Source organism: Gossypium hirsutum, chromosome A07, assembly GCF_007990345.1.
Source record: "Gossypium hirsutum isolate 1008001.06 chromosome A07, Gossypium_hirsutum_v2.1, whole genome shotgun sequence".
Lineage (NCBI taxonomy): Eukaryota > Viridiplantae > Streptophyta > Magnoliopsida > Malvales > Malvaceae > Gossypium > Gossypium hirsutum.
Genome location: NC_053430.1, coordinates 22,770,413 through 22,842,501, shown reverse-complemented (window position 1 = coordinate 22,842,501; position 72,089 = coordinate 22,770,413). Strand labels below are relative to the sequence as shown.

The 72,089-nt window shown below is 34.7% G+C and overlaps 2 protein-coding genes and 3 non-coding genes across 5 annotated transcripts; 2 read left to right on the top strand and 3 right to left on the bottom strand.

Annotated features, from left to right (window-relative positions):
* The first annotated feature begins 15,922 nt into the window (after positions 1-15,922).
* On the top strand, positions 15,923-16,630 carry LOC107955892 (uncharacterized). Its single transcript, XM_016891676.1, has 3 exons — positions 15,923-16,019; positions 16,083-16,413; positions 16,504-16,630. The coding sequence occupies exons 1-3, from the start codon at positions 15,923-15,925 to the stop codon at positions 16,628-16,630; spliced, it is 555 nt and encodes a 184-aa protein (XP_016747165.1).
* A 4,986-nt stretch (positions 16,631-21,616) lies between these two features.
* On the bottom strand, positions 21,617-21,723 carry LOC121203861 (small nucleolar RNA R71). Its single transcript, XR_005898796.1, has one exon. It is a non-coding gene; the product is annotated as a small nucleolar RNA R71 (small nucleolar RNA).
* Positions 21,724-32,387: 10,664 nt separating this feature from the next.
* Positions 32,388-32,494, top strand: LOC121204164 (small nucleolar RNA R71). The gene has a single exon (XR_005899093.1). It is a non-coding gene; the product is annotated as a small nucleolar RNA R71 (small nucleolar RNA).
* A 21,273-nt stretch (positions 32,495-53,767) lies between these two features.
* Positions 53,768-55,107, bottom strand: LOC107955890 (putative pectinesterase 11). Its single transcript, XM_041074116.1, has 4 exons — positions 54,727-55,107; positions 54,428-54,616; positions 54,098-54,333; positions 53,768-53,989 (listed from the first exon to the last, which is right to left on the bottom strand). The coding sequence occupies exons 1-4, from the start codon at positions 55,105-55,107 to the stop codon at positions 53,776-53,778; spliced, it is 1,020 nt and encodes a 339-aa protein (XP_040930050.1). The 3' UTR covers positions 53,768-53,775.
* Positions 55,108-63,512: 8,405 nt separating this feature from the next.
* LOC121203875 (small nucleolar RNA R71) lies at positions 63,513-63,618 on the bottom strand. The gene has a single exon (XR_005898808.1). It is a non-coding gene; the product is annotated as a small nucleolar RNA R71 (small nucleolar RNA).
* Positions 63,619-72,089: the final 8,471 nt, after the last annotated feature.

Below are 72,089 nucleotides of genomic sequence, written 5' to 3'. Positions count from 1 at the left end.
TATGGTGATGTGAAGTGGACATGGAGTCTTTTGTCATATGGAAAGAGCGAAGAAGCTCCATTTCCCAGCATGTTGTTAAAAGGAAAGCAAGAAAGCAACATAGTTACATAGGTTGGCCAAGTTAATTCCTACGCAATATATTTGTACTTTTCTTCATTATAAAATTTTGACTTATGCTACGTGTTGTTGGGTAGAGATTGAGTAACTTAAATTATTGAGCAACTAGAGTTCAACTATTTTAATATTCTAAGTTTTTTTATTAAGCCAATAATTTTATTAAAAATCAAAAGGTTACAGAACTAGTTTGAGACTCAATAAACCTAAACACCAAATACCAGTGAAATAACAGTTAAATAAGCTCCTCACATCTAAACTCCAAAATCACTTAACACATGAAATACACACAAAAAAATCTTACTTAGCATCGAAACTCGAATAAAGAAAATTAAGTAAATCACTTTCCTTAAAGTTTTATTTATATTTACGATACAATAAATCATAAAACAAAAGAAATAAAATAATGAAAATGAGATAATTTGAGGTTTGTATAGACACTAAATAATTACAGATCGAAATATGTGTCTTTTAATACAAATCTTTTGACACACAATATGTTTATTTAATAATACTTTTCCATAAACTTTACGTTTTTTTTATTTGAAACATTTCAAGAAAAAAACATATTATTCCAATTATTTCAAGAAATAAAATAAATAATTATTATAATTATTCCAAAAAGTAAATTAAATATATATATATAGCCAACCTTCTTAATGGGTTAGGCATCTAACTCAAATTTATGTACTCAAAGAATTTGTTATTTACATTCTTTATACTTTTAACCCCCTGACTTATTTATTTCTAATTTTGTAAATATTTGACATAAATGTTTATTTGTTTCAGTGGTTAAGTGTTTTGGGTGTGTGCGGGAGGTCTTAGGATCAATTCCCACTTAGCAATTTTTGTTATTTTTTACCTAAGCCTTACCCTTGTAGAGTGGGTTTATAGAAAATTTTCTGTTAATCCATATTAGAATGAGCCTGCTGGTTTAAGTGATAAAGGAGTTGGGTGTTAGAGGTCATGTGTTTGAATCGTTGCGCAAGTGAGGATGATATTTTTGCTCAGTTGCATGTGAAAGTTTCGGTGGAGTTGGGTTTCTGAGAAGGTTGTTTGTTGGTGGGTTAGTGGGGAGAAATTTGAGGGATTTGGGAATTAGTCTTTTAATATTTTTTATTTTTATTCTCTTTTTTCAAAATTTTCCTCTCTTTCCAAACAAGAAACTGACGTCCATTCTGTGTTCTCTCCCCTTTTGCTCTTCCATTTTTCAATTATTGTTTCCCCCTATTTTGTTCGATTGGTCGTTTCATATCTGTAATTTGTTTCTATTTCCTTCAGCTGTTGGTAATTGGCTTTAGTGCTTTGTAACTTTGATTTCCAAATTGCCAATTAAAAGTTTATATTTTCTATTTTGAGCAGCAGAGAATAGTGTAGAGCGAGGCTCTCTTCGTGCTGATTTGTAGCCGAAATCGTGCAGGGTGTTGGGGTAAGTGATGAACAGTTGAATTAAAATTTTGTTGGTTCCGTGGTTTCGGTTTAATCTTGGTTTCAGACTGATTTTGGGGGATTGCTATGTCGATTTTTAGGTGCTATGTGCTCGGGAGTGTTTTTACATCACAATGGTAACAGGTGTTGTAACATCCCTAACCCATATCCGTCGCTGGACTAGGGTTAAAGGTGTTACTGGACAAATCGGAACATTACAAAATCATAAATCATACATCATCATATCATAGCAATTCATACACAAATAATCCCTTTAGAAGGTTTAGGAAACCTTAAACATGCTTTGGAGAAGGCTCAGGACCAAACCGAACACATACAAAAATTTTCAAAACTTAAATAAATTTTCTAAGTTACAAAAGTCAAACGCCTGTGTGAACAGGCCGTGTGCCTCACATGACATTAGACACCCATATGTCTAAACCATGTAAAATCAGGGCATACATATTGACTTAATCACACGGCCACAAGACATGCCCGTGTGCCTTGGCCGTGATCGAAACTGACTTGGGTCACATGGCTAGCCACACGCCCGTGTGCCTTGGCCGTGCTCAAGACTGACTTAAAATCATAGGGTACCCTAGGGGACACACAACTGTGCAACATGACCGTATGTCGCACACGGCTGAGACACACGCTCGTGTCTCTACCTGTATGGACAAAAATAGGCTATTTGAAAAGCTAATTTGCCACCCAATTTGGGTCAAACCTACAAGCATCAAACCAAGCACATTTGCACTATAATTTCAGCCAATTTCAATACTAAGACTTACATCATTCATGCCATATTATTATCAACCAAATTCAAGATTATAATCTATACTCAATCATATCAAATCATAAGCCAAAGTCATATTAAATCATATGTTTCATAACTCCAATTCACCTCATCCATTCACATGCCAAAACCTTACCAAATTGACCATTTTACTAGGCATTGAAGCACATCAAAACATACCATTTATGAACACAAGCATATACTAAATTCATTCATAATCTCATCCATAACCAAGCCATATCACATGGCTAGATATACACATCACAAAACATAACCAAAATCCTCTAGCCTATACATGCCATACTACAATATATACATTTTCATAAGGTAACAAAATAGAGTTCGATAGTGTGATGATGATCCACGACGATCCCCGAGCTCCCGATAGCTATGATATCTATAAAATAGTTGAAAAACACACAGAGTAAGCTTTCAAAAGCTTAGTAAGCCATATACAAATAAACTTAACATTTAAAACATGAAAGCATCATCAAATTACATATACTGGCCAAATACCAACTCAAACCACATAGTTCATATACATTTAACATATTCCCAATTCATTTACACATAAAGCATACTTTCTCATACTTATCTTACATATCATCACTTATACATATACTTACCTTTTATACTCAAACAAAATAGACATTTTCAATGTACCTGAATCGAATACACATCTCATATATTTATTCATTTCTCGGAATGCCCGTTGAACCGTTTGGAATCATAAGGATACGCGGATAGCTCGGAAAGCTCGGAAAATGCCAACGTCCCAGACGTGGTCTTACATGTAATCAAATATCAATGCCACTATCCCAGACATGGTCTTACACAAAATCAAATACGATGCCAACGTCCCAAACATTGTCTTATACGTAAAACATAAGTCGATGCCAATGTCCCAGACATGGTCTTACACGATGACACATATTGGATCCTATGTCATGACATATGTATCCTAACTATTCCTAAGGTTGTATGGGGCTTTTCGGATGTCATAATTTTTTCGATACTTTCTCGGATGTCTCATTTTTCTCAACTCATATATTCATTCATCATAGTAAAATAGCATATAATCAATAGTAATTCAATTCAAAACACATTTATTTATATATAGACTTACCTCGTACAGATTAGAATAGACGGGATCGGCTACTCGACGACTTGCAATTTTTCCCGATCTAAATTTGTTTTCTTTAATTCTTTATCTATATAAATTCAAATTTAACCGTTTATTCACCAAATCATTCAAATCAATCCACAAACACATATTTAGGGTATTTTACAAATTAGCACTAATATTTTCATATTTGTACACTTTAGTCCCTAATCACAAAAATCACAAAATATACAAAATTTCCATATACTCATGTTAGGCCGAATTCTCATAGTATTCATATAAGCCCATATGTTTCATTTATTTTTCATTTTAGTCCCTCAAAATATATTTTTTACAATTTAGTCAAAATTACTCAAATTCATCAAAAATTCAAAGACAAAACTTAGTAACCTAACACATATCTTCCATTTACTATCATCAAACTTCATAAAAATCAAAATTTCATCAATGGAATATTTAAAAATCATCAAAAAAAATAATAAATTGGGACATGGGTTCGATAAAACTCCAAGCAACGATCACAAAAATGTAGAAATTATCAAAAACAGAATAAAACTCATACCTCAATCAAAGGAATCAATGGCCGAACACTAAGAATCCTTTTTCTTTCCTTTCTATATGATTTTCAGCAATAATAAGCATGAATGAATTAAATTTCATGCATTTTTTTATTAATTAAACATAATTAATCCATTTACCATTTTACCCTTAGTTAATTAACATTTAAACCATTTACATACAAGGTCATTAATGTCCACCCAAGCTTACAATGGTCAAATATCAACATAAGGACCTTTCATTTACAAAGACATATCAAATAGGCACTTTAACAATTAGAAGGCCACTTTTACATATTACGCGATTAGGTCCTTTTATCAAATTAAGCACACAAACGATTAAATTTTCATACTAAACTTTCACACATGTCAATTTATATATTATAAGCACAAAAATTAATATTAAAATATTTTTATGACTCAAATTTATGGTCTCGAAACCACTATTCTGACTAGGGTCTAAACCGGAATGTTACAGGTGTGTTCCCCAAAACATGAAAAATAGAGTTTCAGCGAAAGCCGAAACTGCTCACTTTCGATGCCACATGGGCATGTGGCCAGTCATGTAGGTGGTCGTGTGTGAGACATGGCTGTGTGATCGATGAAGGCATGACCGCATGTAAAACACGACCGTGTGACGATGTGGGTGTGGCCGTGTGGGCCACACGGGCTAGGCCAAATTGGGCATATGGGCCACAAGGGTGTGTGGGCCCACACAAGCATGCCACACAGTTGTGGTTTCTGGGCCAAGCAGTGAGGGCCACAAGGGTAAGGCCAATTTGGGCGTGTTGGCCCACACGGGCATGTGGGCCCATATTTCTAAAATTTTCTCTAGGGTTGCACGGCTCATTCCGATCGACTGTGGGCACCGTAGGGTTGGTAAGGGCTAACTAAACCCTAGATTATGTGATCTGTTATTCTGATAGTATGCTCTGAGTAGGACATTGATATGTATATCTGATATTTGTACACAAACATGATAAGCATGTTATATATGTATTTGTATCTGTAGTCCGTATCTATTTTGGGGCAAGATTTATATATGTAGAGGAAGTGTTCTGTATGGCGTTCACCGCCTATATTCTGGCAGCTTGGCTACACTTTATCTGATATGGTCATAATGGCACAGTACGGTGTGTAGGGCTGTGTGGGTGTTTTTAACCCCACATGGTGTGATAGGATGGTCGGAGTTGGTGTATAGAGGATGGGGGTAGGATTCTATTTATTTGATCTACATATCTGTATCTGTTATCTGTATCTGAAATGGACATGAGTCCGAATCTGTATCTAATTGTTTATATTGATTTTTGTATAAATTGTATGCCTAGATCTGTTGGGTTACATATTGAATTTACGAAAACTCATATCTGTTTGTTTGTTCTGTTCAGGTAATCCACAGACTTTGATGGATTGGTACGATGGGGCCTCTTGGTGACCACGAGTTTACAAACGGTTAATGATTATGATTTTATATTGATTTTAAGGGTTATTTCTGGAGTTTTGTAATTTATGGACTCTCTGAACTATTTGATTTTATTTCGGGATTTGGTTTTGACTTGACTATTTATTTGCGATGGTTTTTACTCAAACAACGATTTTTTGAAAATACGAATGGGGTTACCAAATTAAATGTTTTTATGACTTCTGCTGTACTTACGTTTGGGCAATTAAATAAATTAAACAAACGCTTTTGAAAATCGATATAAATGAATATGAGTTTTGAAACTGGAATGATTTGACGAAACGACTTCGTTTACCAAAACCCTACCTTGTGACATCACCGGATTCGGCCGTAGCGTCTAGACCGGGTTTGGGGTGTTACAATACTATATATCTCTTCGTGATGTGGGATTACTAATATAACAAACAATAACCTTAGATGCTATAATATTATGTTATTAATCTTAGAAATTTGACTGTTAACTACACCATCAGAACTAGTGTTGCAACACCAATTTGGACAATATAATTCTATAGTGTTAGGTTATGTTTAATAGTTTTTAAAATTATATCTTTTTGAGTTGTAATTTTTCATTAATTATTATATTTCAAACATAAGCAACAAATATAATTTATATATATACAAGCCAACTTGCTACACTCAAAATCCAATCTTGGGATTATATATTCTTTAGAGTCTTTATTATTTTGGGATTATTTACTTTCTTTATTTTTTTATAACTATGATATTTTATTTACTTTCTTTATTTTTTATAACTATGATATTTTATTTAAAGGATATTGTGATGTTGCAAAGATTATGGAGAGAAATCATCCAAGCATCTTAAATAAGGATTTGCCTAGAAAACCAAAATTATAATGGCTATTGTTTTCTTTATTTGGAGCAAGTCTAATGTTGATTTCAAAGATTAAAATGTATTTTCTTTTACTTTGTGTTTGGCATCTCTTCTTCTTTTCTTCTCCTTCCACCATTACTTGATTTTTGGGGGATTCTTTTAGAAACAACTAATTAATAAATTGAGTTGAATATAGTTAAATGTTTGGTTTTTTCTTTGTTTCGAAAGATACACTTCCTGATCTTTCTCTCTTTTACCTTACCTGGGTAGATCTGGGTCCCTCATTTTATTTTACTTTTTTCTTCATTGAAAATGTTATTAGGGAAAGTGAAACACAAGGAACTTCTTACTACTATTGTTGTTGTTGTTTTTTTTTTTCACTTTCTCAGCTATAGCTTGTAGAGCCTTGGCCATTTTACATAGGTTTGGATCTAAATATAAGTGACTCACATTTCTTTTTTTTATATGTTAACCAAGTTTCAAAATTGTGTTAACTAAAAAGAAAAGAGAAAGCTAATTTCAAAATAGAATTGGTGGTTAGTACTTAGATATGAAGAAAATGTTGAAAAGATGATTCAAAATGCTATTGGCAGTTATCATTATTTGAGCATGCATTTTTATGTTTATCAATTAGTGGATCTTAGGATGATCTTGTTTTTTATTAAGTTTTTTAGTGGTTAGTTATATATGGATCTAAATCTTAACGTGGGTTTATGTTCCTATTTTATAGTATTTTTAGTTATCACTAGCATTATTTAATTTATGTACACAATGTTCTTCTTGTCAAGAAATTAGAAGTATTTCCAGTTCATGTCTTTTACTTGTCTCTTTGCATTCTCTTCTGTCTAGTTTACCAACATTTGTGGTATCAGTAAAAATAACCAGGATTAGATCCTTCAAAAGAAATGAGTATTTGAGTGTGGTGAAAAAAATCCTAAATTGAGAGAGTCATGGCAAGTAATGGAACCAACCCAATAGCACAACCCCTAATTCCTATTTTCAAATGTGAAAATTATCATTTTTGGAGTCTCAAAATGAAGATGTTGTTCAAGTCTCAAGAATTATGGGACTTAGTGGAAAATGAGTATGAAAAGCCAGATCCAGCACCAGCAGAACCCAACTAGCAATTGAAAGAAAGTTGCAAGAAGAATGCAAAAATACTAATGCTAATTTAGTCAACCCTTGAGGATGACATATTTTCTCGAATTTCAGTAGCTGATACTTCCAAACAAGGATGAGAGTTTTTGAAGCAAGAGTATTTGGGCGACAAAAAGGTTGATAGGTGCTAAAAGTAACATATTTTAATTCCCTTCTTAATACATTTTTGGGTTATTATTCTATGCTAATGGTGAATTTTATCTCCTAGTCCTTTAAATTCATGTTTTTATACTTAGGAGAGCATTTAGGAGTAAAAGGAGCAAAAAACGGGCGACAATCGGAAAATTGGAGCAAGTTACTAGAGCCATACGGGTTGGACCATTCTACATAACCTGAACACATAGTCATGTCAATTTCGCGAATTGCATTTTGAACAGTAGAAAAACACAATTTTTAGGGTTTTTTGGGCATTTTGAGACCTATATATGAAAAAAAAATAAGAAGATAGAAGTGAGTCGTCATAGAATGCTCAAGAAAACAACTCGAAAAACACTATTGAAGTCGATTTTGAAGCAGATTTCCATCAAAATTGAAGATTCCCATTTGATTTCTTAAGAGATTATCATGAGTTTCTTAATATTATGTTTTGGATGTTTTTATTTACAAGTATGGACTAATTTTCTAAACACATAGGGAGATGAACCCTATGATAAATTATGTCTTTTGATTTTTATTTTACGCATAAAGACTTAGATATTGTTCTCAATTATATATGTTTAATTCTTGGTTAAATATTTCTAGACTATTAATTCATGTTTGATGTGCTTAAATCAAAGGAGGAATAGACCTTGTTTAAAAGTAGATCTAGCATAATTGAGTAGAGTTGCATGCAATCCTAGAAATAAGGCAACATAAATCTACCGGATTAGAGTTTAGATTAGAGTCAAATCTAATAGGGGAATCAATAGATCGAGTTAATGTGATAATAGGGGTTTTAATTAGAAATTTTTAAAATTAATCAACTTAGAGCCAGTTGCTCTTATTCTTGTAAAAATATATTAGCATAATTTAGAGGTTTCTACGGGTCAAGATACTAAGTGAAGAAACTGCTTAATTTAGATTGATAATGACAGATGAAATCTAGGTGAATTTTTTTCTGGTTATTGTTTCGCTTCTTGGTTGTTTACTCAATTATTTTCCTAATTTTTTTCTTTTTCGTGTTCGTTAGGTAATTAAATTAGTTAATTTTAGTTTTAATTGATCACTCGAATTTATTTGTTAAATAATAGAAAGACGGTAATTACTAGTACTTTTAGTCTTTGTGGGAATGATATCTTTCCTCACCATAACTATATTATTAATTGATAGATGCATTTGTCTTAGTTAGATTTTTAGTTGGTTTACGACTGCATCAAAGATAATTACTGTAAAATTACAAACTCTTCGTCGTGATTTTGAGACTTTAATTATGCAAGATCAGTGCAAGAATTCTTGTCTAGGGTGTCTAGGATTGTTAATCAAATGATATATTATGGTGAAATTTTGAGTAATGAAATTGTTGTGATAAAGCTTTAAGAAGCTTAACATCAAAATTTGATCATGTTCTTGCTGCAAATGAAGAAACTAAGGACCTGTCCACTTATACTTTTGATGAATTGATGAGCTCTTTGATAGCCCATGAAGTTAGAATAAGGTATCATGAAAAATCTAAGGAAAATTATTTTCAAGAGAAGGAAAACTCCTTCAAAGGCAAGGGAGAATTTCATGGACGCGATAATAATCGTGGCAGAGGAAGAGGCCAATATGGTGAATCTCGCTAATACAAAAGCTCAATCTAGTGCAAGTATTGTAGAAAAATGGAACACAAAGAAGCTGATTGTTGGGCAATGGAGAGAAGAGCAACAAAACAGAAAAATTAAAATCCAATTTGAAAGTGGTTTTCTTGTACAGAGAAAAATTAAAATTTTAAAAACCAACCCAATTTGTGATATTTATAGCAATAAAATTTAATCGAATTCATACCTATGTTTTTGGATAAGAGGATCCTTGATATTTTCTGGCTATTCTCGTACCACAAACTGCTTCGAGTGTGGACCCGAACTAATTGAATCAAAACACAGAACTAGAAAAATATTTCCTTTTGGGGTGAAAATGGAAATTCACTCTTCTTTAATAGAAACTGGTAAAATTGTTATTCTGAAAAATATATTTATAAGTTGAGAATAAATTTTCTTTTTCTTTTTTTTTTGCAGAATAACAATCTCTCGAAAGTTGTGTGTATAACTCTATCAGTGCCATTTATTTATAGGAAGAGAAGGTGGAATCCTTGTAGAGTTATAGAAGTTTATTTCCACTAGAAAAATAATATCCTAGTTTATATAGGGGGCAGAAACCTTAGTTAATAATACTAGGGTTTTGCCATCCCACCTCCTTACATGATGGGTTTTGGGCCTTCTCACATTGGGTCCAATTACGAGTACTTCCTGAGCCTTTTTGAACCAGTACTCTGGAATATAATCTAACCTAATTCAATTTTTTCTATTTCCCAAAATAAATTTTAATATCTACATATTAAATAATTTTCTCACCCCAATTTTACCCTAGTAAAATTTTGACAATTTTACCCCTGGTAAAATTTTTTGTCGATTTTACCTCTGATAAAATTTCGAGAAAATTCGCTCAATATGTCACAGCTCAACATGTTCATTATGACCAAATGGTTTATTTTTATTTTCGGGCTTCAAAATAATCCAAAAACATAAACTCATTATTCCATCATTTATTAAATAACCCTATATAGGATTACAAGTTTTGCTTGCAAATACTGTTATTAGTTGTTTAGAAAATACTATATTGAAAAACACTGATTCAATTAGCATTAGTTTAATTTTCTTCCTTTCAAATAATGCAAGGGAAATGAATGAATAAATGAATGAATCTTTTCATTAAAAAAATGAACTAATGTAGAACTTCAGCAAGGCTGCCATTAATCAAGCATGATGTTGAGTGTTATTGTTAGAAATGGCATTTGAAGACAATTTCTTGAAACAAGTTGTTGATGTGATCCAACTCTTGCCCCCAGTCATGTCTTCGTTAAGAAAGGCTTTGCTTCTTCGACAGTCAGCTCTTGCCTATTCAACCCTTTTCTTTATACTAGCACTAGCTCCATAACATCTGTATTTTCTAAAGAACAAAAAAGAGGAATCAACAAAACAGAGGAATAGATAACTTTTTATTAGTCACTAAAAAAGAAATGAAAATTATCTTAGTTTTTTTTTTTTGGGGGGATCTTTTGTTTACTTTTCCTTGGATGAGTCTCCCCAAACAACCCATCCCTGTAGCAGAATCACATTGACATATAGGTGAAGGCAAAAAATGACCCTAGAATATGGACCCTATGTCCTTCCTAGTAAAACAGTCTTAACGTCAGTTATCTGGCAACCCAAGAAAGTAATTCCTGTGTTTTGTGATGGTGAGTCTTTACTTAGGGTTGTTATTGATGTATCTCCTCAATTATACTTCTAATAAAAGAAAAAAAATACAATGATTCAAATATCTACAAAGATAAGGATCGAAATCATAAAAAAACCATCTTAATGACGTATTACAATTGTGTTCTCGAAAAGAGAAGCGTCATTCCCGCAAATGAAATCAACGACACCTTTAATGTAACAATTGTTGTAATAATACCTTCCAGTGTCGTCTAAGAAAAGTATCCTGGTACGATAAGATCCTACATCCCAAAAATGCTACCCTGTCTCCGGAAACCCTCAATGCTACTACTTTGGCACCAACTCCATAAGTATTCTATAAACATTAATACAAAGGATTTGTTCATAAATCAAAGGGATTTATATTGAAATTAATTGAGTCGGTTTCATTATCAATTAAATTTTTATTTTATTGTAAAATTATCAATTAAAAATTTATTATATTTTCAAAGAAATAAATATTAGTTTGAGAATATTTTATCTTTTTATATTTTTATATGAAATTTAGAAAATTACATAGATATATATATAATGAAGTTTCAACCCAAAGCATCATAACTTTTACCATCTCAATTTTACTATTTCATATAAAGTTATATTTGATTTATATATATATAAATATATATATTCTAAATTTATTATATAATTTTTCATCCATATTATACGTGCACCATAATCTAATAATACCAATTATAATTGGATATTCATCTTTATATACATTCCATTTATATAAACATTATTTAATTTTCAATGTAAGATAGAATTACGTCATATCTAAATATTAAAATATGTGTTTTATATATAAGGATTAATTTACGATTTGGCTTTTGAAGTATATTCTTTTTTTACTTTTGTACATAATTTTTTTTATTTCAATTTAGTACCTAAAGTATTAATTATATTCTAATTTAGTATATAAAATATGCCTATGTTATATTTTTTTAATCCATTTTTTTAAAGACATTAAAAAAAACTTATGGCCAATCACAAAGCGCCACATGGCATCTTTATATAAGAAAATAAAAATTTTCTTTTATTAAATGTATATAAAAATTAAAAATAGAAATAAATATATAAAAATTCATAAATATATATAATCTAGAAAAAAACTTATAAATTATAAAAAAATTTACAAAAAAATGATAATTGAAAATAAATTACTTGAAATTAATAATATTATTAGAAAAAATGTAAAAAATTGTAAAAAATATTAAAAAAACTGTATTTTTTTAAAAAAGTTTAAATATAATTTTTTCTATAAAATTTTAAAATATATAATTATAAAATTCTAAATAGGTATTCTAATAATGTCATGTGGTCGGTTAACATTGAACAATGCTCGCCCAATGCTAGCTAATGTCGGTCAACAATAGATCAACTTTGGTTAACCAAAACACTTTTACTTTGATTGATTGTTGACCAATGTTGACCGGATGTTGACCATTGTTGATTGGCGTTGACTAGTCATGTGACATTATTAGAATATACCATGTGTCATTTTATTAATATTTTATATATTATATTGGTTAAAATGTAAAAAATCATATGTAATATATAATGAAATTAAAAAATGTTTAAAAATATTTTTATAAAATTCTAAATATATAATTATAAATTTTAAAAATTAAAAATAATATATAAAAATTAGAAAAATGTTATAAAAATTAAAAAAAGTATTTAAATTTCAAGTAATTGCAAAAAGCTTGAAATTTAAACAAATTTTTAGAATTTTATAATTATATATTTTATAATTTTATAAAAATTAATATTTTATAATTTTTACATTTTTTTCTAATAATATTAGTAATTTCAACTAATTTATTTTCAATTATAGTGTTTTTTATATGTAAAGTTAAATGAACTATAGCAAGTGGGTCGGTACCGAAAGGATGTATGAAATTAAAGTCTATATATCTAGTAGATCCGTAAAGGGGATCACATAAAGGGGATGATTTTAGACCGAAGCAATTTGATTAATTCCTTCTAAAAGTTCATACCAAAATAGTACTAGTTGATTAGCATTACTTCAAAAAAAAATAAAGTTTTTTTTTTGTTATTCTCTCGATTCGAATAAAATGCAACTAGATCTAGTATATATGAGTTGGCGATCAAAATCTATATGGATAGAATTTGTAACGCCCCAAATTTCTTATGTCTATTTCTGTTAAATGTTGACACAATTGTGTATCTGCTTTAGTGGTTAAGTGTTTTCGGTGTGTGTGAGAGGTCCCAAGTTCAAGCTTTACCTTTAGCAATTTTTGTTATTTCTAGAATTAAGTCGTATCTCTTTTCAGTGGGCTTATATAAAGTTTTCTATTAAACCACATTAGAATGAGCCTTCTAGTTCAAGTGGTAAAGGAACTGGTGTGTTGGACGTCCTATGTTCGAATCTCTACGTTATCAAGGGAGTTTTATTTATTTATTTTTGTTTTGTTTTGCTCTGGTGACAGATAGAGTTTCAGTTTAGTTAGAAATTTGAGTAGTGGAATTTGGGGTAAAGTCTGATTCCAAAAAAATCTCTCTAGGAAAACAAATTGATGTTTCATCCCTCTCCTTTCTCTATTTTTTCCTTTTCCTTCTCTTCCATTTTTCTTCTTTTGTTTCCAGTGCCATCTTCTTATTTTTCAAATGATGGTTCTCTTGTTCATGAAATTCGTTCGCATTGGTAAGTGGAGGTGGCTTTCTGTTCGAGTAGGGAGGTTTCTTTTAGAGTCGTTAGAACGATTCCTCTTTTTTGATTGGTAACAACTTCTGTTTGGCAGCAGCTAATCGAGAAGATCGTGACTCCTCTCTTGCAGATTCTTAGTTAATCATTCAAAGTGTTGGGGTAAGTGTGAAACATCTGAATCGGACTCTTGTTAGTTTTGTGATTTTGGATTATCGCGATTTAAGTGACTGATTGAGGGTTTTAATTCATAAATTTTAGGTTTCAGGAGGATTGGGATAGTTTTAGCATCAAAACCATACCAGGTGTATACCCGAAACGCAGAAAAACGAGGTTCAGCAAAAGCCAAAAATCACCACTGTCGAAGCCACATGGCTATGTGGTAGGCTGTGTGGTAGGCCGTGTGCGATGACATGACCGTGTGATTGACAAAGGCCAAGCCGTGCACAAGACACGGCTGTGTAATAGCTGAAGTCTGGCCGTGTGGGCCACACGAGCTAGACTGAATTGAGCATGTGGGCCTACACAGGCACGTCACACGGGTGTATGATAATTGGGCCAAGCCGTGTGATGCACACGAGGTAGGCCAATCTGGGCGTGTGGGCCCAAACGGGTAGACCACACAGGCATGTGGGCCAATTGTATTAAAATTTTTCTTAGGGTCGCACGGGTCGTCCTAATCGACTGTGGGCCTACCAAAGGGTCGGTAAAGGCTACTAAACCCTAAATCTATGTGTTATGCTAGACTAATGTACTATTCTGAGCTTGTCTATGCCATGCATATCTACTATCTATTTATATATGCATGTTAAGCATGTACTATCTGTAATACTGTATGTATGTTACTGTTATTCGGGTGGGATTGTTATACTAGAGGAAGTGTTCTGAAAGGCAGTTTTGCCTATTATCTGGCAGCATGGTTGCACTATATCCGTTATTTACCGCATCGGTACTATATAGTGTGTAGGGTTGGGTGGGTGTTTTAAACCCCACATGGTGTGTAGGGATGGCCGAAGATGGTGTGTAGAGGATGGTGGAAGGATTCTGTTATCTGATTTCTGATTCTGATCTGTATATCTGTATCTGATATGGGCTTAGGCCTGTATTTGTATCTAACTGATACTGATATTCTGTTTGTGTGCATGCTGAATTCTGTGGGGTTACATACTGAGTTTATGTAAATTCACTCCTCTCTGTTTATTCTGTACAGGTAATCCACAGTCTTAGGCGGATCGGTGCAGCAGAGCCTCTCGGTGACCACATGCTCGAACTGGTGATGATTACGTTATAATTTTTATGTTCGGCTTATTCTGGGTTATATTTTTGTAATACGGACTTTACAGACTGTTTTATTTTTATTCGGGTTATACTACACTTTTATGATTCTAAAACGGCGAAACGTGATAACTCGGATTTTATCAAAAGTAATAGTTTTCTAAAAACAACGTTTCTTTTTTTAAGCTTCCACTCTAAATGTCTTTTAGGTAAATAGATTAATGTTTTGATAATGAATACCGAAACTTAAGAGTTGAATAAACGTTTTAAAGTTTATTATGAATAAATGTGAACTAATGAACTGAAATGGTTTAATTGCAATGACTTAGTTTTTAAAATTCTTTTCATACGACATTACCAGATACGGCCATAATGTCTAAGCTAGGTTTGGGTGTTACATTTAGTGGTATCAGAGTCAAGTTACAAAAATAGGCTGTGAATTTTGGGTTCCAAAATTTGGTTTTAAAAATTGGTTTTCAAATAATTTTAAACATTTCGATTAAGTATGTGATACACCAAGTCTCTGGTGCCGATCCAATAAGTATTTCTAATTTCTGATAGAAAATTCTGAAAACATGGTTGATAGTTTACTTGAAAATATTAGAGTTAGTATATTCTGAAACTGTAGTGAAACTGATAGGGACTAAAAACTTTCGAAAATAACTCTGAACTTCTAATTCTTAATGCATAAAACATCTGTTAATAAATATCAGAACTGATGCATAAAATTTTTAATGTAGATAAAACTACTAGACAAAATGAGTGCACGAGGTATCCGTGAACGTGGTATTCGAGGCCGAGGTAGAGGTCGTAGGGGGCTCGAGCTGAGTCATCATCTCTGCGCAGCATGCCGAATCTAGACACTAGTGAGACACCGGTGTTACCTGCTACTGAGACTGGGTCTCAGAATCATTCGGTTGGGGATGACGCACTGTCCTAAGCCATGCTGAGGATATTTGAGAGGGTCGCTGGGCCTAATTCTTGATATAGGGGTCGAAGGTCGGTAACTGAATTTTGGGGTGTCATAGGAGTCACCCCTAATGTGGCTGAGTAATGGTTGGAGGCCACGAAGAGAATTATGAATGACCTGGACTGTACCCTTGAGCAAAAATTAAAGGGTGCAATGTCCTTGCTTCGCGACGAAGCATATAAGTGGTGGTTAACGGTTAATGAGGGTACTCAGCCTGACCATATGACTTAGGACTTCTTTAAGACTACCTTCCATAGTAAGTATGTAGGAGCGAGTTATGTGGATGCTTGCAAGCATGAGTTTTTGAACCTCACACAAGGTGATCGATCTGTGGCCAAATATGAGGTTAAATTTCTAAGGCTGAGTCATTATGCTCGAGGTATAGTGGCATCGGAGTATGAGAGATGTGTTAGGTTTGAGGATGGTAAAAAGGATAATCTAAGGGTTCTGATAGCTCCACAGAGGGAGTGTGAGTTTGCGATTCTGGTAAAGAAGGAAAAGACTGCTGAGGATGTTAAGTGCACGGAGTGCTATAACAAGGACCGTGAGAAAAGTAAGAATAAGAGGGATTCGGAGCCCTTGAGTGGCCTAAGAAAAAGGTCTAATCTGATGGGCTAATTAAAGTGGGGGGCCCCTGTTTTTTCTGTTGTTACTCCTACTGGGTTAATGTCGTGCATTAATTGTGGTAGACGCCAGCCGAGTGAGTGTTGGAGGAGGATTGGAGCCTATTTGAGATGTGGGTCCCCTGAGCACCGCATTCGGGAGTGTATGTTGAGGGCTGATCAGGTGTCAACTCCGATATCAGGTCCTGCATAGCCATAGAGAGTAGTTCTGCAACCACCTAGAGGCCATTGTCAGGCTAGGAGTGGTAATGGTATGGGCCAAGGATAGAGAGCACCAGGCCGAGGTGCTGGGAAGACAGAGGTGAGGCAGCCTACTTTGGTTTATGCTACATGTTGCTAAAAGGACAGAGATACTCCTGACGTCATCACCGGTACGTTCTTTATTTTTGATGTACCTTACCTTACTTTGTTAGACATAGGGTCTACTCACTCATACATAGCTAGTAATGTATCTGAGACTTTGGGGATTTCAGTGGAGAGTACTACGATTGAGGTCACTGTATCGAGTCTGTTAGGGTAGTCAATTCGGGTTAGTAAACTCTATAGGGATGTAAATTTAGTGGTGCAAGGAACTATTTTTCTAGCGGATTTGATGGAGCTTCCGTTTGGGGAGTTTGATATAATTTTGGGAATGGACTGGTTGGTCAAGCACCGGGTTAGTCTGGATTATACGACTAAGAGGGTCGTTCTGAGAACTGAGGTGGATGATGAAGTGGTTGTGATTGGAGAACGTCGGGATTATTTGTCTAATATGATCTTCGAGCTTGTAGCAGAGAAATTGGTTCGAAAATGGTATGAGGCGTACTTGGTTTATGTTAGTGTTTTTGCTTCTGGGGACTCTTTGATTAGGGATATCAGAATTGTGAGGGATTTTCTGGATGTTTTTCCTGAGGAGTTACCGGGATTACCCCCTAATCGAGAAGTGGAGTTTGGGATTGAGCTTCTTCCTAATACAGTTTCCGTATCCATCGCCCCCTATCGTATAGCACCGAATGAGCTTATAGAGCTTAAGGCTCAACTACAAGGGTTGTTGGATCGTGGTTTCATTCATCCTAGTGTGTCTCCGTGGTGAGCACCAGTTTTGTTTGTTAAGAAGAAGGATGGGACCATGAGGAAGTGCATTGATTACTGACAGCTGAATAAGTTAACCGTGAAGAGCAAGTATCCGCTTCTGAGGATTGACGACTTGTTTGATCAGTTCAGAGGGGCTTTTGTGTTTTTGAAGATCAATCTGCGTTATCATCAGTTGAAGGTCAAAGAGGCTGATATATATAAGACTACATTTAGGACTCGTTATGGGCATTACAAGTTCCTAATTATGCCTTTTGGGTTGACGAATGCTCCAGCCGCATTCATGGATCTGATGAACCGTGTGTTTCAACCTTATTTGGATCAGTTCATCATAGTCTTCATCGACGACATTCTGGTATACTCTAAGACTGAGGATGAGCATGATGAGCATCTTAGAGTAGTGCTTCAAATACTCTGAGAAAAGCGGCTCTACGCTAAGTTGAGCAAGTGTGAATTCTGGTTGCGAGAGGTAACTTTTCTGAGGCATATGGTTTCTACTGAGGGGATTTATGTTGATCCTCATAAAATTAAGGTTGTTCTAGATTGAAAATAGCCTAAGAACGTATCTGAGATCCGTAGCTTTCTGGGTTTGGCGGGGTATTATCGACGATTTGTTGAGGGATTCTCTGTGATTGCCACGCCATTGACTAAGCTCTTGCGTAAGGATGTAGCTATTGTCTGGACTGATGTACAGCAAGAGAGCTTTGAGAAGCTCAAGTCTGTTTTGACTCAGGCTCCTATTTTGATAAAGCTTGAGTCTAGAAATGAGTTTGTGGTGTATAGTGATGTTTCACATGTTGGTCTGGGTTGTGTTCTAATGCAGGATGGTAATGTTGTGGTTTATGCATCTCGTCAGTTTAATACATACGAGGGGAACTATCTGACACATGATCTCGAGTTGGCAGCCGTGGCTTTTGCACTGAAAATTTAGAGGCACTATCTGTATGGTGAGAGGTGTATCATCTACACCGATCACAAGAGTCTCAAGTATCTCATTACTCAGAAGGAGTTGAACCTTAGATAGCGTCGATGGATTGAGCTGCTTAAGGACTACGATTACATGATAGAGTATCATCCAAGTAAAGCCAATGTGGTGGTTGATGCTCTAAATCATAAGGCGATGTCTGATTTGAGGGAGATGTTTGCACCAATTAGTCTGTTTGATGATGGGAGTCTGTTAGCCAAGTTACAGCTTAAGTCAACTTGGATTGAGTAGATTCGAGATAAACTGTTGGGGATGAGTCTCTGGGTTTATAGTTTCAACAGGTTGAGAGTGGCAGCACTTCAGATTTTGGACTAAATAGTGATGGGGTACTCTATTTTCGTAGTCAAATTTGTGTACCAAACGATGAGGATCTGAGGCAGTATATTCTAAGAGAGGCGCATTCATTAGAAATTGCACGAGGCTCTAGGTTCAAGGTTGGACTTTAGTACTGCATTCTATCCTTAGACCGATGATCAATCCGAGAAGGTGATTCAGATACTGGAGGATATGCTTCGGAGTTGTGTGATCGACTTCCGAGGTAGTTGGGAAGATTATCTACCGTTAGCTGAGTTCACCTACAACAACAGTTTCCAAGCTAGTATTCAGATGGCACCTTATGAGGCTCTGTATGGTCGTAAGTGTCGTACACATTTTTGTTGGAGTGAGTTGGGCGAATGTCAAGTTTTGGGTCCTAAATTGGTTTCTGAGACAAAAGATAAAGTTTGATTGATTCGAAATTGTCTGAAAACGGCTTTTGATAGACATAAATTGTATGCATATTTGAAGAGGCGTGAGATTGAGTATTCTGTGGGGGACTTCATGTTTCTTAAGGTTTCTTCATTGAAGAATATATTGAGGTTTGGTCGTAGGGGCAAACTAAGCCCTAGATTTATTAGGCTGTACCGGATTTTGAAGCGTGTGGGACCAATTGCCTATCAGTTGGAGTTACTCCTTGAACTGGACCATATTCATGATGTGTTTTACGTCTCGATGTTAAGATGGTACTGATCTAATCCATCTCACATAGTCTCCGTTGAGGATATCGAGGTTAGGCCGAACTTAACCTTTGAGAAGGAACCGATTCAGATTCTGGATCACAATGTCAAGGTTCTGAGAAGGAATTTCATTCCATCAGTGAATATGCTGTAGAAGAATCATAGCACTGAGGAAGCCACGTGGAAGCCTGAGGACTCGATGCATCAACAGTATTGATAAACGGTAATTTATACATATTTTTACCCCATGCTTAACGCATTTTATGGATGATTTCCTATTAGAATTGGTGAATTCGATGCTCCTAATGCTTTGATTTCATGTTTTATAATTAGGAGAGCATAGGAGAGCGAAAGAAACGAGAAACGGGCCAAAAACGGAGAAAATGGGCCAAAGTACAAAATCAACACTGCTTGGACCTCCTCACACGGGCAGACCACACGGCCGTGTCAATTTGGCAGGCTTGAGCACGGTCTAATGTAATCGAACACAAGAGTGTCCCTGCCGAGCCCAAGTTGAGTCCAATTCGACAAAGGCTAATTTTGAGGGCTTTTAGGCATTCTAAAGCCTATAAATACACCCTAGAGGAGGAAGAAAATAGGACACAGAATAGGGAGTAAAGAATTACTCCAAGGAAGCCGATTGATCCAGCTCAGAAGTCAGATTCATCATCAAGACTGAAGATCTCCCCTCAATTTCCCTTCAAGAGTTTTGGGTTTTCTTTATGTTTTGTATTCTTTATTATTCTGGGATGTTTTCTTATTTAGTTATGAACTAAAACCCCTAAATACCTAAGGGGAATGAAACCTAAGACGAATCTTGTTATTATTTTCTGAATTGTACGATAAATATTTAACTTGTTCTTAATTATGTGTTCTTAATTCTTGTTTTGGTATCTCAAGATACTGATTCAAGAAAAGCTCTTATTCAGAGGAGGAATAGAACCTGTCTAAGAGTACATTTGTCATAATTAAGCGGAGTTGTTTGCGCGCCTAGACATAGGGTGACAAGATTTTGCCAGATTAGGGTGAAACCTAATAAGAGGATCCATAGATTGAGTTAATGTAACCCTAGGGTGTTAATTAGAGAAAGGTCTCAATTATTCAATCTAGGTCTTAATTCAATCGATTTTCCCCAAAAGCAATTCCCCAATTCTATTTTCTGTGAGTTCTTAGTTTAGATAATTAGTTAGTTAAAACAAAACCTCTTTATTCTTAGGCTAGATAATAAAAAGACAGTCATTACTAGTACTTTTAGTTCCTTTGGGTTAGACAATCCAGTCTTGCTAGAACTATACTATTGTTCAATAGGTACACTTGCCTACATCGCAATAATAGTTAGTATCAAGAATTATTAATTATAAATATTTAAAACCTATCACGAAATCACGCGATCAAGTTTTTTGCGCCGTTTCCGGGGAACTAAGATATTAGGAACGCTCAATTTTTATTACTTTAGCCATTTATTTTTCTTGCAAATTAATTTTATTTCTTTTATTATTATTTATTAATTTACTTTTTCTTTCTTTTGGCAGGTTTTTATAGTTTATGACTAGAAGAAACCCGTCAGGACCACTACTTTTCGACGAAGAAATCGATCACACAGTTTACAGAAACCAAAGAGAAATAAGGCGGAGCTTAAGATACACAGAGAACAAGCAAGAGGACGATACTCAACCCCCAATCGAGGAGATGGCTGAAAACCAAGACAATCAGCTACCTCCTGTAATTGCGGTTAATCAAAATCCTGCTCCACGCACTATGTATGATTATGCTAAACCTTCTTTAATAGGAACTGAGTCGAGCATAGTTAGACCTGCTGTAGCTGCAAATACTTTTGAACTGAAACCTAACACTATTCAAATGATACAACAATTTGTTCAGTTTGACGGTTTGCAAGATGAGGATCCCAACGCTAAACCTTAAACTCTAAACCCTAAACCCTAAACCCTACGATACATTTAAAATCAATGGCATTTCTTATGATGCCATTCGTCTTCGGTTGTTTCCCTTTTCATTAAGGAACAAAGATAAATAGTGGTTGAACTCGTTACCACGAGGGTCAATTACTACTTGCAAACAAATGACCGTAAAATTTTTACTAAAATATTTTTCACCGGCTAAAATGGCTAAATTACGTAATAATATCTCTTCTTTTGTGCAGATGGATTTAGAAACACTGTACGATGCATGAGAGAGATCCAAAGACTTACTGAGAAGGTGCCCTCACCATGGGTTACCGCTTTGGCTACAGGTTCAAACGTTCTATAATGGCCTGAATCATTCGACTCGACAAATGGTTGACGCAGCTGCTGGCAGAACCATCAATAATAAAACACCTTAAAATGCCTATGAGTTTATAGAGGAGATGTCACTGAATAACTATCATTGGCTAGTCATGAGGACTAAGCCAACTAAAACAGCAGTGTTTATAACGTCGATTCAGTTACTATGCTGTCAAACTAGATAGAACTTCTAAATAAAAAGATTGCTGGCTTACTTGGTTCTACTCAGGTACAACCAGTAATGAGGTGCGATACGAATGGAGGAGGAGCATGCACAGAGTATCAACCCTTCAACCCTAGCATCGAGGAGGAACAAGTCCAATATATGGGTAACAATAACTCTCGATCCCAAAGTAACTCATATAGTAACACTTACAATGCAGGTTGGAGGAACCACCCCAATTTCTCGTGGGGCGGTCAAGGAAATCAAAGATCACAACATCCTCCAGGTTTTCAACAACCACCCTATCAACAAGAAAAGAAGCCGAACCTTAAAGGGATGCTTTCAAAGTTTATATCGATGTGAGAAACCCATTTTCAGAACACCGAGACAGCACTTAAGAATCAACAAGCATCGATCCAAGGGCTCGAAACTCAGATAGGCCAGCTTTCCAAACTAATCTCCGAACGACCACAAGGTAGTTTACCAAGTAATACCGAACCTAATCCAAGGGAACAGCTCAACGCAATTAATATTCAAAATGACAAATGAGTCGTTGAGCCTGAACCAGAACTGAGGCAAGAAATTGTGGTAAGCAAAGGCCAAGGTGAGGTAGGTCATAATAAAAACAAATCGGTGAATACTGAGTATAAACCTCGTGTGCCATACCCCAACGCTACAAGAAAAGACCGCTCAGATGAACAATTTGGTAAATTCCTTAAACTCTTAAAAAAATTATACATTAACTTACCGTTTATTGAAGCTCTATCACAGACGCCAAACGCAATGAAATTTTTGAAGGAGTTTTTAGTAAATAAGCAGAAGTTGGACGAGGCGTCGCATGTGGAGCTAAACGCAGTGTGCTCAGCTATTCTGCAAGATAAGCTCCTGAACAAATTAAAAGATCCAGGGAGTTTTACAATTCCTTGCTTAATTGGTAGACTAGATGTTAATAATGCATTAGCTGATTTAGGGGCTAGTATTAACGTCATGCCCTACAAAATGTTTAAACAACTAGGTCTTGGGAAACCCAAACAGACTAGGATGAGCATTCAATTAGCAGATAAAACTATAAGATTCCCTAGGGGTATTATTGAATATGTGCTAGTTAAAATTGATAAATTCATATTTCCCGTGGACTTCATTGTTCTAGACATAGAAGAGGATAGCAACACCCCTCTAATTCTAGGAAGGCCTTTCTTAGAAACTGCTAAAATAATTATTCATGTTGGCACAGGTGAACTCACACTCCGTGTGGGAGACGAAACAATCACTCTTCAAGCTCGCAATTCTGGCAACACATCGAAAATTGAAGGTGATCGTTCAACCCATTCTACTAAAACTGATAATAGCGTACACCCTACTTTGCAGGAAATGAGTCTGAAGGAAGCACATGAGTCATTCTCAAACAATCATAGAGGACCTAATCATAAAGAAAACAGACTGCAAATAGAGGAGCTAGATGAATGGTGGACACATAAACCGAAAACACACGAAAAACCGAAATTATTCCAGAACAAGCTCGATACCTTTCCAAATCAACTTAAGGTTGGAGATAAAGTCTTATTAGATGCCGTAGATCCTCACATTGTCACTGCCAAATCGAATGAAGAAATCCCTCTTACGGTACTTAGTATTTTTCCATTCAGTACAGTTGAGGTAAGTCACCCCAAGTTCGGAACGTTTAAGGTAAACAACACCCATTTAAAACCTTATTTTGATGAGATTAATTGCAGGAATGAGGAGTATAAACTCCTCAAACCACCATGATCATTCAACGGAGAGGTAAGTCGAGCTTAGGCTATAAATAAGCATTTCTCGGGAGGCAACTCGAGCACTAACTGTATTAACATCTTTAAAATTTAGTCTTCAACATCTAACTTACAAACGAAGCTCTTGAATACAGGTTTTCCATAGAGACACGACCAAGCACACGGGCGTGCTTGGGCCGTGTGAAAATAGGGCAACGATTTTTCCAAACACGGGCTACGATAAAAAACCACGAACGTGCGACACGGTAGTGGTCGAACCTGCCAAAACAACATGGGCGTACGACACGCCCGTGTGGAAGAACTGTGTGCGAAGCTGTTAAAACAGCACGGGCGTGCGACACGCCCATGTCTAGCGCCCATGGTCGAACCTGTTAGATTGACACGGGCGTGGGTCTATCAACATGGGCGTGGAAGAAGCGAACAACGCCAGACACGGCCGTGTGACACGGCTGTGTACTAAATGTCAGAGGCGCCCAAATTTAAAATTTGCGAATTGCACGGGCACAGATTGAGGAACACGGGCGTGTTACCTAGCCGTATGCCCCGAAAACCTATAAATACCTTGCACTATTCACTTTCTTCCCCATTCAAAAACCCTAACCCTAGCCTCTAGAAGTCCACACGGCCTCTCTGCCATGCCCGTGCGCAGCTCCCAACTTCATTCTCGACGCCCAATCTCTTCCCTTTAACATTTGTTTACTCCTTTCTCTTTTATTTCACTGATTTATAATGCTATTTATCATAGTAATCTATATTCTTCATGTTATTTTCATCTTTCTATCACACAAATCTCATTTATAGAAAAAGTTATCATCTTTTTCATGTTCAAATCCTTACTCATTACATGATTTCTCTACTCCATTTAATTAGTTAGAAGTGAATATCCATGGTTAGGATAGTTGAAATAATCATACCTTTTGTGTTGACATTTCTATCCATTCATATAGTATGTTGCATTCCATCCTTTTCCATTTTTACTTATATCACCATGCTAGTGCTACAAAATTTTGCCATGGAACTTATTGTTTTAAGTTAGTTTTAGTAGTTGTGGCCTGAAATTATGATTTTTATTAAAAATTTGTCTTCGTTTTACTCTGACCACTCATCAAGATGACTTGATGATTCTAATTGTAGGTGCCATGTCGTCTTCACGTGGTAAAAAGGTCGTTGTCCCTGCTTCAAAGAAAAGGAAGGGAGTGTCATCTTCCGCAGGTCCCGACCTTTAATTGCGGGCCACTGTATCGACTAGTGATCGCGTGATTTCGTGATAAGTTTTAAATATTTATAATTACTCGTTCTCGAAACTAACTATTATCGCGATGTAGGAAAGTGTACCTATCGAACAGTAGTATAGTTTTAGCAAGACCGAATTGTCAAACCCAAAGGAACTAAAAGTAGTAGTAATGACTGTCTTTTTATTATCTAGCCTAAGAATAAAGAAGTTTTTGTTTTAACTAACTAATTATCTAAACTAAGAACTCACAAAGAATAGAGTTGGGGAATTGATTTTGGGGAAAATCGATTGACTTAAGACAATACCTAAGGAAAAATCCACCTAGACTTTACTTGTTATTCTGGCTCCGAATCGGACGATTTATTTATTCAACTTGTTTCGTAGAGATCTCTAAGTTATTTTATTATCCCTATTCAAGACTAATAACGTCTAATCCCTAGATTGAATATTGAGACTTTTCTCTAATTAACACCTTAAGGTTGCATTAACTCGATCTATGGATCCCCTTACTAGGTCTCACCCTAATCCGGCAAAATATTGTCACCCTATGTCTAGGCGCGCAATCAACTCCGCTTAATTATGACAAATGTACTCTTAGACAGGGTCTATTCCTCCTTTGAATAAGAGTTTATCTTGAATCAGTAACCTGGGATATCAAAACAAGAATTAAGAACACATAATTAAGAACAAGTTAAATATTTATCATACAATTCAGAAAATAATAACAAGATTCGTCTTAGGTTTCATTCCCCTTAAGTATTTAGGCGTTTTAGTTCATAACTAAATAAGAAAACATCCCAGAATGATAAAGAATACAAAACATAAAGAAAACCCAAAACTCCTAAAGGGAAATTGAGGAGAGATCTTCAGTCTTGATGATGAATCGGGCTTCTGAGATGGATCAATCGGCTTCTTTGGAGTAATTCCTTACCCCTTACTCCCTGTATCTCTTTTTCTTCCTCCTCTAGGGTGTATTTATAGGCTTTAGAATGCCTAAGAGCCTTCAAAATTAGCCTCTTCTGAATTGGACTCAACTTGGGCTCGGCAGGGACACGCCCGTGTGACACACCCGTGTTCGATTACTTCAGGCCGTGCTCGAGCCTGCCAAATTGCCATGGTCGTGTGATCTGCCCATGTGAGGAGGTCCAGGCCATGTTGATTTTGTACTTTGGCTCATTTTCTCCGTTTTTGGCTCGTTTCTCGTTCCTTTTTCTCTTCTATGCTCTCCTAAGTATAAAACATGAAATTAAAGCATTAGGAGCATCAAATTCACCAATTCTAATGGAAAATCATCCATAAAATATGTTAAACATGGGGTAAAAATATGTATAAATTACAGTTTATCAAATACCCCCACACTTAAGCATTTGCTTGTCTTCAAGCAAAATTCTCAACTCAAAAATAAATTCTTCTCAACTTATAATTTCTATCGATAATATCTCAAAGTAATCCATAGGTAATCATACATTGAGAATTCAATTAAAAGAACATCACAGTTTCAATCATTCCAAGTTGAGCCTTTTATTCGAAAACATAGGTGTCTCCCCTCATCAAGTAATTACCTTTGATTCAGAATATCACAGAGTTTTACATCCACACTAAAGATTCACTCAAATCACTCGAGGCATTTAAGGACAATAAATGAAGCACTTAATAATCAATAATGAAAGTCATTACCATAGGCTTGCGTGAAAATAAAATATCCACCACTATAATTTAAGATGATACATCAATCAAAAGGTCTTTAGGGGGTTGTAATGAGGCTTGGTTAGGGGTGTGGTCACAAGCTGAAAGAAAGGGTTAGAATCGAGATCAAATTGATAAATTACCTAACTAGAAAAATAGCTAGTTATCAATTGCGTACAACAGAGCTTTTCTCAGAATATGGAATTTAACTTTACTAAAGCTTACAAACAGAAGATCACTACTAATATGTATACATGTTTTCTTTTTTTAAGAACAAGTTAAATAACATAGACTAAATAAAAGAAAACATAGCTAAGCAACTTTTTCAACTCAGATCTCGACAAAAATAAGGATCAAATTAATTTGGGGGATTTCAACAATAATGGGTTAATAGTTAATATTGAAGGTAAATTAAGGAATGGCTTGTTAGGCTCAAGGGGGTTAGGTAGGCTTTTCATTGCATGAGTGGGTTAATCCTAGGTGCCTTTCTCATTTTGAGATATCAAATCACATAGTGTGGTCTTGACATGCATAATCAAGCAAGTTCTAGAATAACAATTCAATACTGATGCACTCAAAGCAATAATAAAAGTGAGCCTGAAAAAATTAATAGGTGCTCAAAAGGCTCAAAAATCTCACAAAAATTTTGGCTTTTTTATGTTTAAAACTTGTAAATTCCGACTCAAAATAATACCTAAACTTTGGGGAAACAACCTAAGATTTTAATTTCTTAAAAATCAACTCATCATGCTTGATTCTTTAATATCTTAAAGTTTAAACAATCAATGCCTAATTGCCTATATTTTAATTCAAGATATATCAATCAAAATCATAAATCAATTAAAATTTATCCTAAATATGATATGAAAGCTTTTCAAGAGAATAAGGCAATCATTCAGGGATTTTTCTGATAATGAAATAAATATCCCCCACGCTTAAGACGTACATTGTCCTCAATGTACAAAGATAGATATTAGAGTATAAGAATAAGAGAGGGAGAGAAGTGAAACTTCCTGTATGATGGATTCCTCGAACTGGAGTTTCGGAGAGTAATCGGTTCGAGAGTGGAAGAGGATACTCCGACGGTCGTAGAGGTTCATTAGTCCATAAGTCCTGCGCCAAAAGAATATTATATCTAGTGGTAGGTATGGTTGTGGTCGAGCAAGACATGGCAGTCATGGAGAACCTTTCCTGGTGGAGTTTTAGTTCCTATGTGATGATGAGCTTAAGAGCTCTATATAACTGTGATAAAATTAGGAACTTTTTAGGAGATATTAGGAGGAATAATTACTCATAAAGAAATAACCGAATTTAATAATTAAAAATAAAATTCTAAAATCTAACCAAAATAAAAAGTAGTTTTAATAAAAAATAAAAAAAAATAAAATTATAAATAAATGTTTTTAAACATCTTCATCGCTGGATGGTTAGCGAGGTGGGACTAGCGATGAGATGTGAAGGTGCTAACAAATCTGCTATAGAGTAGCATCAATGTTGTCAAATCGTTGAAAACACTGTTGCTCGAATCGAGTGAGGCGCTCAGAGATGTCAGCATATGAAGCCGCCGCAAGAACTGGACGAGAGGATGGTGGTGGCTGAGTTGGTGGGTCCTTGTGCTGAGTCAGTAGATTGGGCGAGATGATACTGGGGAAGGTAAGTTTCTCGGCGTCTCTCAATCATCCTCATACTAAGCATGCTCGAGATGCCTTGTGGAGACATCTAGTTGTTGAGAGTGAGGGATGATTCTTGGGCCGCGGTATTCAGGAGCCCGAAGTGTCGCGCCAGTCGAGTCACGTAGGGGCCAATGGAGATGACCCCCTTCCGATGCCGCTCCGTCTGGTGCTAAATCGTGAGGGCGATGAAATAGGTGAGGTCGATGACATGCCCGTGCGACATACACCATAATAAATAGGCGTTGTGAGTGTTGACGACACCAATGCTCTCTCGCCTCCCTGTAATCGTGTGAGCCAAAATAGCGTGTAGGTACCTCAGGGAAGGTGGGTGAACTGATGCCTTAGAGTGGCTAGGATTGTAGGAGGCCGCGCCAGAGGCCAAAGTGTCCAGTACTTCGAGGGGGAGAAGTGTATGTGGCAACTGAGAGTGTCTAAATCATTCTCCTCCTTGAACTCCTCTGTATATAAACCCAGTGTAGCACCAAACTCTGGGACGCTTAGCTGGCGGATTAATCCACCTAGGCAAAATTGGACCGTGTCGGGATCATCGTAGTTCGTCATTACGGTCTGAAGATGGAACGTCGAGCATAGTTCCATCGTAAGCACAATGTATGTTGGCTCGATGATCCCAAAGAATAGCTCCCAAGGGTTAGTGGTTAGGAGGGCCTGAATCGCATCAGCCAACTAAACTTATTCTACGGTAGCTCAGTCGATGCAGCGGCCCGCAATTAAAGGTCGAGCCCTAAGGATTTGGAAAAGTTCTTCCTGGGGCCCCTGGGGGAACTGAATGAGAGGGTGACAAATTTCTGTGGTTGGACCCGCGGAGGATGACGCTCCCTTCCTCTTATTCAAAGCAGGTACAACGGCCTTCTTTCCTCGTGAAGACGACATTAAAAGCCTATAAGATAAAGAATAATAATAGATAAATGAATAATAATAATAGGTAAACAAATTTGAAGAAGTAAAAAGTCATGAATTTGAACTAACTTATTTTAGCGAAGATTACTGATATAAAGCAAACTTAGCCATAATAACAATGAGAATGAGAATAGAAATGTAATGGGTATGAGGTTTTCCTAATCTTGATTTAACACGGAATGTATGATAACTAATCTTATGAACGCAAACTAAATGATAGACATTGGCATGGTAATAGCATGAGAATAAGTATAGTAATGTCATGACTAACCTAAGAATGCAAATTAAATGATAGAATAATGAGCAAAATAAAAAATAGGTCAAAAGATATGAAGTTTATGTTGATACTAAGCATTAAAAATAAGTAAAACAGAAGTGAAAGGAGTAAACAAATGCTAGGGAAGAGAGATTGAGCGTCAATATGGAGTGGGAAGCGGCGCACGGGCGTGGCAGGGAGGCAGTGATAGAATAATGAGCAAAATAAAAAATAGGTCAAAAGATATGAAGTTTATTTTGACACTAAGCATTAAAAATAAGTAAAACAGAAGTGAAAGGAGTAAACAAACGCTAGGGAAGAGAGATTGAGCATCAAAATGGAGTGGGAAGCGGCGCACGGGCGTGGCAGTGAGGCAGTGTGAACTTGCAGTGGCTAGGGTTAGGGTTTTTGAATGGGGAAGAAAGTGAATAGTGCAGGGTATTTATAGATTTTGGGCCACACGGCCAGGTCACATGCCCGTGTTCCCCAATTTATGCCCGTGTGTTTCACGTTTTTCCTATTTGGGCGCGTCTAAAATTTGTTCCACGCCTGTGTACCTTAGGTATGTGGGTTCGTACGGTCGTGCCATACGGCCGTGTCTGGCATTGTTCGCTTCTCCCACGCTCATATATGCAAGCCTCACGCCCGTGTCAATCTAATAGGTTCGACCACAGGTATTAAACACGGGTGTGTCGCACGCCCCGTGTTGTTTTGGCGGGCTCGACCATAGCCATGTTGCATGGCCGTGGTGTTTTATCGTAGCCCATGTTTGGGAAATCCTTGCCCTATTTTTACACGGCCATAAGCACGCTCGTGTGCTTGGTCGTGTCTCTGTGGAAAAACTGTACTCAAGAGCTCTGTTAGTAAGTTAGATGTTGAAGACTAAATTTTAAAGAAGTTAATACAGTTAGTGCTCGGGCTTGTTTATAGTCTAAGCTAGACTTACCTTTCTGTTGAATGATCATGGTGGTTTGAGGAGTTTATACTCCTCATTCCTGCTATCAATCTCATTAAAATAAGGTTTTAAACGGGTGGTGTTTACCTTAAAAGTGCTGAACTTGGGATGACTCACCTCGACCGTACCGAATGGGAAAATTGTGAGTACCATAAGAGAGATTTCTTCATTCAGTGTGGTAGTGACAATGTGGGGATCTACAGCATCTAATAAGACTCTATCTCCAACCTTAAGTTGAATTGGAAAGGTATTGAGCTCGTTTTGTCGGAGATTCGGTTTGTCTGGTGTTCTCGATTTATGCGTCCACCATTCATCTAGCTCCTCGATTTGTAGCCTTCGATCTTCCTGAATAGGTCCTCTATTATTGTTTTAGAATGGCTCATGTACTTCTTTCAGGCTCATTTCCTACAAAGAAAGTTGTACTATATTGTCAGTTTTAGTAGAATGGGTTAAACGATCACCTTTAATTTCCGACGTGTTTCCAGAATTGCGAGCTTGAAGAGTGATTACTTAATCTCCCACACGGAGTGTGAGTTCACCTGTGCCAACATCAATAATTGTTTTAGCAGTTGCTAAAAAGGGCCTTCCTAAAATTAAAGGAGTGTTGCTATCCTGCCCTATGTCTAGAACAATAAAGTCAACGGGAAATATAAATTTATTAATTTTAACTAGCACATCTTCAATAATACCTCTAGGGAATCTTATAGTTTTATCTGCTAATTGAATGTTCATCCTAGTCTATTTGGGTTTCCCGAGACCTAGTTGCTTAAACATTTTGTAGGGCATGACGTTAATACTAGCCCCTAAATCAGCTAATGCATTATTAACATCTAAACTACCAATTAAGCAAGGAATCGTAAAACTCCCTAGATCTTTTAGTTTGTTTGGTAGCTTATTTTGCAGAATAATTTAGCTCCACATGCGACGCCTCGTCCAACTTCCGCTTATTTGCTAAAAGCTCCTTCAAAAATTTCATTGTGTTTGACATCTGCGACAGGGCTTCAACAAACGGTAAGTTAATGTGTAATTTTTTTAAGAGTTTAAGGAATTTACCAAATTGTTCATCTGAGCGGTCTTTTCTTGTAGCGTTGGGGTATGGCATACAAGGTTTATATTTGACTTTCACTGAATTGTTTTTATCATGACTTACCTCACCTTGACCTCTGCTTACCAAAGTTTCTTGACTCGATTCTGGTTCAGGCTCAACGACTCCTTCGTCGTCTTAAATATTAATTGCGTTGAGTTGTTCCCTTGGGTTAGGTTCGGTTTACTGGGCAAACTACCTTGTGGTCGTTCAGAGATTAGTTTGGAAAGCTTGCCTATCTGAGTTTCGAGCCCTTGGATCGATGCTTGTTGATTCTTAAGTGCTGTCTCGATGTTCTAAAAATAGGTTTCTGACATTGATATAAACTTTGAAATCATCTCTTTAAGGTTCAGCTTTTTTTCTTGTTGGTAGGGTGGTTGTTGGTAGCCTGGAGGTGGTCTCTAATTTCCTTGACCGCCCCTCGAAAAATTGAGGTGGTTCCTCCAACTTGCATTGTAAGTGTTACTATATAGAATGTTTTGAGGTCGAGGATTATTACTCATGTAATTTAGTTGGTCGTTATCCATGTTATGGCCATAAGGTTGGTATTCTGAGTGGCTTGTTCCACCTCCACTTGCTTCGCACTGTATCACTGGGTGAACCTGCGAAGAACTATGAAAACCATCAATTTTCTTATTCAAGAGTTCTACCTGATTAGAGAGCATGGTAACTGAATCAAAGTTATAAAAGTCGACTGTTTTCGTTGGCTTTGTCCTCATGACTTGCCACTGATAGTTATTCAGTGACATCTCTTCTATAAACTCATAAACATCTTCAGGTGTTTTATTATTGATAGTTCTGCCAGTAGCTGCGTCAATCATTTACCGAGTCGGAGGATTCAGGCCATTATGGAATGTTTGAACTTGGAGCCAAAGCGGTAACCCATGATGGGGACACCTTCTCAAAAGATCCTTGTATCTCTCCCATGCATCTTAAAGTGTTTCTAAATCCATCTGCACAAAAGAAGAGATATCATTACGTAATTTAGCCGTTTTAGCCGGCGGAAAATATTTTAGTAAAAATTTTTCTGTCATTTGTTCCCAAGTAGTAATTGACCCTCGTGGTAACGAGTTCAACCACTGTTTAGCTTTGTTCCTAAATGAAAAAGGGAATAGTTGAAGGCGAATAGCATTATCAGAAACACCATTAATTTTAAATGTATCGCATAGTTCCAAGAAGTTGGCTAAATGAGCGTTAGGATCCTCATCCTGCAAACCATCAAATTGAACAAATTGATGTATCATTTGAATAGTGTTAGGTTTTAATTCAAAAGTATTTGCAGCTATAGCAAGTCTAACTATGCTTGATTCAGTTCCTGTTAAAGAAGGTTTAGCATACTCATACATAGTGTGTGGAGCAGGATTTTGATTAACCGCAATTGCAGGAGGCAGCTGATTGCCTTTGCTTTTAGCCATCTCTTCGGTTGGGGATTGAGTATTGTCTTCTTGCTCGTTCTCTGTGTATCGTAAGCTTCGCCTTATTTCTCTTTGATTTCTATGAACTGTACGATCTATTTCTTCGTCAAAAAGTAATGGTCCTGACGGGTTTCTTCTAGTCATAAACTATAAAAACCTGCCAAGAGAAAGAAAGTAAGTTAATAAGTAATAATAATAATAAAATTAAATTGCAAGGAAAATAAATGGCTAAAGTAATAAAAATTGAGCATTCCTAATATCTTAGCTCCCCGGCAACGGCGCCAAAAACTTGATCGCGTGATTTTGTGATAGGTTTTAAATATTTATAATTACTTGTTCTTGAAACTAACTATTATCGCGATGTAGGCAAGTGTACCTATCGAACAGTAGAATAGTTTTAGCAAGACCGGATTGTCGAACCCAAAGGATCTAAAAGTACTAGTAATGACTGTCTTTTTATTATCTAGCCTAAAAATAAAGAGATTTTTATTTTAACTAACTAATTATCTAAACTAAGAACTCACAGGGAATAGAATTGGGGAATTGCTTTTGGGGAAAATCGATTGACTTAAGACAATACCTAAGGAAAAATCCACCTAGACTTTACTTGTTATTCTTGCTCCGAATCGGACGATTTATTAATTCAACTTGTTCTGTAAAGATCCCTAAGTTATGTCATTATCCCTATTCAAGATAATAACGTCTAATCCCTGGATTGAATAATTGAGACTTTTCTCTAATTAACACCCTAGGGTTACATTAACTCGATCTATGGATCCCCTTATTAGGTTTCACCCTAATCCGGCACAATCTTGTCACCCTATGTCTAGGTGCACAATCAACTCCGCTTAATTATGACAAATGTACTCTTAGACAAGGTCTATTCCTCCTCTGAATAAGAGCTTATCTTGAATCAGTATCTTGGGATATCAAAATAAGAATTAAGAACACATAATTAAGAACAAGTTAAATATTTATCATACAATTCAGAAAATAATAACAAAATTCGTCTTAGGTTTCATTCTCCTTAGGTATTAAGGGGTTTTAGTTCATAACTAAATAAGAAAACATCTCAGAATGATAAAAAATACAAAACATAAAGAAAACCCAAAACTCCTAAAGGGAAATTGAGGAGAGATCTTCAGTCTTGATGATGAATCCGGCTTCTGAGATGGATCAATCGGTTTCCTTGGAGTAATTCCTTACCCCCTACTCCCTGTGTCTCTTTTTCTTCCTCCTTTAGGGTGTATTTATAGGCTTTAGAATGCCTAAGAGCCCTCAAAATTAGCCTTTTCTGAATTGGACTCAACTTGGGCTCGGCAGGGACACCCCCGTGTGACACGCCCGTGTTCGATTACTTCAGGCCGTGCTCGAGCCTGCCAAATTGACACGACCGTGTGATTTGCCCGTGTGAGGAGGTCCAGGCCGTGTTGATTTCGTACTTTGGCCTATTTTCTCCATTTTTGGCTTGTTTCTCGTTCCTTTTGCTCTCCTATGCTATCCTAAGTATAAAACATGAAATTAAAGCATTAGGAGCATCGAATTCACCAATTCTAATGGAAAATCATCCATAAAATGCGTTAAGCATAGGGTAAAAATATGTATAAATTACGGTTTATCAACTGGGCTGTCGTAGAACAAGTTCACTTGGCTGATGCAATTTGGGCCCTCTTAACCACCGAGCCTCGGGTACTTTTCTTTGGGATCATCGAGTCGACGTATCTCGAGCTCACGATGGAATTATGCTCCACATATCATTTTCAGACCGTGATGATGAACTACGATGATCCCGGCACGGTGCAATTTTTCCTGGGCAGATTAGTCCGCCAACTCAGCGTCTCAGAATTCAGTATGGCACTGGGTTTATATACGAAGGAGTTCAAGGAGGAGAATGACTTAGATACTCTCAACTGCCATATCCATCATTCTCCTTCACGGTGCTAGGACGCACTAGTACCAGGCGTGGCCACCTACAATCCTAGCCACTCCAAGGCATCGGCTCTCCCTCCATCTCTGAGGTACCTACACGCTATTTTGGCTCATACGATAACAGGAAGGAGAGAGAGTACTGGCGTCATCAATACTCACGACGCCTACTTTCTATGGTGTATGTCGTACGGGCACGTTACCAACCTTGCATATTTTATCGCCCTCGCGATGCAGCACCAGACGGAGCGGCATAGGAAGGGGTTCATCTTCATTGGCCCCTATGTTACTCGGTTGGCTCGACACTTCGGGTTCCTCAGCACCGTGGCCCAAGAATCATCTCTTACCCTCATCGGCCAGATGTCTCCACAAGGCATCTCAAGCATGCTTAGTATGAGGATGATCGAGAGGCGCCGAGGAACCTACCCTCCCCAATATTGTCTCGCCCATTCAACCACCGAGGAGGCCTACGAGGACATTCCTGATGATGTCCCTCCACAATACGAGGACCCACCGACTCAGCCACCACCACACTCTCATCCAGTTCATGCGGCGGCTTCATATGCTGACATCTCTAAGCGCCTCACTCGATTTGAGCAGTAGTGTTTTCAATGATTTAACAACATTGATGCTACTCTATAGCAGATCTATCAACACCTCCATATCTCATCGCCAGTCCCACCTCACGAACCATCCAGCGATGAAAATGTTTAAAAACATTTATTTATTAATTTATGTTTTTAATTTTTATTAAAACTACTTTTTTATTTTTATTAGATTTTAGAATTTTATTTTTAATTATCAATTTCGGCTATTCCTTTATGAGTAATTATTCTTCCTAATATTCCCTAAAAAGTTCCTGATTTTATCACAGTTATATAGAGCTCTTAAGCTCATCATCGCATAGGAACTAAAAAACTCCACTAGGAAAGGTTCTCCGCGACTGTCATGTCCTGATCGACCACGACCATAGCTACCACTAGATATAATATTCTTTTGGCACAAGACTTATGGACTAATGAACCTCTACGACCACCGGAGTATCCTCATCCACTCTTGAACCGATTACTCTAAAAAACTCCAGTTCGAGGAATTCATCATACAAGAAGTTTCACTTCTCTCCCTATCTTATTTTTATATTCTAATATCTATCTTTGTACATTGAGGACAATGTACATCTTGAGTGTAGGGGGTATTCATTTCATTATCAGAAAAATCCCTGAATGACTGTCTTGATCTCTTGAAAAGCTCTCATATTATATTTAGGATAAATTTTGATTGATTTATGACGCTGATTGATATATCTTGAATTAAAACATAGGCATTTATGCATTGATTGTTTAAACTTCAAGACATTAGAGAATCAAGCATGATAAGTTGATTTTTAAGAATTTAAAATCTTAGGTTGTTTCCCCAAAGTTTAGGTATTACTTTGAGTAAGAATTCATAAGTTTTAAACATCAAAAAGCTATAATTTTTGTGAGATTTTTGAGCCTTTTGAGCATCTATTAATTCTTTCATGCTCACATTTATTATTGCTTTGAGAGCGTCAGTATTGAACTGTTATTCTAGAACTTGCTTGATTATGCATGTCAAGACTACACTATTTGATTTGATATGTCAAAATGATTAAAGCACTTAGATTAACCCACTCATGCCATGAAAAGCCTACCTCCACGATTAACCCCTAGTAAACCCCCTTAAGCCTAACAAGCCATTTCTTGTATTACCCTTAATATTAACCTTTAACCCATTATTGTTGAAATCCTTTAAATTAATTTGAGCCCTATTTTTTGTCGATATTTGAATTGAAATAGTTGCTTAGCTATGTTTTATTTTACTTTGTAATTTAACTTGTTCTTAAAAAAAAATGTATGCATATTAGTAGTAATGATCTTTTGAGCTAAAAAAAATTAAATTCCATTTTCTGAGAAGAAGCTCTGTTGTACGCAAGTGATGAGTAACTCTTTTCTAGTTAGGAAACTTTTCAATTTGATCTCGATTCTAACCTTTTTCTTTTAGCTTGTGACCACACCCCTTAACCAAGCCTCATTACAACCCTCTAAAGACCTTTTGATTGATGTATCATCTTATTTTATAGTGGTGGAGATTTGATTTTCATGCAAGCCTATGGTAATGACTTTTCATTCTTGACTATTGAGTGCTTCATTTATTGTCCTTAAACACCTCGAGTGATTTGAGCAAATCTTTAGTGAGGATGTGAAACTGTGATATTCTGAATCAAAGGTAACTACATAAATGAGGGGAGACACCTATGTTTGCATGATTAAATACTCAACTTGGAATGTTCGAAACTTTTATGTTCTTTTAGTTGAATTCTCAATGTATGATTACCTATGGATTATTTTGAGATATTATCGATAGAAATTATAAGTTGAGAAGAATTTATTTTAATTATGAGTTGAGGATTTTGCTTGAGGATAAGCAAATGCTTAAGTGTGGGGGTTTTGATAAATCGTAATTTATACATATTTTTACCCCATGTTTAACGCATTTTATGGATGATTTTCCATTAGAATTGGTGAATTCGATGCTCCTAATGCTTTGATTTCATGTTTTATACTTAAGAGAGCATAGGAGAGCGAAAGGAACGAGAAACGGGCCAAAAACGGAGAAAATGGGCCAAAGTATGAAATCAACACGGCCTGGACCTCCTCACACAGGTAGACCACACGGCCGTGTCAATTTGGCAGGCTCGAGCACGGCCTGAAGTAATCGAACACAGGCGTGTCACATGGGCATGTCCCTATCGAGCCCAAGTTGAGTCCAATTCGGCAAAGCTAATTTTGAGGGTTCTTAGGCATTTTAAAGCCTATAAATACACACTAGAGGAGAAAGAAAAAGGGACACAAAATAGGGAGTAAGGAATTACTCCAAGAAAGTTGATTGATCCATCTCAGAAGTCGAATTCATCATCAAGACTGAAGATCTCCCCTCAATTTCCCTTCAGGAGTTTTGGGTTTTCTTTATGTTTTGTATTCTTTATTATTCTGAGATTTTTTCTTATTTAGTTATGAACTAAAACCCCTAAATACCTAAGGGGAATGAAACCTAAGACGAATCTTGTTATTATCTTCTGAATTGTACGATAAATATTTAACTTGTTCTTAATTATGAGTTCTTAGTTCTTAGTTTGATATCTCAGGATACTGATCCAAGATAAGCTTTTATTCAGAGGAGGAATAGACCCTGTCTAAGAGTACATTTGTCATAATTAAGCGATGTTGTTTGTGCGCCTAGACATAGGGTGACAAGATTTTACCAGATTAGGGTGAAACGTAATAAGGGGATCCATAGATCGAGTTAATGCAACCCTAGGGTGTTAATTAGAGAAAGATCTCACTTATTCAATCTAGGGATTAGACGTTATTAGTCTTGAATAGGAATAATTACATAACTTAGGGATCTCTACGGAACAAGTTAAATGAATAAATCATCCGATTCGGGGCCAGAATAACAAGTACAGTCTAAGTGGATTTTTCCTTAGGTATTGTCTTAATTCAATCGATTTTCCCCAAAAGCAATTCTCTAATTCTATTTTCTGTGAGTTCTTAGTTTTAGATAATTAGTTAGTTAAAGCAAAACCTTTTTATTCTTAGGTTAGATAATAAAAAAGACAGTCATTACTAGTACTTTTAGTTCCTTTGGGTTAGACAATCCGGTCTTGCTAGAACTATACTACTGTTCGGTAGGTACACTTGCCTACATTGCAATAATAGTTAGTATCAAGAACGATTAATTATAAATATTTAAAACCTACCACGAAATCACGCGATCAAGTATCCTCATCTGTTCTGATTAAGTAAATTTTAAGGTCGAAATTTTTTTAAAGGGTAAAGTTGTAAGGCCCCATATTTTTTATGTTTGTTTCTGTTAAATGTTGACACAACTGTGTATCTACTTCAGTGGTTAAGTGTTCTAGGTGTGTGTGTGAGGTCCCAAGTTCAAGCCTTACCATTAGCAATTTTTGTTATTTCTGGAATTAATCTCTATCTCTGTTCAGTGGGCTTATATAAAGTTGTCTGTTAAACCATATCAGAATGACCTTGCTGGTTCAAGTGGTAAAGGAACTGGTGTGTTAGAGGTCTTGTGTTCGAACCTCTTCTTTAGCAAGAGAGTTTTTTTTTTTTTTTGCTCTAGTGACTAATAGAGTTTCAGTTTAATTAGAAATCTGAGTAATGGGATTAAGGGTAAAGCTTGATTCCTCAAAAATCTCTCTGGGAAAACAAACTGACATTTCATCTTTCTCATTCCTCTATTTTCTCCTTTTCCTTCTCTTCTATTTTTTTCCTTTGTTTTCTGCGCCATCTTCTTATTTTCTGAATTACGGTTCCCCTGTTCACGAAATTCGTTCGCATTGGTAAATGGAGGTGGCTTTTTTGTTCGAGTAGGGAGGTTTCTTTTAGAGTCGTTAGAACGGATCCTCTTTTCTGATTGGTAACAACTTGTGTTTAGTAGCAGCTAATCGAGAAGATCGTGACTACTCTCTTGTAGATTCATAGTTAATCGTTTGAGGAGTTTGAGTAAGCGTGAAACGTCTGAATCAGACTCTTGTTAGTTTTGTGATTTCAGATTATCACGATTTAAGTGACTAATTGGGGTTTTAATTGATCAATTTTAGGTTTCAAGAGGCTCGGGATCTTTTTAGCATCAAAATCGTACCAGGTGTGCACCAAAAACACAGAAAAACAAGGTTCAAAGAAACTTGAAAATCACCACTGCCGATGCCATCCGGCCGTGTGGTAGGTTGTGTACGATGACACGACCGTGTGATCGATGAAGGCCAGGTTGTAGGCAAGAAACGACAGTGTGATGGTTGGAGTGTGGCAGTGTGGGCTACACGGACTAGATCGAATTCGGCGTATGGGCCACACGGGCGCGTGGGCTCATATGGGCACGTCACACGGGCGTATGATAATTGGGCCAGCCCGTGTGTTGCACACGAGGTAGGCCAATCTGGGCGTGTGGGCCCAGACGGGCAGACCACACAGGCATGTGGGCCAATTGTATTAAAATTTTTCGTAGGGTCGCACGGGTCGTCCTAATCGAATGTGGGCCTATCGAAGGGTCGGTAAAGGCTACTAAACCCTAAAACTATGTGTTATGCTAGACTGATGTACTATTCTGAGCTTGTCTATGCCATGCATATCTATTATCTGTTTATATACGCATTTTAAGTATGTACTATCTGTAATACTTTATGTATGTTACTGTTATTCGAGTGGAATTGTTATACTGGTGGAAGTGTTTTGAAAGGCAGTTTTGCCTATTATCTGGCAGCATGGTTGCACTATATCTGTTATTTACCGCATCGGTACTATATAGTGTGTAGGGTTGGGTGGGTGTTTTAAACCCCACATAGTGTGTAGGGATGGCCGAAGATGGTGTGTAGAGGATGGTGGTAGGATTCTGTTATCTGATTTCTGATTCTGATCTGTATATCTATATCTGATATGGGCTTAGGCCCGAATCTGCATATGTATCTGTAATGGGCTTAGGCCTGCATTTGTATCTAACTGATACTGATATTCTGTTTGTGTGCATGTTGAATTCTGTGGGGTTACATACTGAGTTTACGTAAACTCACTCCTCTCTGTTTATTCTGTATAGGTAATCCACAGTCTTAGGCGGATCGGTGCAACAGAGCCTCTCGGTGACCACATGTTCGAACTGGTGATGATTACGTTATAATTTTTATGTTCGATTTATTCTAGGTTATATTTTTGTAATACGGACTTTACAGACTGTTTTATTTTTATTCGGGTTAGACTACACTTTATGATTCTAAAACGATGAAACACGATAACTCGAATTTTATCAAAAGCAATGGTTTTCTAAAAACAACGTTTCTTTTTTTTAAGCTTCCGCTCTAAATGTCTTTTAGGCAAATAGATTAGCGTTTTGATAATGAATATAGAAACTTAAGAGTTGAATAAACATTTTGAAGTTTGTTATGAATAAATGTGAACTAATGAACTGAAATGGTTTAATTGTTTTCAAAACCCTTTTAATGTGACATCACCAGATACGGTCATAACGTCTAGGCTGTGTTTGGGGAGTTACAGAATTTATAGCGGGATTGGAAAAATAAGCAATTTCTATTAGGCCTTTTAATTTTTTTTTACAATTTATATGTTGTTTTTAGATTTTATATACTATTCTAAATTTTTTATATATTTATGTCCATTTTTATATTTTTTAATGTGTATATACATTTAATAAAAAATATTTTTTCACATAAAGATATCACATGACACTTTATGATTGTCTATAAGATTTTTTTTTTAACCTTTGTAAAAAATAAACTAAAAATATAACAGAAACATATTTTAAATACCAAATTGAGATAAAAAAAATTAAGTACAAAAATAGAAAAATAAATATAGTTGAAACGCCACATAAATTAAGTCTATATAAGATATAACATACATACTAATGATAAGTAATCATAACTATTATTGTGAAATTACTTTAATGAAAGCTTTGTTTAGAAAATATTTAAAATGAGTTTTAAATCCCATAATATCAGATCATATTCTCTTATAATTATAAGAACCAATAATTGTATTTTCTAAGGGTCGGTAAAATAGGTTTTGATTAATCAATTTAAAATTTTATATTAGCATTAAAGAAAGAAACCATAAATCTTAATGTGAGGAATATTACTATTTAATGATAATTCCATGAACCTTTAAGTTTATAAATTAATTAACTTGTCTACGTATACGTATAGTGAGGATATTGTCATAATGATGTGGCAGCACAAAGTCTTCAGATAGCTTAAAATAAAAACTACCCTAATTAGCATTCATGCCCATTTTCCAGTTCAAATTCATCGTTACTACCAAGAATAGAGACGTAATGAATGCTTGAATTGGTTGACTACTGTTGCGCCGCCCGCTTTCCTTTTCTATTACGTGGTGGCTGCTCCGGTGATATGTTGCGGCGAGTGGCGACGCTTCGGCCTTGTGGTTTTGTTTTTTATCTTTCTTTTCCTACTTCTGGGTCATGATGGCCTTGGTTGTTTCTGATGGTTTGGCCCACTGGTTAAAACCCAATTTAGGTCAACTGAAAAGTTAGTAATAATTTTATTTCTTAATTTTCAAAATTTAGAATAAAGAAATATTTGTTACGGTAATTACGAGGATGGTGGTAGGATTGATGTTTCAAGTTAAACAGCGTCAATAATTAGAATGTTGATGTAACTATACAGAAAACAAATTATACAAAAAGGAAAAACTGAAAACTAAATTATTATTGAAGCCCATTTTTTGCCAAAGGGAGCAAACGAAAAAAAATTAAAGAGAAGATTTTCACTAAACAAGATGATCCAAAATAATTAAATGGCTTAATTTTGCCCTTGGCCAATTACAATTGTTGTGCCATCTGCTATCTTATTATTCACTCCGGAGTTTCTAAGGAGGTGTGGTGAGATGAGGTATTTGGACTGCTTGAAAAGGGGTCACCAACCTCTTGTTATGTTTGATGTGTTTTGTTAGTTCGACTAATTAACTCAAAATTGTCAAAAGAGGAAGTGAATTAGTTTTTAAAAAATTTGTGGTAGCTAAGGGAATAAATAGAGACAATGAACATGATAATATATAGTGGTTCGACCCCAATTACCTACTCCATTACCTTAGCTTTTCACAATTAAAGATTTTTTCGAATTCTGTAATTTAACAACCTTTGAAGATAATGTTTAACCTTACAAACTCTCTTAAGGTTTCTACCCAAACCTTAAGACAAAACCCTCTCAAAGAGTGAATACAAATAGCAAACTAAGAAGTAATCATTACAAGATTAGAGTGTTTGCAAATGAAGCACAAATACGAAGAAAAACACTTTATCTTTTTGCTTGATAATCTCTATTATTATTGTAGGGCCTTTAAAAGATGATATTTATACACCCTAATTAATTTCCAACCGTTGTGGTTATTATAGAAATGAATAGAGCTATTGGGGATGAAATAATCAGTGCATTTAATTCACCTGCAACCACGAATATCGATACTTGCTAGTATTGATATTTTTAGCATTTAATGCAAAATTCAGTGGTTGCTGGAGCCAGAAATATCGATACCAGTAAACTTTTATCGATACCACATGAAAAGTATCGATACTTGGCTAAAATGTTTGAGAACCAAAATTTCAAATTGATATTGATTTTTGGAGAGATATCAATATTGTAAAAACTATCATACATGCCATATTTTTTTGCCTGGAGCAATACTAACTTATTTTAAAATAGTTTTAACTCAATTGAAATTATTTTAACTTGATTAAAAGTTAATTCAAAAAGTTTTCTAAGGGTTCAAAATAGTAGGCACAAAATTGTATCTTTTAGACATCATTTGAAATACAATTTTGTTAATTGTTAATTGTTATTCAACTTTAGCTTTTAATTCAAAAATATTTTAATTTATTATATTAAAACACATTATCAAATAAGCTCGATACAACATGTTTGTTAACCATGTGGTGGTAATTCCTTATAGTTGTGACTATCCTTCGTTGAATATGGTTGGTTTCATATACGAACCCATTCATCATACTACAAATTTAATTGATTAATTAATTAAAATGTACAACTTCAACGATGAAATATATATATATATATATATAATCAAGTTAGACTAACATTAATAGAATGTGAAAACTAGTATTTTAAATATAAAGTTGAACAGAAATAGCAATAGGAAAAAAAACTAATAACTATCAAAATTGTGATGAAAATTTTTAATTATGATTACATGAATTAATTTAATTCAACTAGAAATTGAATTTAGTAATAACTTATAATAGTCAATAAATTAATGGTGTTGGATGTTGAATTCATCAAAAATAATATTTCTACACTTAAATAATAAATAAATAGTAGTATAGGAAGTAGCGTTAATCCCACAAGGATTGGGATATTTAAAATTATTGTTCGGTTTAAATAGGTTGCGCGTCTAGGCAGTTGTTGTGCCCATGACGTGTGATGATTTGTGTAAAAATAAAAGAAAGAATTTAAATATGATAAAATTAAAAATAATAGAGATAATTGAAATCGAAATAACGGTAAAAATAAAAATGAAATTAAATTAAATTGAATAAACCAATGTGATGAAATTCTAGCTCCAAGCTCGATTTTGGCTCTGGTTTTAAAACGATCATTGATAACAAATCTTCTCCTTTAATCGATAAGTCAATTATAGTGATCGAGGATGCCTCAGACCACTAATCCTTCTGTATATAAATTAATTGCGAGAACGCTCAACAATTAACCCTTATTGGACGAATAACCACGAAACATGCGTCCACGATTTAGTTCTTTAGTAGCCTTGGGAACTAGAAGGGCCCAACTCAAACCAACAACCTTAACTGCGAGGTCGTTTAGATTCAATTGTTATTTCCCTCGACCGATCCAATCAATTACTTAACTGGACAGGCCAACGTATTACTCAATAGACAGAATATGACAAGCAATTGATTCGGTACTTTCAACTGTACGTCTATCAATACTAAATCAACGAATTCTTTTTTACTTGATGTCAATATAATTTTGTGAAACGACAATGTATATTTATTTAATCAGAGAAATAACAAATATCGGTATAAAAAATTTTATGTACAGTTTCGATTCTCACGATATCGAAAACCAAATAAAAGATTGACTTATAAAATTAAAGAATGAAAGGAGGAAATTTTCTTGAAAGAAAATAAAATAAAAATAAACGTTTTAAGGCGGCTGTCCGCCTCTTCCCTTTCCGACGTAAGTATATACTATAATAATAGATAAACCTAATAACTAAAACAAGGTGGTTGAGGCTACATAATCAGTATCTATAATAATAAAAATAAAATCTTAACCTAAAAGAACATGAATAATAAAATAAAATAAAACCTAAAGAAAAGTAAAGGGTCTGCTGTGATGCGTCGCCCCCTCTACTATCACCTCATTATATATTTTATAATAATAATAACAATAACAACAATTTAAATTAATAAAATCCTAAAATAAAAAGAGACAAGTTTAAAAATATAAAATCTTTGTCTCGTGCACCAATTTAAGCTCTCATGTTAAATTTTTCATCTAATTTGCGTATCCACTTATTTCTTAACACATTAAATAATAATTTTCTTACATAGAAAACAATTAATTAAATTCTAATTTAATTAGTTAAATTCTAATTTAGGTAAAACTTATATCTAAAATTAATTTAAATAAATAATTAAAATATATCGACTAGACACATTATCAAATGGGTTATGAAATAGTTTGAGATTTTTACCTCACTAAAATTCTAATTACAACATCATGGAACAAGATTTTAATCTAAATTCATATTATATGCGAATATTTAATGTTATTATATTATTTTAATTGATATTTTTATTATATTTTAGAAATACGAGTAAAATTACTCCTCGCTTTCATCATTAAAATTTCAATTTTATTGAATTTCGCCAAAATTTTTTAATTAAATATTACCATTAAAATATGAATTTTGATGCTTTAAAAGCAAAATATAATAAGATAATTTATAGAATATTTAAAAATTAATAAATCAACTTAGAATTTATAATTAATGAAATAAATACTTGAAAAATAATATATATGGGAAAATTGAAGTTTGTTTTTTTTTTATAAAATAATCTTTTCATTTAATACTAGAAATCCTATCATATGCGTATGCATATGGAAACCACAAATTTAGAATACGTATGTTTAAAAATAACATATGATTGTCTATTGATGGAGGTACTAGATTATGCATGACAAAAATAAAATGTATAAGTAGATTAAAATAAAGTTTCGGTTGAGTGGTAAATATATATATTTTGTAATTGGCATGGGTTCAAATCCTATTATATATATATGTACCCTCAAATAATATAACTTATTTTAAATACAAAAAGTCATTTTTGTAATTTACTAACTAAGTTGGTGCCCTATTGACTCTTGACACCAACTCAGTTAAAGATTTTATTAATAGTAAGTATAAATACATAACTGATGGAGATAATAAATTTTGCATATTAAAATAAAAATATATAAAATATATTGAAATGTGGCTTTGGTTGAGTGGCAAATTTAATTTTTTACTAATCTAATTGGTACGAGTTCAAATACCACCATATGAATATTTTTCTTGGCTTTTGCTAAAATGAAATGACTAAAATATCTCAGATAATATAATTTATTTTAATTATGAAAGGATATTTCCATAATTTTTTTAACTGAGTTGGTCCTGTGGCACCAACTCAGTCAGGGCTAGGGATGGATAAAGGGGGGCGGGCGGTGCCTTGGAATTTTCAAATTTTTGAATTTCATAAATAAATTTTCATGTATTTTAATTTGGTATCCATATTGTATAACATTCGCCCCCTTGACTAAATTGTATATCATATAATTCGCCCCTTTAAGCCATAAGGTTGTACTTTATATTAATAAAGTACTTTTCAATTTTTAATTATATAACTTTGATAATAATCAAATATTAATGTATACTGGGTCTTGAAAGACTAATCTTAAAGTCCTAATATGGTGCTTTGAATTTTAAACTATTAGGGCAGTGGCTAACACAAGTGTGATAAAATGAATTCTCATTTTAATGATGAGGTAGTGGAGTTACTTGTTCTTAGCTCTGCTTTGGATCTACGTGATAATTACAAAGTTTTTCGGGTGGAAGATATTTGCAAGCTTATGAATGATTTTTATCCAAACGATTTTACGGAACAAGAAAAGCTACACATGAAGATTCAATTGGAGCATTTTCAACTAGATGCTCATCAAAGCATAGAGTGATAAAAAGGTTCTACAGTTATCGAGTTGAGTCAAGTGCTAACTAAGACAAATAAGTCAAGTACTTATCCTCTTCTTGATAGAATTATTTGTCTTTTGCTTACTTTTCCTATTTCTACTACAACAACCGAACGAACATTTTCAACATGAAAATTGTGAAGACAAGGCTTTGCAACAGAATGGAGAATGATTGTTTTTTTCAGCTTACTTGGTGGCATACATCGAAAAAGAGATAGCTCAAAAATTTTCAACAGATTCTATCATTGATAAGTTCAATCTTATGAAAAAGCGGAGGGTGCAATTTAGGATGCCTGATACTGAGAAATAGGACTAAAACCAAGTTTTTTAAATTTAATTTTTGGAATTATAATGATATTTTATGAAATTTTTAGTATAGTATTAGTTATTCTTTTTTGCATATTGAAAAGAAATATTTAATTTTATAAAGTGTAATTTTTTCTTTTTAATTTTTTTACAATTAAAACGTTCATGCTTTTTAAAAAAATATTAAATTGGTTTGTTTGATAAGAACAAAAAATATCTAAGAAGAATTGACACTTTTTTATGTTAAAAAAAATTCGTTCGGATTTAGAAATTTCACCTTCCTTGGAGTAAAATCTTGGATCTGTCCCTGGTTAGGAGTTTTATTAATAGTATAGATTATATTGATTAACTTACTTTTTTTAATATTAAAAATATTTTCTATTAAATTTTCTATTTAAATTATTTTTAGTTAAAATTAAATAGCAAATTTTAAGGTTAAACCACCCCGTTAATCGCTTTAAATTTAGGTCGTTCCTAATTTGATCACTTCAAAATATATATATATTTTTGTAAATTTGGTCACTCTCGTTAAAGAAATTGATAAAATCGATCACTCAATCATTAAATCCATCTCTTCCACCATTAAATTTATTTTTAGTTTATTTTTAACTTTTCTCTTCTTTTTTTTCTATCTCCCCTCTTTTTCTTCATCTTCTCCCTTCTAACACAGAAACCCTAGCCGCTACCTCTCTTAAAGATGTCATCATTACTTCCGTCGAACCATTGTTTGCAAGCTCAAAAGTATAAAGCCATCTCAAAATCAAGCCATACCGATAGGGGGATTAGGATATCAGAGCACGAAAATTCTAAAGTTTTGGGAGTGGCCTCACAATTGTTAGGTTTTTTTTTTGGAGAAATGTAACCTTATAGATTTTAAGAGAAGGCTTTGGGCTTCACTTTGGTGGCTTTGGATCGACAATCTAGCGCCAAAGAAGATGTTGGACGATCACAATAGAGATAGTGAGAAGCAGAAACCATGGGTAAGGAAAAGGAAAACATGGAAATAGGGAGAAAGAAGAGTCCATTAGCGTTGTTCATTGATAGGACAACACTCACTGTAGTGGTTCGACAAAGGAAGCAATAACATCTTTAGAGGAGTTAGCGGCTAGGGTTTCTGGGTTATAAGGGAGAAGGTGAAAAAAATAAAAAAGAAAAAAAAGGAAACGAGAGCATTTCATTAAATTTAACAGTTGAGTGATTAATTTGGTTAATTTCTTTAACGACATTGACTAAATTAATGTTTTTTTGAGGTAACAAAATAGGAATGACCTAATTTTGGTGTGACTAACGGGGTAGTTTACCTGAATTTTGATAAAAATCAAACATTAATAACAAAATTCAATCAAACAAAAGTAACACGACAAGATTTAATTTATAATTAAAGTATAGTAGTAAATTTACCTTTAGTTCATAATTACGATGGAAAATATTTTTTTTTGATGAAAAAACTGAATAAAATCAATTACAAAAGATAACCATTATCTTTATCATCCTGTAATAGGTTTACTATATCCTTGGGAGCCTCGTTAAAAATCTGAAAACTTGATTTCCAATTTAGACTAAGTTTGGCAAGACGATCTGCCACCAAATTTTGATTCCTTGGAATATGTTTAATCTCCCACACTCCTTCCTCCTTTATAATGCATTTAGTCCTTCTGAGAACTGAAATCCCGGAATCCTCCAAATCCAAGTCTAACAGGGTTTCAACGACTTCAAGATTATCATTCAAGATCTAGATACGCCTGTATCCCTTATTAAGCAAAATAAGAATATCATCAAGAATGCCCCAGAGTTCAGCTTCAAATGGAGAACAAACTCCTAAAAAAGAGTGAATCCCACTATCCAATTTCATTCATGATCTCTATCCACGCCTCCTGTAGCAGCAAATCTAGAGTCTCTAGCGACAGCTCCGTCCGTGGATAAGAAAACTCACGTATTATTTGAGAGATTTGCTGAATTAGAACTGTGTGTACTCCTTTTATTGATTCCCATGCTTGCTTCGTATTGCCGCGCCCAACAACTGGAGCTTTTGACCACGTCATATGTTGTCTAGGTGATATTCTGGAAGATAAAAAGACTTCTATTCTTCCATATGCTCCACGTAATTAATCCGAATAAACATGGCCAAGAGAGTCCACTATCCTGCAATATTTCATGAAAACAAAGGTTAAGTGAAAACCAATTAGGAAGAGGGGTAGAAAAGAACCTTTGTTTGAGTTGTTTTGGAAGAACAAGTGTCCACACATCCTTTGCAAAGGAGCAATCTCGGAGAACATGAGACAAATCTTTAATCCTATACCCACACAAAGCGCACGAAGTGCTGTGCCCAATCCCTCTTCTTACACGCTCGAAATTGGTGAGGAGTCTTTGCTAAGAAGCCAACCAGAGAAAAACTCTGACTCTCTGTGGTCTCGGATATTTCCAGATAGACTTCTACGATGACAAATATTAATTAAAGTAAAATATAGTGTAAAATTTACACAATAACCCATTGATATTTTATATTTATATTTTTAATTTAAAAAGAAATTATTTTACTATGTTGATTACAATTATACACTTTTAGATAATGAATATTTTTGCCTTCAATAAATAATTTATTACCTTAAATGAGTCTCAATCCTAAATTTAATGCTAAAATTTGAGAAATAATTAGTTCACTAAATTAATTACAACTATTCAATTTAAATAAAGAATATTATTCACTTCAATAAATAAATTATTTTTAATTATCTTAAATCATTCTCAATTAAATTAGATTTTTATTATATTAATTAAAAATTAGTTATATTTATTTTACATGTAGTGCTATTATTTATTTATTTGTACAATTCGATTTTAGGAATTTTATTTATAATTTGGACCGATTCAGGTGACATGGTAAAATATCTCAAAAATTCGAAGACATATCTTAAATTTATTGAAGATATTCTCAGAGCTTATTGTCCTACTATTTTGATGGGAAAACTGATTGTAATTGATCTAATATGTTTGCAAGTCTTGGTTGCTTATAAATTGAGAAGACTTGTGCAGGTGTTGTATTGATCTGAGAAAACTTATTTTTGTTTGATTGAGGAACATTCTTTAAAGTGATTAAGTGTAAAATCAAGCGTGTTACTTGATTTTTCTCCCAAGTTTTCATGGGGAAATTTCAGAGAAGAATGATCTAGACCTTAGGTGCAAAAGTGAGATTCTAATCTGATAAGGGTTAGAGCTTGTAATCACTTGTTATTCGAGGTATTAATAGAGTGGAATATCAGGGCCCCGTAGATGCAGGGAAACTGAACTGTGTAAATATATCGGTGTGTTCTTCATTGTTCTTTTTGGTTGTTCATTAGTGGCTGAAATAGTTCGTATTGTTCGTAGCTCTACTTCTGACATTGTTCAATTTTGCTTGCAATATTGTTCTTCGTTTTTCAAAAACTAGATTAAAATGTGTCACAAGTCTCTGTACTTTTCAAAAAATAGGAACTTAGTCCTTGTATTTTTATTTCATGGAATTTAGTCTATATACTTTTCAGATTTCAAAATTCAAGTCCAACTATTAACATTGTTAATTTTTTTTATTAAATTAAAGTTAATTAAAATTTTTTAAATACATGACTACCAAGTAGGTATTTTTTTTATTTAATAAATGTCATAGCAACAAATTTGTAACACCCTTCGCCTGACCCAACCATCGGATCTGAGCTGTAGGATGCTACAAACATTACTGAAGCAAATTCAAACAATTTTACAACATCTGACCAATCATATATGCGAATAGGCATCATTCATGTTCTAAATATGCATTACAATTATTTTCAAGTTCTCCACGAGCTTACAAAAGCTCTTTTATTAAATCGTACATGAATTAGGACCAAACTGTAAAGTTTTAAAAATTCGGGATCGATGTCGCGACTTTGCAATCTCCACGTCATGACGTCACCAACTCAATAAGTCACATTGCAACATCATGTTTACTGACGCCACGACGTCACTCACTGCCATCATCACGTTGGGACTTGGAAGTTTGTGGTCGTGACGAAGCCCCTATTTTTTGCTAAAAGCGCATTTGGTACCTAATCCAAACTTTCAATTCCTACATTTTCATACCATTAAATAACATAGATTCATGCCAAATCTAAACTAAATCATGCTCATGTTTATTTAAAACCAAACAACAACATAATACCTCAAGTATTTACCATATAAACATAATCAATGCTTGAATTTAAATCAACTACAACAACTAACTTCATTTAAAATTCAAATACCTCACACTTGTGCATTATAGTAATGAAGCAACCAATGAACTTGACCTACAATTTACCAAAACATACATCAAGCTACATTTCATGCTTAGCATGCCAAACTTAGCATTTTTTCAGTACACAAATCTTAGTATTTATATATCATGCGCAAACATCAACTAAATAACAACACTTAGTATATATCCTAAGCTTTACATACAACTTAACCATTAATACAAATTCAAACTTACCATTCTATCAAGAAAATGACTTTCGATAACACCTTATCCTTATATACATACCACAACCTCAATATCAAAATAAACATATTACAATTGATTTAGTGATAATGTGAACTTCACGATGATACAGCTCGGTGAGTTCCACAAGGCTATGATCTAGAAGGAAAAAGAAACAAATAGAGTAAGCATTTAGAATGCTTAGTAAGTTCAAATGGAAAATACTATGCTTACTTTTCTTTTACGTAAGTATTTAAATTACCATAGCTTGGCATAATGTTGGCTAAAACATGGTAGTCAAAACATCAACAAGGTGAGTATTTGTATCCATGTATATTTGATAACATAAATAGTTCAAAGAAACCAAAGATATACATAAATGAATCCAATTATATATTCCATTATCTATCTTTAGAACTATACCAAATACATATGATTCGTTTGCAATTCAATCTAAACAATGACAATTCAATTTGAGTGTTAAGTCCATTTCATCACATTCTCACACTTTCCAATTTCGATTATACCATTTCACTCGATGAACCTAAGTAAACAGAGTCGGATACACGGGTAAACTACATCACACCAGTTGCTTGTCCAAGCTAAGTATATATATCAGGTTACCTATCCGGGCTTAACTTATATCACAACACATCAGGTTACTTGTCCTAGCTAAACCTATGTCACATGATACCAAGAATTTGCAAGGAATGTTGGATCTCACTAAAATCTATAGTAAATCTCGTACAAGCACACACCAAACCCTATTGTCATGCCAATTGTATCCTGACATTTACTAAGTTCACACGGGCATCAATTTTCACATTTTTCAATATCAACCCTATAATCATTTACATTTACATATCACACCCTAAAAAAGGGTAACATTCTTTAGTTCCATATAATACAATCATTCGTATTTTTACATTTGTACCTCTATATTGTTTCATAATAATCAAATATCACATAATATTTTCATTCAATCCATTACTAGCCAAATGTGCCAAATTCATAACATTACAACTCTATAGGATCATTCATATATTAAATTAAACACAAGTATACGCATATAATACTAAGTGAGATAGTAAATTCCATATGATTTACCTATTCGAACACCAAAACGGGTTGATTCTCCAAGGACTAATCAATAAATTTAGTTTTTTCCTTATTAACTCCAATTTGACCCAAATTTTGATCTATAAAATTGTTTTATATAACCAGTCAATGGAAAACATTTTCACATATGTCGTGATATGCATGATCTTATATAATTCCATTTTTCAAAATTTCTTCATATTTTACATTTTATTCAATTTAATCTTTGAACTTGAGATAAGCATAACTTTAATTTTCTAGCTTTGAATTAAAATTCAATTTCACATACTTTCATCAGAGACGTTATCCTTTCAATTTATAACATAATTTCATGATAGGTTTTACTTTTATTGAATTTAATCCCAAATGTAACAAAGTTAACAATTAAGCTAAATTAACTTTACAATCTAGTCATTTTCATAATCTAAGCTTAAAATCTAACAATTTTATGCCTAATTCTTCTAGATATCAACAATTAAAACTTTCAAAACTTTAACAGTTTTACAAGTTGGTACATAGGCTAGCTAAATCAAGCTCCCGCGACCTCAAATCTATATAAATTACAAGAAAATGACTTAAATTATATATCAATTTGCTTGATCAAATGTTTGAATGCTTGGAAGGGTTTTCTTTTTGTTTTGAACAATGGTGGACGGTGAAGGCTTATGGAAAATGACAACCTTCCACCATTTTTACTTTATATACTTTAATTAGTTTTAGTTTAATTTATAATTAAGTTAGTTAAACTTAACTTAATCACACTTAAGTCTAAGTGGAATGGGTCATCATCAAGCACTAACCCTTATTAGAAATTAGTCTATTTACCACTTTAGACATTTGGTTAATTGTTATTTAAGTCCCTAAGCCATTTATCAATGGAAAATCTATAGCGATTGGGCTTTTACAATTTAGTCTCTGATCCTTAATTAGCTATTAATTAGACGAAATTACTAGACCAATCTCAAATATATTTTTATATTTTTCTCCATAAATGTTCATATTTAATATTTACAGACTCGATTTATGAAAATGATATTCTGAAATCGTATTTTCTTGTACCATTGAAAATCGAGTCGTTATAAAATTTAATTAAAAAATATTATACTAGAGAACACTGCTTCAATTAACATTAGTTTAATTTTCTTCCTTGCAAATTGGTGCATGAGAAACGAATTAAAAAAGAAAAAAGGAAATAATGCAAAACTTTAGCAAGGCTGCTATTAATCAGGCATGATGTCGAGTGTTATTTCTAGAAATGCCATTTGAAGACAATTTCGTGAAACGATTTGTAGTTGATGTGATCCAACTCTTTCCCCCGATCATGTTCTTCGTCAAAAAAGGCTTTGCTTCTTCGATAGTCAGCTCTTTTGCCCATTCAACCCTTCTCTTTGTACTAGCACCAGGTCCATAATATTTGTATTCTCTATAGAACACCGAACTGTGGAATCAACAAAAATAAAGGAATTGACAATTTTGCTTTTACAATCACTAAGAAAGAATCAAAAATTATTTGAGTCATTTTTTTTGGGGAGTAATCTTTGTTTACCTTTGTTTGGATGAGTCTCCCCAGTCATCCCATCCTTGTGGCAGAATCACATTAGACATATAGGTGAAGGCAAAAATGACCCTGGAATATGGACCCCATGCCCTTCCTAGTAAAGCAGTCTTAACTCCAGTTATCTTGCAACCCAAGAAAGTGAATCCTGTGTTTTGTGACGGTGAGTCTCTGTGTTGGGCTGTTATTGATGCATCTCCTTTTGATAGTGAATGCAAATGACATTTCTGAGAAAAAAAAATTAATAGTTCGAATATCAGAAAAGGTAAGAGTCGAAACTGTAAAATAATCATCTTAATGCCGTACTACAATTGTGTTTACCTCAAAAAGAGAAGCAGCATTCCCACAAATGAAATCAACAGCACCTTCAATGTAACAATTGCTATAATAATGCCTTCCAGTGTCGTCTAACAAGGTATCCTGGTACGATAAGATCCTGCACCCGAAGAAAGCTACCCTATCTCCAGATACCCTCAATGCTACTGCTTTGGCACCAACTCCATACGTATTCTATAAACATTAAGACAAAGGATTTGTTAATTAAATCAAAGGGATCCCAAAGGCTGAAAATCGAAATCCCAACCTTTTGAATATTAGCAACATATAAGGTAATATGATACCTGAATAGTAAGGTATCGGGCAACAAAATCAGAAGCCAAAACTGAGAAAGTAGGTGATTCAAAAATATTCCCACTGTCATTCCAAGTTATGACAGTGGCATTTGGGTTAGAACCACTTATTGTAATGAAAGGTTTATCAGTAGGCACAGTAATTTTTTCTTCATAGATTCCAGGCTTAACCGATATGAGTACAACTTGTTTGTTGTTTGATGGCACCGCATCAATGGCATCTTGTATTTTCTTATAGTCTCCCTTCCCCGATTGATCAACTTTTATGAGTAGGGCTTCGGTGGCGGCGTTCGATCCATGACTAGCCATGAAAATGAGGAATAAAGTTATCGAAAAGAAACGAGCATAGCAAGAAGTAGACTTGGGAGCCATAGTTGGCAATTCAATCAATTGGTGCACTTAAGAATAAAATTTAAGAAATAAATAAGTAGGATTGGTTTATGACGAACAACTCGTGGTTGTTCTGCTTTTATAAATGTGAATTTGGAGCCGTTTTCTTGACATGCAAGTGTGATATTTATACTTTACACTTGTAATTTTGAAGCAAGAGAATGTACATTATATTAGAAAAGGCTACCTGGGTAACTTTCAACGCAAGTAACCGGAAAATAGAAACGTGGAAAAACGTCTCTATAAGGCCATGGCAGTCCTTGATATATTTATTTCTTGAATTTCAGATTTTGTATTAATTATAATTCATTATGGCTTGATTTTAACAAACTAAAGGAAAATATTTTATTTATTTTGAAGAGAATTTTTTTACTAAAGTTTACTCTCTTTTTTTAATTTTAAATTTGAATTTATAAGAATTATCTTTAATATCATAATTAGCTATTTTAATACATATCTATTAAATAAATTATCTCTACATATTATTATATTAGTAACGAATCCAAGCCTAAAACAAAAGGAATTTTCTGTGTTTTGACTGATTACAAAAGCTTGGAAAAGTGAGATGAATTTGTGGTATTAAGCAAAATGCTTAAATCTGTATTTTTTTTTATTTCCTCCTTCCAAATTCCAATTGTTTATTTTAGCCGCAATCGAAAGCAATTGTCATCGTTTCAGCCGCATTCAGAAATAAACGCAGCAAATGTTTTTTAACAATTTAAAGTAGTTATGATAATAATAATAATAATAATAATAATAATAATAATAATATTTTAGACAAATTATATTTTTTTATAAAGGTTATACATTATAAATTTTATACTATTTTTCACTTAATTTACGCATTATAAAAAGATATATAACCTAATATAAGTCTTTTTCCAAATTAAGTTTATATAAATTTTTGTAATTAAATCTTCAGATTATTTAGACTGTGAAGCCAGATACTATAAGGCTGATGCTAATTATGCAAATAGCAAAGGTTTTCTTGCACCATGTTGTGGAGTATGATACCATTTGAGAGAATGGTGCTAGACATAAGCACTATAGATAGCTCACTGACTCTTTAATTTGAGACATTCAATAGTTCAAAATGTGGTTGAGAATTTATTTATTGTTCTAAAAAAATATTTCTCATATTAAGAACATCACCTTAATATAGCATAAAAAAAGGTTGGATCAAACTAGCATGTTGCATTTTTCATAACTTCAATCATAGGTGGAATTGAGATGGTTTATACTTCGAACAGTACATAGAAGGAGATCTTGATAATTTTAATAATGCTGGTTCAAATTCAAATGATGATAAACTCGATCAAGGACCAACAAATGGTGATAAGGAACATATGTTAAATATTAAAGAGGGAATAACTCAAAAAATATGCACTAGAACAATTAGATAAAATTTGCATATGTAATTTATTTTTCTTGCTATTTTTATTAATAATCGTATTATCAACTACTTTTTTAAGCTAACATAATACTTATGATGATTTGATTTTAATTTTTGCTACTTGTTTAAAAATTATTTTTACAATACTAATAATTTTTTACAATAACCAATGTTTTTTAAAACTATAAATTATGTAATTGTGTAATTACAATTTGCACTACTAAACATAACATAGGCAATTACAATATAATTATAATTTGTCAACCAAACACATTTAGAGAATTACAATTCTTTATAATTACAAGAGAGTGTAATTACTACCTTAATAGTTACACTTTCATTAGTTGTCCAAACATAACCTAAAAAAGAAAATCTCTAATCAAACACCAAGGAATTAAGGATTTGCTTAAAAAGTTTGACACCAATTACTATGACAACATCTCAACTTTGGAATCGAGTTTCATCTTTAATTAAGTATTATTATTTGATACATTACAAATGAAATTAAAAATTTACAAGCAGTATTTAAAGAATTAAAATGAGTTATTAAGATTTTTAAGTATATGCATCTAGCCAAAATAAAAATTTTAAATTATATATTTGCATCGGATCAATATTAAATAAATACTAACTTAAATTTGTTATGGTTAACAAAATATAACTTTTGTCAAAAATTATTTTAATTCTTTTTGAGAAAACATTTGGTATATTTTTAGTAGAGATTTTAAATTCCACAAATAGGATCAAGGGATTGACAAGTGTTCTATAGGGTATAGTAAAATATTAAATAAATTTATATCTAGGAAAAAGGCACATGATAATTTTTTAAAACTACTTGTGAAATAAACAAAATACATTACCAATATACTAAATATTATTCCATAATTTTTAAATATTATATAAATTTTATCAAATTTAATCTTTTTTAATATTACAAAAAAGAAAATGTTAAAAACAGTAAGATTTGCAACAAAACTTTCATAAATAATTCACTTTTTTTTCCTTAAAAACAATATAATACCTCAGTGAAGCAAGAATTATCTTTCCACCTGAACTTACCTTTGGAAAAAATATATTTATAAATATTGTTAGTAATCATTTGATTGGTAAAAAAAAATTTACAACAAACCATAAAATTAAGTTAAATAAGAAAAGAATTGGAATATATGAAAAATATAGTTATAGTTTAAAAAAGGAAAAAAAAAGTTATATAGTAAGAATTGGATTTGATAACTTTGTTCTATTCCATTTTTTTTCATAATTAATGTTGATACTTTAGGTTTCTTGTTTGTTGAAATACAAAACATAAATAAAAGTGCTAGAATGTAGTAGCCACCAGGGCTTGGCGTTACGAAAACTGTGCAAACAAAAATACAAAGAACATCGAGGTTTGTTTACACAGTTCGATTTCCCTACGTTTATAAAGTCTAGTTTAATGAGTAATTTTATTATCTTTAATCCACAATACAACAAGTGATTCACACTCTACCACTCTCCAAGTATAGAGATCTCACATAAAAGACTAGAACACTCACCTCTAAATCCTCCCCCTGAGAACTTGGGCAGTAAACACTCAAGAATGTTTACAACAAAAATTTCCACTCCCTCATAAAAATAGTTCTTCAATGAACATATTAGAATGAACTCGATAAGCTCTCATACAAAACTTAGACAAACCTCAAAGCTTATATCAATATTTGGCTTGCTAAGATATAATCTAAATGAAAACAAAGTTACTCCTTAAAATAGCTATTACCAACTCAATAATCAAAATACAATCAATCGAAGATATGATTTCCAAAATAGCACATAGTCTTGATCGATCCTTTGTGTTTCAAGGGTTGATTTGATTCACCTGAATCTAATACAATATTCAAAATCCAAGAACCGGTTTCAATAGATGGAGCATAGTATCTTAAATAAAACAACACATTAATAGGTCCAAAGATTTCCTTCATTAAATTATCAAACCAAATAAGGCAAGTATTTAAGCACCTCAATGGTACTTTGCAATTGGCACTACCGAGTGCCAGTCAGCAATTATCAGCTCATCTTGCCTCAATAATCTCCCCTATTGCAATTTACTGAACAAAACCAAACAACATTGGAAGTTAAACATCACAATCACCAGTAGCCCTCCTCAACACAATCCTTACTCTACTTAGCTCAACTTTGAACATAATATAATAGTTTTAACTATTAATAATATGTCTAGAAAAAGAATCAGAGAATAACATTCTGTAACGCCTCAAAATCCCAGATAATTATTTATTGTATGTTGTGACACAATTGTGTATTTGCTTTAGTGGTTATGTGTTCTGGGTGTGTGGGTGAGGTCCTAAGTTCAAGCCTTGTCTTGGGAAATTTTTTGTATTTTTATTAGTAAAGCCTTAACCTAGTCTATAGGGCTTAAGTTTAAGTATTTATAAAATCATATCAAAATAGGTTTGCTGGTTTAGTGGTTAAGTGGAGTGTTGGGGTGTTGGAGGTCCTGGGGTCGAATCTAGGCGTGAGCATAGGTATTAATTTTTTTTCGGTTGGTAGTGAGTGTTTGGATGGAGTTAAAAGTTTGTGGAGTTGGTGGTGATTTAGTGATTTAGTGGGATTGAGGGGGATTTTGTTATCTTTTATTTTATTTTTTCGAAATCCCTAAAAATTTTCTTCTAAATTTTTGACGTCTCTTTTTACCTAGTTTGTCGAAATTCTTCTCTTTTTCCTCTTTTCTTTCCGATTTTCCTATTGTTATCTTGGGGTTCAATGTTGTTACGCTCATTTGGTAAGTATCGCTCTTGCTGTTTTTTTTAAGGTTTTATGGTTGGTTTCTGAATGGGGGTTTTGTTTTGGTCTCTCGAGTTAGGAAAAGGATAAGATTCTGTTGGTATTCCTGAGGCGTTTCAGCGTTAAGGTTCCTGCTCGTTACTGGTAAGTCGTGAAGGCGTTAGTGATATTGTGAGTTTTTGCTTGAGGAATGTCTCCATTAAAGGTTTCGATGTTATACTAATTTAAGTGTTGTTATTGGTCAACTATAGGTTCTTGAGTGCTCGAGGATCTTTTTCATCAATCGAAAACAGCTGTGTACCCGAAACACCAAAAATGAGGATAAAAAAAGTTAAAAAAGTTTCCTGTCGATGCCACACAGCGTGTGGTCACCCGTGTGGTAGGCCATGTGAGGGAACACGGGCGTGTGGTTGACAAGCCAAGTCGTGCATGCATGACACGATCGTGTGATGGCCAGGTAGGCATTATGTGACACACGTGCAAGGCCAATTTGGGTCGTGTGGGCCACACGGGCGTGTAGGGCCACACGAGCAGATCACATGGGCATGTGAACCCAATCTACTGATTTGTTTGCTAAGGTTGCACAGGTCGCCCGAGTCAACTGTGAACCTTCGGTGGGGTTGGTAAGCAATGCTTTGGTCCCTATTTGACTGAATGATATATGTATGACTGTTTACTGAGCATGATTAGAATATTGTACTGATTATATGCATGACACTATGTGATAGCATGCCATGACTGTATGTTGCATTGCATGGGGATGGGATGATATATATGGAGGAAGTGTATTGAAAGGCTAAAAGCCTAATATACTGGCAGCTCAGCTGCAAATTTCTGTCTAGTGTCGTTTTTGGTACTCTTTTAGAATGTAGGGATAGGTGGGTTGACTATATCCCCACATGGAGTGTAGGGTTAGACGGAGATGGTGTGTAGAAGCTGGTTAGGTAGGACTTGTTTACTGCATAATATGTTACTGTACTGATTACTGATACTGTAATGGGCCAAGGCCCAGATGCATGACTGATTTTGTACTGAGATGGGCTAAAGCCTTAACTAATACTGTCACTAATACTGAAAAGGGCTTAAGCCCAGACTAAGTTTATTTTGTATAATGTCTATTTGTTTGCACGGAGAATTACACATTGAATTTATGTAAACTCACCCTTCTGCTTAATCTGTGTAGGTAATCCCCAGACTTGACGAATCAGTGTAGCGGAAGACTTGGCAGTGGCCATATGAACCTAAACTTTTTCTCCAACTTTGGGTATTAAATTTTAAGTTATATTCTGGGTTATTTTTTTATGTAAATTGCAGACTTTCTGGGAATTTTATTTAATTTGAGTTATTTATTTTTTGTAGATTTATATCTGCCAAGACATTTAAAAACTTGGTTTTCAAAAAGGCAAAATTTTCTCTAGACACGCGATTTACTTAAAACGACTTTTAAAAGCTTCCGCCATGAAATGTGTGTAAACGAACAACTAGATAGGTAACGATTTTGGGGTTAACTAGCATAAACAAATGGAGAATTGTTTTATTGTAACAACTTAGTTTCAAATGCTATCATATGGCATCGCCAGATTTGGCCATAATGTCTAGGCCGGGTTTGGGGTGTTACAGTTAGTGATATCAGAGCCAGGTTGCAAACTCGGCTGTGGATTTGAGTTTTAAAAAGAAAAAAACTTATTTTTAATTAATTTTCAAATACTGGAATATTTCTACTGAACGTGTGGTACACTGAGTCTCCGATGCCGATTCTGTAAGTTCTCTATAACTATTATATATTTTGACTGCAACTACTGTAGGTAGTATATACCGAGACTACTATAGATGGACTGTACTGAAAACACTCAAAATAGTGTATAGTGAGACTGTAGCTAAACTGATAGACACTGTGTTGTACGAAAATGAACTCTGAATTATGATATAGTTCTGCATAAAAATTTTGATTAATAATTACTGAAACTGTGAACTGATGCATAAAACTATTAAATTCAGATAAACGTGATTCGATAATAAACATTTGAGGTACTCGCAGACGAGGTGCAAAAGGCTGCAGTAGAGGCCATAGAGGAGCTCCAGCTGAGTCCTCTTCATTGGGCGATATGTCGAAGCGAGACGACAGTGTCACCTGTTACAGAGACTGGGTCTGGGTCTCATGATCGAGTGGCTGGGGATGTGATAAACCGTAATTTATACATATTTTTACCCCATGCTTAACGCATTTTATGGATGATTTCCTATTAGAATTGGTGAATTCGATGCTCCTAATGCTTTAATTTCATGTTTTATACTTCGGAGAGCATAAGAGAGCGAAAGGAATGAGAAACGGGCCAAAAATGAAGAAAATGGGAAGAAGTACGAAATCAACACGGCCTGGACCTCCTCACACGAGCAGACTACAAGGTCGTGTCAATTTGGCAGGCTCGAGCACGGCCTGAAGTAATCAAACACGGGCTTGTCCCTGCCAAGCCCAAGTTGAGTCCAATTCTGAAAAGGCTAATTTTGAGGGATCTTAAGCATTCTAAAGCCTATAAATACACCCTAGAGGAGGAAGAAAAGGGCACACAGAACAAGGAGTAAGGAATTACTCCAAGGAAGCTGATTGATCCATCTCAGAAGTCGGATTCATCATCAAGACTGAAGATCTCCCCTCAATTTCCCTTCAGGAGTTTTGGGTTTTCTTTATGTTTTGTATTCTTTATTATTCTGAGATGTTTTCTTATTTAGTTATGAACTAAAACCCCTAAATACCTAAGGGGAATGAAACCTAAGACAAATCTTGTTATTATTTTCTGAATTGTATAATAAATATTTAACTTGTTCTTAACTATATGTTCTTAATTCTTGTTTTGATATCCCAGGATACTGATTCAAGATAAGCTCTTATTTAGTGGAGGAATAAACCCTGTCTAAGAGTACATTTTTCATAATTAAGCAGAGTTGTTTATGCGCCTAGACATAGGTTGATAAGATTTTGCCGGATTAGGGTGAAACCTAATAAGGAGATCCATAGATCGAGTTAATGCAACCCTAGGGTGTTAATTAGAGAAAGGTCTCAATTATTCAATCTAGGGATTAGACATTATTAGTCTTGAATAGGGATAATAACATAACTTAGGGATCTCTACGGAACAAGTTAAGTGAATAAATCATCCGATTCAGAGCCAGAATAACAAGTACAGTCTAGGTGGATTTTTCCTTAGGTATTGTCTTAATTCAATTGATTTTCCCAAAAGTGATTCCCGAATTCTATTCTTTGTGAGTTCTTAGTTTAGATAATTAGTTAGTTAAAACAAAACCTCTTTATTCTTAGGCTAGATAATAAAAAGACAGTCATTACTAGTACTTTTAGTTCCTTTGGGTTCGACAGTCCGGTCTTGCTAGAACTATACTACTGTTCGATAGATACACTTGCCTACATCGCGGTAATAGTTAGTTTCAAGAACGATTAATTATAAATATTTAAAACCTATCACGAAATCACATGATCAAGTTTTTGGCGCCGTTGCCGGGGAACTAAGATATTATGAATGCTCAATTTTTATTACTTTACCATTTATTTTTCTTACAAATTAATTTTATTTTTTATTATTATTTATTAATTTACTTTTTCTTTCTCTTGACAGGTTTTTATAGTTTATGACTAGAAGAAACCCGTCAGAATCATTACTTTTTGACGAAGAAATCGATCGCACAGTTCGCAGACATCAAAGAGAAATAAGGCAAAGCTTAAGATACACAGAGAACGAGTAAGAGGACGATACTCAACCCCCAACCAAGGAGATGGCTGAAAATCAAGACAATCAGCTACCTCCTGCGATTGCGGTTAATCAAAATCCTGCTCTACGCACTATGTATGATTATGCTAAACCTTCTTTAACAAGAACTGAATCGAGCATAGTTAGACCTGCTGTAGCTGCAAATACTTTTGAACTGAAACCTAACACTATTCAAATGATACAACAATTTGTTCAGTTTGATGGTTTGGAGGATGAGGATCCCAACGCTCACTTAGCAAACTTCCTGGAATTTTGCGATACATTTAAAATCAATGGCGTTTCTGATGATGCCATCCATCTTCGGTTGTTTCCCTTTTCATTAAGGAACAAAGCTAAATAGTGGTTGAACTCGTTACCACAAGGGTCAATTACTACTTGGGAACAAATTACCGAAAAATTTTTACTAAAATATTTTCCACCGGCTAAAACGGCTAAATTACATAATGATATCTCTTCTTTTGTGCAGATCGATTTAGAAACACTCTACGATGCACGGGAGAGATACAAAGACTTACTGAGAAGGTGCCCTTACCATGGGTTACGACTTTGGCTTCAAGTTCAAACGTTCCATAATGGCCTGAATCCTTCGACTCGAAAAATGGTTGACGTAGATGCTGGCAGAAGCATCAATAATAAAACACCTGAAGATGCCTATGAGTTTATAGAGGAGATGTCACTAAATAACTATCAGTGGCAAGTCATGAGGACTAAGCCAACTAAAACAGCAGGCGTTTATAACGTCGATTCGGTTACTATGCTGTCAAACCAGGAAGAACTTCTAGATAAAAAGATTGATGGTTTACTTGGTTTTACTCAGGTACATCCAGTAATGAGGTGCAAGATGAATGGAGGAGGAGCATGCACAGAGTATCAACCCTTCAACCCTAGCATCGAGGAAGAACAAGTCCAATATATGGGTAACAATAACTCTCGATCCCAAAATAACCTATATAGTAACACTTACAATGCAGGTGGGAGGAGCCACCCTAATTTTTCGTGGGGCGGTCAAGGAAATCAAAGACCACAACCACCTTCAGGCTACCAACAACTACCCTATCAACAGGAAAAGAAGTCAAACCTTGAAGAGATGCTCTCAAAGTTTATATCAGTGTCAGAAACCCATTTTCAGAACACCGAAACAACACTTAAAAATCAACAAGCGTCTATCCAAGAGCTCGAAACTCAGATAGGCTAGCTGTCCAAACTGCTTTCGGAAAGATCACTAGGAAGTGCACTTAGTAACACCGAATCAAAAGAGTATGTAGAAGCAATTACACTAAGGAGAGGAAAAGTATTAGCGAAATCTAAAAAGAAGCTAACACAAGAAGTCGTGGTAAGCGGAAGGGGGTAAGAAAAACCCGAAAATAGTGACAAACCAGTGTCGAATGAATATAAACCATCAGTCCTATACCCATCAAAATTGAACAAAGACCGCATTGATGCACAATTCGGTAAGTTTCTTGAACTTTTTAAGCAATTACATATCAACTTACCTTTTGTGGAAGCCATCTCGCAGATGCCTACATACGCAAAATTTTTGAAGGAGCTTCTAACAAACAAAAGGAAGTTCTAGGACTTATCTACAGTAGAACTCAACAAGAAGTGCTCAACCATACTCCAAAACAAGCTTCCAACCAAACTAAAAGATCCAGGAAGTTTTACTATCCCTTACTTAATTGGTAGTCTGAATGTTGAGAAAAAACTAGCTGATTTAGGCACTAACATTAATTTGATGTCATATAAAATGTTCAAACAACTTGGTCTTGGGGAACCTAAACCTACTAGGATGAGTATTCAATTAGCCGATAGATCTGTTAAATATCCTAGGGGTATTATAGAAGGCGTACTTGTGAAAGTAGATAAATTCATATTTTCTGTTGACTTTGTTGTGCTTGACATGGATAAAGATGTGGAAGTGCCCTTAATTTTAGGGCGCCCATTTTGAGCCACTGCTAGAGCTGTAATTGATGTGGGTGACGGTAAATTGGTACTTAGAGTAGGTGACGAGGAGATTATCTTTAAAATTTACGATGCTATGAGGTTCTCTAGGGAACAGGATGATTCATGTTATTTTATTAACTCTATTGATCATACTACTCAAGACTCTTTCCAGGAAATTGTGTAGAAGGAGACGACGGAACTGTATCTAGCTCAAGAAGAGGAGATAGATGATGAACCTAATGAACATTCTTCAAGACAAGTAGAATATGAGGGCATTAAGATAAACGATGAACTTCAGCAAAAACCCTCTATTGAGGAGCCTCCCAAACTGGAACTTAAACAATTACCAAACCACTTGGAATACGCATTCCTTGGAAATAATTCTACATTACCAGTTATTATTGCTTCTAACTTGCAACCCAAGGAGAAAGAGGAATTAATCCAAGTATTAAAAGAACATAAAAAGGCCATAGCTTGAAAAATTTCAGACATTAAAGGAATCAGCCCTTCTTTCTACACCCACAAAATCTTGACGAAAGATGAATACAAACTGTGTCTGTAAGCTCAAAGACGACTGAACCCCAACATGAAGCAAGTTGTTAAAACCGAGGTAATTAAACTTCTAGATGCTGGCATTATTTATCCTATTTCTGATAGTTCTTGGGTAACTCCAGTGCAGGTTGTCCCTAAGAAAAGAGGAATGACGGTTATGACCAACGAGAAGAATGAATTAATCCCAACAAGGACAGTCACAGGATGGAGAGTTTTTATTGACTACAGGAAACTGAATGATGCCACAAGAAAAGATCACTTTCCCTTGCCATTCATTGACCAAATGTTGGAAATATTATCCAAGCACATGTACTACTGCTTCCTAGACAGACTCTCTGGTTACTTCCAGATCCCAATAGCTTCTGAAGATCAAGAAAAAATGACATTCACATGCCCATATGGTACGTTTTCTTATCGTAGAATGCCTTTTGGATTGTGTAATGCTCCTACCACTTTTCAGCGCTGTATGATGGCCATCTTTGACGAACTCGTGGAAGATATCATGGAAGTATTTATGGATAATATCTCGGTATTCGGTAACTCTTTTTATCTCTGCTTTAAAATTTTAAAACGAGTTTTAATAAGATGTGAGGAAACAAACCTTGTCCTTAACTGGGAGAAATGTCACTTCATGGTTCAAGAAGGTATTGTATTAGGACATAAAATTTCTAGTAAAGTGATTGAAGTGGACAAATCTAAAATAGAAACAATCAAAAAATTATCCCCTCCTAGTTCGGTTAAGGCTATTAGAAGCCTTTTAGGACATGCTGGTTTTTATAGAAGATTTATTAAGGATTTTTCTAAAATAGCTAAGCCTTTGACTAAATTGCTAGAAAAAGATATACCTTTTAATTTCAATCAGGAGTGTTTAGAAGCATTTAATACTTTAAAGGATAAATTAATCAATGTTTCAATCATAATTGCACCTGATTGGAACTTACCATTTGAATTAATGTGTGATGCGAGCGATTTTGCAGTAGGTGCAGTATTGGGATAGCGAAGAGACAAGCATTTTCAACCTATCTATTATGCTAGCAAAACTTTGACAGTCACACAAGAGAATTATACTACTACAGAAAAAGAATTGCTATCTGTGGTTTTTGCATTTGATAAATTTTGATCATATTTACACTGACCATTCTGCCCTTCGCTACCTTTTAACTAAAACTGATGCAAAATCTCGACTCATTGATGGGTTCTCCTATTGCAAGAATTTGACTTGGAAATTTAGGATAAGAAAGGAGCTGAAAATCTAGCTACTGATCTTCTGTCTAGGCTTGAAAACTCCAATACCAAAGAACTAGATGAAGTTGAAATAAATGATTCATTTCGTGAAGAATAATTTTTCACTATATGTGACTCTGAGGTACCTTGGTTTGCAGATATCGCAAATTTTTCAGCAGCTAACATTACCCCAAAAGGGTTAACACACCAGCAAAAGAAGCAATTCTTTAATGATGTGAAAAGCTACTTTTGGGACGACCCCTTTCTTTTTCATAAATGTGTAGATCAAGTCAATAGAAGATGCATTACAAGATCAGAAACATCAAAAATACTGGCACATTGCCACTCAGAGTCAACTGGAGGACACTATAGTGGAACTAAAACCGCACATAAAATACTTGAATCAGGTTTTTATTGGCCCTTATCATTCAAAGACGCTAATAGGTACGTTACTTCATGTGACAAATTCCAACGGACAGGTAACATATCTAAACGTGATGAAATTCCTCAAAACTATATGCTTTCATGTGAAATATTTGACGTTTGGGGTATCGATTTCATGGGCCCATTCGCAGCTCATTTGGGAATAAATACATCTTAGTAGCAGTTGATTATATGTCCAAATGGGTGGAAGACCAAGCTCTACCTACAAATGATGCTAGAGTGGTAGTACGTTTCCCTAGAGTAATTATCAGTGACAGGGGCACTCATTTTTGTAATACCCAATTTGAAAAAAATCTTAAGAAATATGGAGTTCATCATAGAACAGCCACCCTATACCATCCTCAAACTAATGGAAAAAACAGTAGAATCAAACAAAAAAGATTGGGCAATGAAAGTAGATGATGCCTTATGGGCTTACAAAACTGCTTTTAAGACCCCCATAGGGACATCACCGTACAGACTTGTTTATGGAAAAAGTTGTCATCTACCATTCGAACTAGAGCATAAAGCTTTTTGGGCTATTAAATTTCTAAACCTTGATCCCAAACTTGCAGGAAAAAATAGGTTGATGCAACTGAACGAACTTGATGAGTGGTGAGCCAATGCATACGAAAACTCACACCTATACAAGGAAGCAACAAAGATGCGCCATGACACTCGTTTAAAGCAACGAAAATAATTTGAAGTTAGAGAACTTGTCCTCCTATACAACTCAAGACTCAAATTGTTTCCTGGGAAACTTAAATCATGATGGTTAGGACCTTTCGTAATCTAATCTATTCTTCCATATAGCACAATAGAGGTAAGTCACCCATCACACGGTACTTTCAAAGTAAATAGACATCATCTCAAACTTTATAACGGTGAGAATTTTAAAGACGATGGTGAGGAGCTAGAACTCCACAAACTGCCTTGAATAAACCAACAAGGTAACAGTCGAGCTTAGACTATAAACAAGCGCTTCTCGAGAGGCAACCCGAGTACTAACAATTTTAAATTATTTAAATTTCAATTTTTAAACATCTAGGTCACTAACAGAGTCTTTTGACGCACAGGTTCCCAACTCCACACGGCCGAGCACACAGTCGTGCTTAAGGCCGTGTGACCACCACGGATGGAAACACGACCGTGCAAAAATAGGGTAAAAGTTATCTTTCCCAATACGGGATGCGATAAGTGGCCACGGGCATGCGGCCTGGCCGTGTCTAGCACCCATGGATGACACTATCAAAACGACATAGGCATACGAAGACCTACAGGACCGTGGGAGAAGTGAACCACATCGCACACGGTCGTGTAAAATGATCATGAAGAAACATGACCTATACACACGGGCGTGCCCGAAGGCTGTGACGACATCTCACTTCGCAACAAACACGGGCGGGACACGATCCACAAGGGCGTGTGACCCGGCTGTGCCACTTGAAAAAATTAGCTTATCTATTTTATTTTATTTTATTTTTCTTTTATTAATTTTTAAAGATTCTTTTGTTTTTAAACACGGTTTATCTTTATGATTGCTACCAAATTATTCCCCCAATTCTCCTATTGTTCTTCAGAATCATGTTTGTCATCCAGCTTTATTCCCAACAACTCACTCTCGCTAATCCAGGAATTCCATCCATTTTTAACTCAGGAAGTTTCACTTCTCTCCCTATTTTAGTTTTATATTCTAATATATATCTTTGTACATTGAGGATAATGTACATCTTGAGTGTGGGGGGTATTCATTTCATTATCAAAAAAATCCCTGAATGATTGCCTTGTTCTCTTAAAAAGCTCTCATATCATATTTAGGATAAATTTTGATTGATTTATGAATTTAATTGATATATCTTGAATTAAAACATAGGCATCTATGCATTGATTGTTTAAACTTTAAGACATTAGAGAATCAAGCATGATAAGTTGATTTTTAAGAACTTAAAATCTTAGGTTGTTTCCCCAAAGTTTAGGTATTACTTTGAGTTGGAATTCACAAGTTTTAAACATCAAAAAGCCATAATTTTTGTGAGATTTTTGAGCCTTTTTAGCATCTATTAATTCTTTCATGCTCATTTTTATTATTACTTTGAGTGCGTTAGTATTGAACTATTATTATAGAACTTGCTTGATTATGCATGTCAAGACCACACCATTTGATTTGATATGTCAAAATGATTAAGGCACTTAGGATTAACCCACTCATGGCATGAAAAGCCTACCTCCACGATTAACCCCTAGTAAACCCCATTGAGCCTAACAAGCCATTTCTTGTATTACCCTTAATATTAACCTTTAACCCATTATTGTTGAAATCCCCTAAATTAATTTGAGCCCCATTGCTTGTCGATATTTGAATTGAAATAGTTGTTTGGCTATGTTTTATTCTACTTTGTAATTTAACTTGTTCTTAAATAAATATATATATGCATTAGTAGTGATGTAGTGATCTTCTGTTTGTAAGCTTCAGTAATTAAATTCCATGTTTTGAGAAGAAGCTCTGTTGTACGCAAGTGATGAGTAACTCTTTTTCTAGTTAGGCAATTTTTAAATTCGATCTCGATTCTAACATTTTTCTTTCAGCTTGTGACCACACCCCCGAACCAAGCCTCATTACAACCCTCTAAAGACCTTCTGATTGATGTATCATCTTAAATTATAGTGGTGTAGATTTGATTTTCATGGAAGCCTATGGTAATGACTTTTCATTATTGACTATTGAATGCTTCATTTATTATCCTTAAACACCTCGAGTGATTTGAGTAAATCTTTAGTGAGGATGTGAAACTCTGTGATATTCTGAATCAAAGTTAATTACTTAGATAAGGGGAGACACCTATGTTTGCATGATTAAATACTTAACTTGGAATGTTTGAAACTTCTGTGTTCTTTTAGTTGAATTCTCAATGTATGATTACCTATGGATTATTTTGAGATATTATCAATAGAAATTATAAGTTGAGAAGAATTTATTTTGATTATGAGTCGAGAATTTTACTTGAGGACAAACAAATGCTTAAGTGTGGGGGTATTTGATAAACCATAATTTATACATATTTTTACCCCATGCTTAACACATTTTATGGATGATTTCCCATTAGAATTGGAGAATTTGATGCTCCTAATGCTTTAATTTCATGTTTTATACTTAGGAGAGCATAGGAGTGCGAAAGGAACAAGAAATGGGCCAAAAACGGAGAAAATGGGCCAAAGTACAAAATCAACATGGCCTGGACCTCCTCACATGGGCAGACCACACGGCAATGTCAATTTGGCAGGCTCGAGTACGGCCTGAAGTAATCAAACACGGGTGTGTCCTTGCCAAGCCCAAGTTGAGTCCAATTCAGAAAAGGCTAATTTTGAGGCTCTTAGGCATTGTAAAGGCTATAAATACACCCTAGAGGAGGAAGAAAAGGGCACAAAGAACAGGGAGTAAGGAATTACTCCAAGGAAGTCGATTGATCCTTCTCAGAATCTGGATTCATCATTAAGACTGAAGATCTCCCCTCAATTTCTCTTCAGGAGTTTTGGGTTTTCTTTATGTTTTGTACTCTTTATTATTCTGAGATGTTTTCTTATTTAGTTATGAACTAAAACCCCTAAATACCTAAGGGGAATGAAACCTAAGACGAATCTTGTTATTATTTTCTGAATTGTATGATAAATATTTAACTTGTTCTTAACTATGTGTTCTTAATTCTTGTTTTGATAACCCAGGATACTGATTCAAGATAAGCTCTTATTCAGAGGAGGAATAGACCCTGTCTAAGAGTACATTTTTCATAATTAAGCGGATTTGTTTGCGCACCTGGACATAGGGTCACAAGTTTTGCCAGATTAGGGTGAAACCTAATAAGGGGATCCATAGATCGAGTTAGTGCAACCCTAAAGTGTTAATTAGAGAAAGGTCTCAACTATTCAATCTAGGGATTAGACGTTATTAGTCTTGAATAGGGATAATAACATAACTTAGGGATCTCTACGGAACAAGTTAAGTGAATAAATCGTCCGATTCAGAGCCAGAATAACAAGTACAGTCTAGGTGGATTTTTCCTTAGGTATTGTCTTAATTCAATTGATTTTCCCAAAAGCGATTCCCCAATTCTATTCTCTTTGAGTTCTTAGTTTAGATAATTAGTTATTTAAAACAAAACCTCTTTATTCTTAGGCTAGATAATAAAAAGACAGTCATTACTAGTATTTTTAGTTCCTTTGGGTTCAACAGGCCGGTCTTGCTAGAACTATACTACTATTCGATAGGTACACTTGCCTACATCGCGGTAATAGTTAGTTTCAAGAACGATTAATTATCTATATTTAAAACTTATCACGAAATCACGCGATCAGGATGACACACTATCCCAAGCCATGTTGAGGATTTTGGAGAGGGTCGCTGGGCGTAATTCTGGAGCTGGAGGCCGAGGGTCGGTTACGAAATGACTTCGGTCTAATAGAGCTGAGATATTCAAGGGTGTCACTAGGGTCATTCCTAATGTGGTTGAGTACTAGATTGAGGCCATAGAGAGGATCATGGACGATCTGGACTGCACCCCTGAATAGAAACTAAAAGGTGCAGTGTCACTATTGAGAGATGAGGCTTACCAGTGGTAGCTTACGGTTAAAGAGGGCACTCAGCTCGACCGATTGACCTGAGAGTTCTTTAATATTACTTTCCAGGGGAAGTATGTGGGGGCCAATTATGTGGATGCCCGTAGGAGAGAGTTTCTAAATTTAACCCAGGGTGATAGATCAGTGGTCGAGAATGAGGCTGAATTTCTGAGACTGAGCCGCTATGCGCGAGGTATGATGGCGACTGAGTACGAGCGATGCGTTCACTTCGAGGATGGCCTCAAGGATATTCTGAGGGT

Excerpts from the sequence above, each read along its gene's own strand:
- LOC107955892 (XM_016891676.1), top strand. The coding sequence starts at position 15,923 with ATGAATGACCTGGACTGTACCCTTGAGCAAAAATTAAAGGGTGCAATG. Across the intron at positions 16,020-16,082 it reads GTGGTTAACGGTTAATGAGG|GAGCGAGTTATGTGGATGCT; the intron begins GTACTCAGCCTG and ends GTAAGTATGTAG. Across the intron at positions 16,414-16,503 it reads TTGAGTGGCCTAAGAAAAAG|ACGCCAGCCGAGTGAGTGTT; the intron begins GTCTAATCTGAT and ends TAATTGTGGTAG.
- LOC107955890 (XM_041074116.1), bottom strand. The coding sequence starts at position 55,107 with ATGGCTCCCAAGTCTACTTCTTGCTATGCTCGTTTCTTTTCGATAACT. Across the intron at positions 54,617-54,726 it reads CCCGATACCTTACTATTCAG|AATACGTATGGAGTTGGTGC; the intron begins GTATCATATTAC and ends TAATGTTTATAG. Across the intron at positions 54,334-54,427 it reads ATGCTGCTTCTCTTTTTGAG|AAATGTCATTTGCATTCACT; the intron begins GTAAACACAATT and ends TTTTTTTCTCAG.